Source organism: Thamnophis elegans, chromosome 7 (genome assembly GCF_009769535.1).
Source record: "Thamnophis elegans isolate rThaEle1 chromosome 7, rThaEle1.pri, whole genome shotgun sequence".
In the NCBI taxonomy this organism is placed as follows: domain Eukaryota; kingdom Metazoa; phylum Chordata; class Lepidosauria; order Squamata; family Colubridae; genus Thamnophis; species Thamnophis elegans.
Window position 1 is genome coordinate 19,564,268 of NC_045547.1, and position 72,089 is coordinate 19,636,356.

The following is a 72,089-nucleotide window of genomic DNA, read 5'->3' on the forward strand; positions in this document are numbered from 1 at the left end:
GGTGTTATTGCAGGAAGCTGCAATATCTTGTAAAAATATGTATCTTGTAAAATTCTTGGACATGGTGGCAAGTGCCCCAATGACAATGGGTATCACTGCTACATGCTTCATCCATAGCCGTGTAGTTTCGATGACCAGGTCGCGATATTTCGTTATTTTTTCTAGTTCTTTTTCTTCGACTCTGGCATCTCCAGGAACAGATATCAATAAACTGTGTACTTCGGCCCTCTACAGCTGTGATATCTGGTGTGTTGTGCTCCAAATGATGATCTGTTTGTATTCGAAAGTCCCACAAGATCTTCACCTTCTCATTTCCGATAACTTTTTCCACTTCATGTTCCCATGACTTTCTGGATACAGGTAAATCATATTTTTTACATAATGACCAGTGGATGATGATGATGGTGATTGGTTAATCTTTGGTGAGATTCACAGCCTTTGGGGCTGGTAGCTCAACAGCTGGAGTCCTAACCAAGGACCTAGGAACTGTTAGTAACATCGGAGGATATAAGCTGTTTCCAAGTAGGGTGGTTTTTTGTTATTTGTTTATTATTATTGTTATTGTTATTATTATGGCTGGTGGGCAGATCAATGTGCTTATTCTCTGTTATTATTCCTATATATTTGACTAATCTTCAGGATTTCAATCAAACCTACAAGCACTGCTATATTCGACAGGGCTTTCCTCTGAGTAGGAACACAGTTCCTTGCATAGTAAGCCTTCCTTTAGCTGTTTTATTTCCCCACTGAAATGAGAGGGAATCAAACACGCCTTGACTCCCCTTGAGTGACATCACGCCCTGGTCCTTCTCTATTTCCCAAAGCGACTTTCTGCTCCGTTTTTGCACCGTGAGCAATTCTGTATCAATCGCTCCGAATCAATTGCAATATACTCCCCCCACACACACACCCGCACCCCCAGGCAACAGCGTCTTTAGCTTGCCCTCGGAAGGGAAGGTACCTGAAGCGGGGCAAAAAACAAAGAGGAAGGGAATGAAATAGGGATTGGAAAAGGGAGGAGTCCATCAAGCCATTCGGCCAATGCGGGAGGCGAACGCAGTAAGGAAGGCGGGTATCCGGAAGAGAGAAAAAAGTAATCCGCTGTAAATCTTCCCTTCCGCTCGGAAGGGACGGGGAGTGATAGCTGGCAACCATGTTTCAGTTTTTGGTAAGACTTTGGCAAAAGGGGGGACGGCCCGGCTGAGGGGAGCGCTGCAAAAAAGAGAATTTTTAGGTGGCGATGCCCGGCCGACTTTGGGTGGTTTGGAAAACGATGCCGGGTCGAGTCTCGTTAGCGCTCGAACGGGAATGCTGCAGGGATTGGAACTTTTATAAAAAGCACAAAAACGTTCCAGAAAAAAGGCTTTTTTTTGGGGGGGGGGGGTTTGCGGGATCTGTCCAGCAAAAAACAAAAAAGCACCCTGGCGAGTCGGGACAATTTATTTACATATAGCCTCCCACCTTCCAGCGTTAGATCAGAAAGATAGGCAGTACGGCGGTTCGAATCCCTAGTACAGGTCTCCTGCGTGAGCAGGGGGCTGGACTGGATGACCTCCAAGGTCCCTTCCAATTCTCTTACTGTTAATTACAGAGAGTTGCTCGCGTTACATGCCCTTGTCAGATGTAATTAAGTCAACCTCCTGAAAATTGATGCACTTGAGGCATGGTGAACTTTAAAATCCTATAAGGTTTATGGTGTTTCTTGAGCTTAACTTCCATGCGAATTTTAACTGTGGAGCTTCTTTCCAAGGGTAGGTTGTAAGCTTGGGTTGTAAGCATCCCTGCCCATGAAAACAATTTGTTTCCTTCCCCCCCTAACCGCACCTTCAATTCCTCTATATTCCGTATGTATTCCTACTTTTTGAAGAAAAAGGTATATATACAAACTTTCCCCAACCTTTTCTTGGGAATCTCCAATGATGGAGCAACCATATTTTCAGGAAGCGGCTCTTCCACTGCTTAATATCTTGCACAGTTGGGAAATTCATCCTTATTTCAAATTTAGATCTCTTTCTGTTAAGCTTCCATCCATTGGTTCTTGTCTTAATCTTGGAGTGGAAATCCACACTTTCTATTCTGTGACATCCCTTCAGATATTAGAAGATTGCTGTCATGTCTCTCAGCCTTCTCTTCTCTAGACTAAACTAAATTCATCGTAGAATTTAGTCTCCAACCTCTTGACTTTGTTGCTCTTCTCTACACTCTAAAAAGTTCTTCAGCATCCTTGTATTATAGTGACCATAACTAGACATAGTGGTTTAGGTGTGGCTTGACCAGTAGAACATAGAACGGTATAGTCACTTTCTGTCATCATAACAACCATTTTTGTGGATGCAGCCCAAAACTTTGCTGACTTTTTTGGCAGCTGTGAAACATTACTGGCTCATGTTCATCTCAGATCCTTTTTGGTAGTACTAGTGCTAAACCCAGGTACCACTTATTCATGCATCTGGTTTTTCCTGCCCAAGTTTAGAATAATTTAAAGGCCTGGGCAGGAAAATGGCTACTACCATTATCCTGCATAATCGTTCTGGATGTTTTATAAAAAAAAAAAAGATATTTGCAGTATTTTAAAGGCTTTTGATTCTATAGAACTACAGATTCTGAGACTACAGATTCTATGAAACTTAATGTATTAAACTAAGGTTTGTTTAAAGAACAATGAGTCTACCTGTAGTAGTAAATCATTATAGTTGCTTTTTATTTTAACAATATTGATGATAATACTACATTTTCCAAAAGATCATAATCCGATCAGACTCCTGTATATATTATTGAGATCTACATATAAGGTTAATGTAAACAAGTATTGTAGTAGTAATAGTAGTATTTTATTTTTAATCTGCCTTTTTAATATGAATTCTTATTTTAAGAAATGTGGAGTTAATCAGGATTGTGGCTAATATTTCTTTTCTCTATTTCCCTGGGGGTGATATAATTAAGACTAGGTTTTGAAATAAATGCTAGACAATTCCGTTGGATTTATTTTTTAATAATACGTCTATACAATATTAACTGGGCATAAAATTCACATCAAAATACAATTAGAATTAGAATACGCAATGCCAACTGCACTGCAATTCTCCTGGAGCAAAGTTTAGATATGTGAACTTTAGTTCCCAGAATTCCTCAGCTGGCCTGGACATGGCTGAGAATCTTTAAAATTGAATTTCATAGCAATAGCAGTTAGACTTATATACCGCTTCATAGGGCTTTCAGCCCTCTCTAAGCGGTTTACAGAGTCAGCATATTGCCCCCACAGTCTGGGTCCTCATTTCACCCACCTCGGAAGGATGGAAGGCTGAGTCAACCCTGAGCCGGTGAGATTAGAACCGCTGAACTGCAGATAACAGTCAGCTGAAGTGGCCTGCAGTACTGCACCCTAACCACTGCGCCACCTCGGCTCTTTCATGCATCTGGAAAATGTCCATGTTGTAAAATACGGGGGCAGAGCATTTTACTTTTATAATTTTTAAAGAAGAAATTGAACAACTATTTGTCTGAAATCGTATAGAGTCTCCTGCTTAAACAGAAGGTTAGACTAGAAGACCTCCAAGGCCCTCCCCAACTCTGTTATTCTGTTGTCATCAGTGCCAGTAATTTTTTGCAGACTCTTGTCTATAATCAAATTTCTCAGCTATTTCTGGAATCTTAGCATTGAGAATAGTTTGTCTTTCCCATTCCCAAGAAGCCAAACTGGGACAAACTTTGAGGAGCCAAAAGAAGCTGAACTATTTTCATAATAAATTAATAGAAAGAGGGAATGTGAAATTATATGGCAGAATAATAGAAATAAATAGGAAGTAGGAATACAGATCAGAGACAAAGAAAATTCTTGTATCTTCGGAGTACAATGGATATAAGAATGTCAATTAAATAGAAGGACCTGTTGTTCTTATATGGAATTTTGAGGTCTGTCTTGCATTTTTGTGCAAAAACTGATCCCATTGCAAAGTTCCAGAAAGCATAATTAAAAAAAATATGAGTGCATTCAAGTTTTCCATCTGCCATTTGATGGAACAATTTCAGTGTATATTTTATACTTTCAACCTGAAACAAGAGGGCCAAGTTTGCTGTAACAGGAACAAATTGGACTTATTAGAGAAGTAAAATACTTACCCGTACAAAAGTAAACGTTTCAGTATCCATCCTGAAAACACTAGTATGGAACATGTGATGTTGATGAAGGGTCAGTGTTGGGGTTCATAGAGAAATATGAGAAATATCAGAATCAAGCAGATTTTGATTCTGCTGGCGACTATGCGGAGGAGAGCCTTCTCGGTTGCAGCTCCGACGCTTTGGAACGATCTCCCCGTGGAGATTCGCACCCTCACCACCGTCCAGACCTTCCGCACAGCCCTCAAGATCTGGCTATCCCGTCAGCCTGGGGATAAGTCCCTAATTTTGCCCCGCCCGAATGTCGAATGAATGTTGTGTTTTATTGGTTATTTTCTTTTATTCACATTTTTTTTTCTTTTTTGTGTCTTGTCTCACACACCCCCTCCTATGAAATGTAAGCCGCCCTGAGTCCCCTTAGGGAAAAGGGCGGCCTATAAATGTCAATAAAATGACTAAAAATGACTAAATTTTTCAGAATTAAAAGATGCTACAATTGCAAATCTCTGTGTTTGCATGTTCTTTGCATGTCCAAAAAAAGGCAGCAAAATGATTCTCATTTAATTAGTCTATAAATTATTCAGAGTGTATCCCCTCCCCATCCTGGGTTGGAAGAAGATGGTGATTCTATCTGATTCCCTGAGATTCTGCTTGAACGTTCCGATTAATATGACTATTTCCATGAGTCAGTCTTACACATATTGCCTTCGTCAATATGGTTGTATCAACACATGAATGGGAATTACAGCATCATCGGAATCCAGGCTCAGTGGCAGAGTTTCCTATTAGCTTCCATAATCAGTTTTTGGAACAAGTGATTGGGTGTTCTTAAGTTTCTGGACAACTTAAGTTTCATTAGCATAGTAAGTAATGCTTTATCAGAGAAGAGAGTGTGTGTATAGATATATTATTTTATTCTTATCTTTCCTTTAAAATCCTAATAAGTAACTCAAGGCAGGAAACATGCATAATACTGCTTCCTCCTCTTTTCCCCCCACAACAATAACCCTGTGAGAGAGAGTGACGGGCCCAGTCAAGTGGCACAGCAGTCCCCAACCTTTACAGCCTAATGGCCTGGGAGTGGGGAGTGGGGGGAGAGGGGAACCGGCCAGCATAAGCAAGTCAAGTTCTGTGTGTGCGCGCCAACCCACCACTCGTACAAGTCAAGCTGTATGCATGCATCCACGCTGGCCAGCCACTCGTACAATTTGCGCTGCATGCATGTGTGTTGCTGGCCTGCCAGTTGTGCAACTTGAGTTGCACTCATGCGCGCTTGCACCAGCCAGCCACTTATGCGTCCAAGTTCTGAATGTGTCATAGCTGGTAGTAGGCCGCAGCCTGAGAGTTAGGGACCACCGGTTCCACCACAAAAGCCCGTAGGACAAAATCGCGCTCGACAAAAGCGCGCTGTGACGTCATCACAGCGCGACGAAAAAGTTCGAAAAGTGTAAAAATAAAGCGAAAACGTTACCCTAAGCCCCCCAAACCTAACCCTAAACCTAACCCTTCACCTAACCCTAAACCTAACCCTAAACCTAACCCTAAACCTAACCGTTAAAGTAACGAAAAACCTAACGCTAACCCTTAACCTAACCCTAACGCTAACGCTCTAAAGCTAACCCTAACCCTTAACCTAACCCTAACTCTAACCCTAACCCTAACCCTTACCTTTATGTGAATCGGCTTGCTTTAATTTAATTTTTATTAATTTTTATTTGAATTTTTCGATCTTTTTCGTCGCGCTGTGATGACGTCAAAGGCGCAATTTTGTCGAGCGCGATTTTGTCCTACGGGCTTTTGACGGGTCACGGGGACCCCCGACCTAGCAGGCCTTTGTGCCAGGGGTGGGTTCTGGCCAGTTTTACTGCCGGCTTGCTCATGTGCGTGCTTTGCGTACTGGATGTGCGCCATGCACGCATGTGCAGTTCAATTAAGTTTGTTCTGCGCATGCGCAGAATTTAAAAGCAAGATGGGGGTGCTGACTGGAGAACCTGTTCAGGGGCGTGGCAGGTCTGGGTCTCTGCCGGTTCCAGCGACCCACACCACCATACCACTACTGGTTCGGCTGAACTGGGCCGAACCTGTAGGAACCCACCTCTGTTTCGTGCCCTCTATATCTTTCGTATACTACAGCTTCTTATATTTAGATATCTTGTTATATGCCATATAGGTAGTTTTCTATATTATGTGGCTGACTTGGAGCGCAGTTATTTTGCTTCATAGAGTATTAATTTTCAAAGGTATTTTGAACAATTTGTGAGAAATGTTCCTTGGGGAATCATACAGATGCAAAATACAAATTGTGACAGATGTAAAATTAAGTGTATCTACCCTGCCCAAATTAATTCAGATATAGTGAACTTTGCTATTAATTCAAGGAGATGTCTAGATGAAAAATGTGTCCATTGCAGAGGTCTGTCAAAATGGGATTTGTTAGATCAAGATTTTACTGTCATAGCAAGCTCACAGCTAGTCAAACTGGACCAGACTTAGGGTGTGTGGGGAGAAAATGGTGATTTTTAAATCTTTCCCATTTCCAAGAAAGTAAAGCAAACTTCAAAGCAGCTTTCCTCAACCTAGAATCAACTAGAATCATGGGAGTTGTAGCCCAACATGTTTAGAGGGCATATTGTTGGGGAAGGTTAAATTAAATGAAGAACAAAAATTCAGGGTTACTGCTTCTCCAGATGAGGTTATGAAGATTAATATCAAACTGTACATTATTTTAAATGGCTTTTCTTCACTTTTTTTCAGCACCACATCTACTATATTGTACAGGAAATGAGATGCGAATGGCATACAATCACAGACTTTTGAAAACAATCATAATTTTAATGCTCACATTTTAAATAGCTCTTTCTATTCTTGGTTGTCAGTAAAACCTGCAGTTCATTGATGGCTGAAGAGGAGCTTCTCAAATGCTAAAAGCAATTAACCTCCAGGCATCGGAATGTTATATTAATGTTTCATTACTCTTTCAGTGTTATGAGATTTGAAGACTTCATTACCCTGATGGAAACCATTTAAGAAGTGCACATCTAAATTAGTCCAAAACTCTTGTTTTTGGAAAATAGATGAATAAAATTGGATAAATCTGCATGCACAGGAATAAGTCACCACAAATCGACTGCAGTAGGTCGTACTGAATTGCACTGTGGAGCTATGTTAAGCAAAGTTTTTTATGTGATTTAGAGTTTAGCATGGATGATCATACACCAACATTTAATCTGTTAGTCTGACTACCATTTGGTTTTCCATGGAAGCATCTTTGAAATGCCCATGAAGGTACTTAGTGGAACTCCTGCTCTGTTTCTTTGGACATAATTCTTGTGATTTTTTTTCTATCTAGGGATTTAGTTACCTGTGTATTAATTTGCTAGGGTTTATATGCTGCTCCAATTAGAGTAGCCCAGTATGCATCAATATAAAAGGGAATTTAATTTTAATTTCCCCATACCCCCAGTTTGGTGTCATCTGCAAATTTGATGAGTGCCACTTCAGTTCTCTCATGTAGATCATTTATGAAGATGTTGAAGAGCGCTGGGCCCAAGACCCAGCTGCATGCTTCCCTCAACATAGAAGTATTTTGGCAGGAGTGGGGCAAAACAGATATATTGCCTCTGCAGCGAGGGTGGGTTGCTGCCGGTTTTACCACCTGTTCGCAACCCGCACACAGCAGACATGGCTGTGCGCGCATGCACTAGTCAATGTAAATTGTTCTTCGCACATGTGCAAAACAATTTACAGTGAACTGCGCACACACAGTCACTAAAATCTAAAATGGGGCATCCCAGTGGCAGCGAGGGAACTGGTTTGTGGGCATGGCAGGCCTGGGTCGCTGCTGGTTCTGTGACCCAGGCCTGAATTCCACTACCGGTTCGGCTGAACTGGGCCGAACCGGGAGCAACCCACCTCTGCTCTGCAATATAGATTTTTTTGCTCTTAAAATCTTACAGATTTTCTCCCCAGCGGCCTGCCCTCCCACCTCCCCAGGCCATTCCTTCTGTAGTTCTGAAAGGCCCCAGTGTCTTTTAAAGCAGGGATCCCTAACCCACTATTGGCCATGGCCTATTCAGAACTGAGCTGTGCGAGAGGCGGGCTGATGGGCATGTGCCCATGTGCTAACAGCTAAATAAGTGGCAATTATGCCAGTGGAAAAGGAAGCTCCCCTATTGTGTTTTTCTCTCTTACACCGGCTACTAGGAATATGCTATCTGAGGCAGGGGTGGGTTCCTGCCAGTTCTAACCTCTTCTATAGAAGAGGTTCCACAAATCTACAGTGCCATTTAGAACCGGTTCCAGCTGCCTCCCCCCGCCCGTCCGCACATCATCAAGATGAAGAGCGAGAGGAGGAATTCTGGGAGTTGAAGTCCACAAGTCTTAAATCTGTCAAGTTTGAACCTGGGGGTTTTTTCCTAAAAGGTTAGGGGTGCAAGGGTCTTGTAACTTGACAGCTTTACGACTTGCATGCTTCAAATGCCAGAGTTCCTGAGCCAACATTTTGGTTGCTAAGCAAGAGCGTTGTTAAGTGAGGTTCACCACATTTTACAAGTTGGCCACGCCCACCCAGTCACATGGCCAGCAAGCCACTCACCCGGTCAGATGGCCAGAAAGCCACTCCCACTCAGTCACATGGCCAGCAAGCCACTCCCACAAAGCAGGACACACCTACAAAAGAGGTTCTAAAAAAAATTTGAAACCCTCCACTGATCTGAGGCCTTCCAAAATCCTGGCCTCACTGTTTGCACAACCCCAATGTTTAAATTGCAAAGGGTGAATAGAGGAATTATTTGTATGTAGTTTACATGATATTCAGCCAAATGGTGGACATTCAGCCAAATGGCAAAAACATTAGCTAAAAACATGGTAAACACTTTAATGAAAATCAGGTTTTGGCCTGAAATTGGCAAAACGTTTGTTTCAAAAGATAGAATGGAAAACTAATTGTATTTCTACATTTCATGTGTGGTGAGAGAGAGAGAGAAAGAAGTAAAATCCTCAATGTTGTCCTTTTTGTTCTTTCTCCAGCTCGGTTTTGCAGTTGGCAATGTAGTTGGAATGTATTTGGCCCAGAACTATGATGTAAGTATTTTTGCTGCTTTTGAAATTATGTTAAGATTTGGAATTTGTGAGCATCGTAGAGCCTGTCAAACCCCAGATGACTCTGAACTCCAGTTCCCATTTTTTTCTGGAATGCGGTGGTCAAAAGTATCAAAGATGATGGGACTTGTTGACCTACAATATCTGAAAGGCTATTGATTTCCTATTTTTCTATGTAACCACAATCCAGCAGCTTTTGATTTGTGTAATAAAGAGAGTCCAGATCAATTTTGGACTTCACCCATTCGTTTATTTCATTCTGTTTCCACATTAGCCTCCTCTTATATGCACAAACTATTTGTGATATATTTTGACACTTTTCCATTGAAACCTGCATAACAAGTTTTAGAATAAGAGCCGAGGTGTGTGCAGTGGTTAAAGTGCAGTACTGCAGGCTGCTACTGATGACTGCTGTCTGCCTGCAATTTGACAGTTCAAATTTCACCAGGCTCAATGTTGACTCAGCCTTCAATCCTTCCGAGGTGGGTAAAATAAGGACCCAGATTGTTGGGGGCAATATGCTGACTCTGTAAACTGCTTAGAGCTGTAAAAGCACTGTGAAGCAGTATATAAGTCTAAATGCTAAATGCTACTGCTATATTGCAACCAAGACTGCTGGACAACCAGAAAATGTACCTCTCATTCACTGAAGAAAAGAACCAAACTCAGATAACACCAAGAACCCATTTGTCAGATATATCCATTCTACACCACTGTGAGTTGTAGAGAGGTCTGTAAAGCACTATAAAGTAGTATATGCTATTGCTAGAATGCTAGTTTTTTTCTGAAGTGTCCCAGAAAGCACCAAAATTCGCCTACTTTTCCATAGCTACTAATTCCAACAGCAAAGCTTCAAAGACAGAAATTAAATAAATTCATTTGTGGTCAGTCTTGCAAAGACTCTAGAGTATGGTGCAGACTAGAATATGGAAAAAGATCCATCCCTGTACATATCATGGATCCAGAGATGACCTTGAATTGACTCTGTAAACTGCAGTCATTCTGATGTTCCTTTATATGCTTATAGGTTCCAAACATTGCAAAGAAGATTGAAGACATCAAGAGAGATGTAGAAGCTAAGAAGAAGCCTCCAAATGATAAATGATGCTGACTATTCAACATAGATGGTGTACTTTAACCATCCAGGTGTCAAAACTTTATTGGCTTTAATGAATGCTGCCAGGCCTGACCTCAGAAGGCCTTAAAAAGCATTCAGGCTTAGTGTTACTATATCCATGTGGCCTCCTTGCACTTGACTTTTTTCCAAATAAAAAAAAATCCCCTATATATATACGCCCGTGCACACACACACAGAGACAAACTGGACTTTTGTTCTTGTTGTATTGCTTCAGTAATACTTTATATTTAATAATAGCAAGAATCAGGAACAGAATGAAGATACGCCAGTAATTATTCCAATCAAAAAAAATTAATTCTACAAATATTGGTATCTTATTTGTAAGATACCAAACATCTGATAAAAATCTTGTTGCTAAAATATGATCTTTCTATTTTATTTTTGGGCATTCCTGCAACATATATGATCAGTAAATTGAATGTCAAAATGTTGAGCAGTTCATAGAGGTATGATGCCAATATCCTTAATTCATTGCTTGTAAAAATTGTAAAAAAAATAATTAAAATTTGAACACCTTAAATGAATTGTTGTATCAACAAAAATGTACTCATCTTCCAATTCTTAGCTGGTATTTTTGTTAATGTTTTTAAGGTTTTACCATTCTGGTATAACTAGGAATTGAGGAGTCTTGTACTTGCATTCCGATGATGAAAACATGAACCAAACTATGCAAAGTTACTGGCTTGTATCTGTTGAAGCCCTTTCTTGAAACAAAGAAAGATGCATGTATTTAAATATGGTAACTCATTGGAAACATTTAAGAAGAGGCTGGACAATCATTGAAGACATTGCATTGCCTATATAGGGGTAAGCATACCTATTGCCCCCTCTAAACATTTTTGTATCCTTCTCTGACTGATCACTCTATTAAATGTTGCTAATGGAAATGCTGATAATTGGCAACAGGGTTAGTCTGATTTTAAAATAATCTATCCCAAATGCAAATCTCCTTCTCTACCGAAACCCTTCCTTACCACAAATATCAAAGGTTTGGCTTCCTAAGGTTGAATAATGGACTAGATAATATGCTTGTGGCCAGATGAACATGGAACCTAGAATGCTAGTTTTGTATCATATGCTAAATGGATTACCTATAAATTTACACGAGAATTGCTTGAATTTATTGTTTTGGTAAGCAAGTTTTGGTAATCGTAGGTGTGGGGTTTTAATAATGCTCCTATACTATGTTGAGTATGGCTTTATGGATTACCATGTGCATTTAAAATGTGTGTATTATAACAAAAATAAATAAATACTAAAATATTGCTTTTAAAAGGTGTCCAATTGACAGTGATGTCATTGAGAATCTTTTCCCCTTAACTTTTAGTTCTCTGTGTGGAATTATATTCATCATATCAAACTTGATGGGACTTTTAGGCTCACAATAACAAAGGTTCTCTTTGTATTATCATTTGTGAGACCTTGACCATCAGATATAGATACAGTGTTAGGGCATCATTATCAATTGCCTTTTCTACAGAATACAAGTATTTGGGTAAAATTGCTTGATTTCCCGACCAATCTAATTTTATCAGAATTTTTTTATTTCTCTCTTTCAGAGTCTTGTCTATATGGGTAGAGGGAAAAGTGGACTGTTGTCTCAATTAATGTAAATTTTCAGAAAGGAAGATTTTGAGAAAATGCTAATTTTACATGAAACAACATGAAATAGTTCCTCTAGATTGCATATTTGTTACCATTAAATCAATGGAACTATTGCTTTATGTCATGGTCTGCAGAGTTCAGTTTTATAATTCTGGCCATCTTCTGAAATTTACAAATGGGATTTTAAAGAATTACAAAATTCTTTCTCATGTCTGCAAAAATATGAAGGTTCAAACAGTACAAAATACAATCTGGTTATTCACTTCCACTGAGAGTTGCCAGTTTTTCTTTGAATTACATTCTTTCAATTCTACTTAGCCAACACAATTTCTAGGACGGTTTTCTTGTGCAACTTATGGAAGAGATAACAACAGACTTGAATACTAGGAGTTTTAGAATAAAAGTATGGGTTGTACATGAAATATTTTAATAAATTAGTGTGTTATCTTTTGGTATACTTTGTGAATTGTACACAGATTATATTATAAGAAAAGATGAAGTAGATCAATGTTTTTCAACCTCAGAACTTTTAAGACATGTGGATTTCAACTTCCAGAATTCCTCACAGAGCATGTGAGGTTGAGTAAATAAACAGAAATCCTTGTCTTATGCTGGGAAGTAATCATGGTGCATATTTTATATCCATCCGATGATCTACCTGTCCATTCAGGAATAAGCATATGCAAACTATGTAAATATATGTGGAGTTTGTGAAATAAAGCGATTCAACTTAGAGTAACAGTTGGTAAATTTCACACCTCTTAAACCATCATTTTTGTGTCTTTGAATTATGAATTTGAAGGTAAGAATTAATGAACAAGGATTCAGCTGTTCTGGACTATATGCAGCCTTATTGGCCTCATAAGAGCCAAGGTGGCGCAGTGGTTAAATGCAGCACTGCAGGCTACTGCTAGATCAGCAGTTCAGCGGTTCAAATCTCACCGGCTCAGGGTTGACTCAGCCTTCCATCCTTCCAAGGTGGGTAAAATGAGGACCCAGATTGTTGGGGGCAATATGCTGACTCTCTGTAAACCGCTTAGAGAGGGCTGAAAAGCCCTATGAAGCGGTATATAAGTCTACTACTGCTATTGTTCATTTGATGTTAAATGTCTGGAATTAGAAAACTCACATGTTTTGGGCATGTGATACAAGAAGATAAATACGTTTAGGAATGTTGAGGGAAGGGGGAGAAAGAGAAGGCAACAAATAACACAGATTGATATTAAAATTACTGCTATGTCGTTAGAAAAACAGAATTCTCACTGGACAAAAGTCAAAATGACAATTCATGCTATCAAAGTCGTTAAACCTCTGCTGATCACATCAAAATAATTTTATATTCATAGCCTCTTAAAACAGTCAAATACCATAGCATGTATTGATAGTCCTTTTTAATAGCAAAAAAAAAAGTTTTTCCTTATAAAAGTTAATACATTTGGACAGAAATATTGGCATTTGTGTATGCATCTGTTGCTAGACTTGTGTACCAAATTTTAATTTGGGAAATTTAAACTGGTATCTACCCATATAATTTTTCAATAATCAAATCAAGTGTCCTAATTATGCAGGAAAGTTTTATTTTGTTCTTTTATTTGCAAATTGTTTCCATTATGAAACTTATTTATTTCTAATCACTTATTTTAATAACCATAAAGTATTTATTTTTTTCTTCTCTATTATTTCCAAGTAATATGCAATACAGCTTTTGCTGTGTATTATGGCTGGGTTTATACAATACTGAATTATATTCTGCTTAATTGTATTTTGTTAAATTGGCTGAGTCCATGCATCATTTATTTATTTTCAATTTATGATGCATAATAAAGGAAATACTAACCAAGTCAATATTGAAAACGTGTTGAAAATGACACACCACTGGTTTCCATATCACTCAGCAGGAGTGTTGTTTTGTTGCTGTTGTTTAACTATTGTTATTCTGATTAGTTCTCATTTTGGGATAAAGGGCAGGCCGCAATAATGTTACCAGTAATATTATTTTTCTCAGCCCTGACCCATTTTTATCTATAGTCAAAGGAATTCTAAATCGCTCTATATAAAAACCAAATACCACTCACTCATCATGAAATCCCCAGAACCGTAAAGCCTATACTTGAAATTTGGTACATATGTTCCTCTTGGCTTCTAGGTGCTCGCTAAGAAAGGATTTTTTGAAATGACCATCAGACCATTAGTATTTCATATGCAGTATTATATTCACACTCTCAGATGCTAAGGAGTTACACATTCTACTCCCCCTTCCCACCTGAAAGGAACTCTGTTCCAACTGCCAGTTGCCTCACATTCCGTTACCTGAGTTCAAACTGGCAGATGTTCCGCTTCTTCACTCAGGAGCGGTCTGGGATTCCTTACAGTACTAAACGTTGGTACCCTACCAAAATGTCTATACCTTCCACCTATGAAACTGTTTCTGGACTCAAGGCATCAGGATTGATATTCCCTTAGGTGTTTCAATCACTTTCCACCACTGAGCCAATGGATTGAATTGGAGTGAACCAGATTTCTCTTGCATTGCCCGATCACATAGTTTCATTGTGAAGCACGGGTATCCAGCTAGTAGGATATAAGTTTGCAGTTAAAAGACATTAGTGATATTCTTCGCCTACATTCAAGTCTTCAGTAAAATTAGCATTTTATTTCTTTTAATTTCTTATTATTAGAGAACGAACAGCCTTTTCATGTTAGAGAATGTTGTGGAAACTCTACAGCCCAACAACAAACATATGCTTTAGATTAATTCCTAAATTAGATTTGATGGGAGTCGTTTGCGCATGATTTTTTTTCAAGTTCTTTCCTATATCAAGCAAATCAAATGCATAACCAGGGTGTAAGAGATGGGCAAAGTTTCACAAATTCACTTGTACCTGTTGTCATTGGAAAGATTGTCATTGAAGAAAGAATGTGCCAGACACAGAAGTCCTCTCCAGAGCAGGCCTGCCATCAGTTCACACCCTGCTGAGGAAAGCCCAGACACGCTGGGCAGGCCATGTTGCAAGGATGCCAGACCATCGCATCCCCAAACAGCTCCTCTATGGTGAGCTGTCTCAAGGAAAGCAATCACACCACAGGGAGGGGCGGGGAATGGACAAAGGAAGCAATATGAGGACAAGTTGAAAGCCTCCTTCAATTCCCTGGATATTGACACCACCTCCTGGGAAACCCTGGTACAAGATTGATCAACACGGTGCACGTTGATCCACCAAGGCTGCCAGACATTTGAAGACAGAAGAAGAACCACAGCACAAGAGAAGCGTGCACTCCGCAAAGCCAGAGCTGCAAATGTTGTAACAATGGCTCCCATACATGTCTGCCTGACATTCCATTCCTGTATAGGCCTTACCAGCCACCTGCGGACACACCGTGTAAAGACCACAACCCATTAGATGTCAAGGTCCCCTTCGAACACGATGGACGAACATCATCATCAAGTTGAAGAAAGAATGGATCCTGGATTATATCTAGCCATGTCCTGTTATGTGTGGTGCAGATTTATTACTTGCCTGTTCCTCCTTTTCTTCTAGCCAAATCCTTATAAGAAATGATGGTGAAAAGTAGGGGTTTGCACAATTCATCTAAAGAAATGCATGGCTGATGGGGATTTGAATTTGTATCTTGCCAACATTTGGCCAATATTCCAAACATTGTAGCGGATGGTCAGGTTGTTGGAGTTGAATGAGAAGCAGTTACAGATACTAACGGAGGTGCTACTACAGAAAAGATTCAAATATACTGTTGTGAGTTTCAATGAGCCCCTCAGCTCTATACCTGGAAGATACTGATATAGCAATAGCAATAGCAGTTAGACTTATATACCGCTTCATAGGGCTTTCAGCCCTCTCTAAGCAGTTTACAGAGTCAGCATATTGCCCCCAACAATCCGGGTCCTCATTTTACCCACCTCGGGAAGATGGAAGGCTGAGTCAACCTTGATCCGGTGAGATTTGAACAGCTGAACCGCAGAACTGCAGTCAGCTGAAGTAGCCTCTAGTGCTGCACTCTAACCACTGCGCCACCTCGGCTCTTACATTATAAATGTAATTAATATAATAAATAATGGCTATTATTCAGCAGAAGCCACTGAAGTCCACGCTGAAGGTTCTATCAGAAAAGCACAGCTGGCAATCAACTTTTTGGGGGGCGAGAGGGACAGGATATTTTTTATAGTTGTAGATTTCACCCTTGAAGGTTGCAGGAGAATTGTTTGATGACAACATCACCAGAGAGAAAGGGATGAAAAATTGTATTTTTTTTTCATGGTGAGAGGAAATTTATTTTTAAGGGCAAAATGGATGTTTTAGTCCGGAAAAAGGCTTTTCACATGAGTTTTGTATCTTTATAGTGCAAAATAAAAGCAGAGCATATGGAGCTTGTCCTACTTCTGGTGGAAACACCTAGAAGTGTAAGAGGACATTTGCTTAGCTAGCCAAATTAAACCTATCAGTCAGAGGAGCAACAGCTGTTGTAACCAGATGAACCTCATATCCCTAGAGAGAGAGAAAAACCTTTTGCCATTTTGTTCCTAATAGGAAGAGTGTGGATACCTTAAAAAACAAGCAGACAAAAAAAAGAGAGAAAAGGGAAAATGTGTTTGGACATCCCCACTACAATTTCTACACACCACAAGAATATTGACATTTTTAGACTTTGCTTTATTACCAAGCAATTTCTGCAACAGAAACATTTGCAAAGAGAAGAAAAGATGGTTATTACTTTTCTTCGTGGAAAAACAACAACAAAGGCAATTGGGATATAATTATTGCAGGTTATGTATCATCTCTAATAGGATAAGAATACAGAAGCATTATGAAAATAATAAGTCTATTGTGAAGGCACATAGTTGCAGAATAAATCTTAGGAATTCCAGCTGTCCGGTCACAGGCAGGCTCTTTCAAGGAGAACATGCCTGATTCTTCCGGAACTCAGCAAAGTCACACTGGCATATTTGTGTGAATCTTGTCCATAGTCTGCAATTCCAGCAAGTAAAAACAATGCTTCAAGCAAAAACATTTCCACAGGCAGCCAAAATCTGCCTTAAACCTTGTTACCCTGAAAGGAGCATCATTTAGATTTAGAATGACTGAGCTGGAAGGGACCTTGGAGGTTTTTTAGTCCAGCCTCCTGCTCAACCAGAAAAACCTATACTATTTCAAATCAGTGACTGTCTAGACTCTTCTTGAAAACATCCAGTGATGAAGCACTCACAATTTCTGGAGGAAAGCTGTTCCACTAATTAATAGTCCTCATTGTTAGGAAGTCTCTCCTTAATTCCAGGTTGCTTCGCTCTTTGATTAGTTTCCAACCATTGTTCCTTGTCCTGCTCTCTGGTGCTTTGGAGAATAATTTTCTGCACAACAGTTTCCCCTGTTCTTGTGCTAAACTGTATGCAGAATTTCAGGGAAAGGTAAAACTGCAGGACATCTGTGTTTATGAAGAGTTCTCTGAAAGTTATTAAAAGATTCTTAGCAGAGGCCAGTTCTAACAATGCCTCCTTCTCTTCAAGCTATTTCTCAGAGCTAAATGAGGATTAAGAGCTTAAGTGCTTGTATTTACAGCTAACCATAAATGCAGATGCTTTTAAATCCTTCTTACACTTGTCAGTGGCATATTTCATCACAGGAAAGATTCCTATTCCCCCCTCCCCCAAATTGCATTTCAGAAGCAGGTTTATCATTGCAAAGGTAATTCAGGGAGACCTCTGTATATGGATTAAATTTGAAACCAAGCAAATATTTTCAGTAAGAGAAAAAAATCATTAAAGTGAGTTAGTCTATTTTATGAAATGTTTAATTGTGTTTGATAATGATAATAGTGCAATACAAAAACACATCATCAAACACAGGGGTGTCAAACTCAAGGCCCGCAGGCCGGATTCGGCCCACAGGGTGCTTAGATCTGGCCCATGGGCTTGTCCTGGAAACAGTGAAGGACCGGCCTGCGGTGCCTCTGCCACCAAAAATGGAGCTCGGGAGGGCAGGGCTCCGTTTTTGGCCATGATGGTCTCCTGCAGCCTTCTGCCAGCAAAAATGGAGCTCGGGGAGCTCGTGTTCAGCCTCCCGGGCTCTGTTTTTGCTAGCAGATGGCTGCAGGAGGCCATCACAGCCAAAAATGGATCCTCAATGAGTGATATCAAAATGGCCACACACACCCATCCTGGCCATGCCCTCTGGCTATGCCCAAGGGCCCCAGCTGCCCAAGGTCAAACACAATTCTGATGCGGCCCTCAATGAAATCGAATTTGACACCCTGATCAAACAGAAAGGACATCTATCCAGCAGTATTTGTGATGTTTTCTTCAAGTAGGATGTTATGTTGAACACTTTTTTGTGTGCTTTCAAGTCAGTCTTGATTATTGGCAATTGCCTGAACAAGTTTCTTGGCCGGATTTTGGAAATGGTTTGATTTGGAAACAACATTGCTTGTTTCCTAAGGCTCAGCGGGAATAAATGACCCAAGGCACCCAGTTGGCTTTGCATTGTAAGGTTAGGACTAGAACTCACAGTCTCCTGGCTTTCTTAATCAAAATTAGCAAAGGAAAATAAATAAGGGAGCGAGATGGGGGAGGGAACGGTGGGAAAGCAACATGAGCAAGGCAGCATTTTCTGAACAGTAGGAAATCCAATTTAAACATTTAAAAAGAAAAGTTTAGAGACTCAAGAGACTGTATGTATAGGATGGCTTTGTGCTATGAATATGAATAGAACCCACATTTCCACTCAGACTACCAAAATAATGTTAAGGATGCTTTATAACCATGATGGCGAACCCATGGTACGCGTGCCAGAGGTGGCACACAGAGCCCTCTCTGTGGGCATGCATGCTGGCCAATTGGCCATCAAGTTTCCAAGGCACTCATGTGCACCAACCAGTTGGTCATTGGGGTTCTGAGGTGCGCATGTGTGCCAGCCAGCTGGTCGTCGGGATTCTGGTGCTTTGGCGCGTGCATGCGCCTTCCAGTTTGGACACTCTGTGCCTAAAAGGTTCACCATCACTGCTTTATAAGAATCCTTATAAAGTAGTTTCTATATACAGCTTTGTGCACAAACATTTACAAAGTTAACCCTTCAACTTTAAATTTACACTAAAGTACCGTGAGTTACATACATCCCATCAAATGGAAATGGGGAGAAAAAAAGACATGTTTCAGTATTCAGTTAACAGTGGAAAATCAAAACGCTAGATGGTAGATGTAATATTTGGGATAACTTCAATTAAGTTACATCTTATTTTATTCCGGTTTCTGGTAGAATATATAGTCAAGTCTCCTTGTTTAATATATACGTACAATCATGTTTGTCCACTTTCTGGGATTTGGCAATTGTTTCCAATGTTGTCTATGATGGGACAGTAATGTTATTACTGGCTTGGGCCCAATCAGGAAATATATCCAGTTGGAAGAGTCTAATTCCCCAAGTATTTATGGCCAATGTAACAATCACTAGTCCAATGATATTAACACCAAAGCCAGCTTTGATCTGCAAATAAAAAGAAAAATCACAATAATGAATATCAATCTGAATAAGGGCTTACAGTTCAAACACACCAGGTCCGGATAGGTTCTGACATTTTTTTTCCACGATTGGTTATAACTTTTACCTTATTTATACCTTGTCAGTAATATCAATAATATATTATAATTATTATAATTGTATAAACCAATATTCAACAACAATTCCACAATTATCCTTCCTTGGTATCACCTTTTAATATTTAAACAGTCCTATGTAATAATACTAATAATATTCTATTTGATTAATTTGATTAGTAAATATCATAAATTTATATATCACACCCTATTCTTATATCAATAAATGTCTCTCAGTTTTGTCAGTTGTTCAATATTCCGTTCTAATAATTAGTCTCTCTAAGTCACTCTCTCCTTGGTGTCAGTGTGGATGTCCACAAAGCAAAAGACAGACCTCTATTTCTTGTCTCTGGCACTGCTCCAAGCTCCTAGTCAGCTCAATAAAAAATTCAACCCAGTGGCAGAAGAACTGGTAAGCAGAAAAAAAGGGAACTCCGTTTGCCAGCCCGACTATTATGCAGTCACTTCTTTAAACCTTCCAAATCCTTCCGGCAAATTTTATCCCCTGAAGTCCATGTCTGGATTTTGTTTTTCCTGTGGCTGATCTTAAGGTTCCTGCGGCTGTCCCTTCCTGTCCGTTCTAGCTCAGCCTCTTTGCACTGCTTCTTTTCGGCAAAATTAAGCTGTAAAAAATAGGTTCTCTCTCAGCTTCTTCTTCTCTCAGCTCACCCATTTTGCCAGTTTCGCATTGCTTTCCTCTCTGGATTGTCGGCAATAATAAGCACCCGAATTTGTCTGCTTCTATTTCTGTTTCTTCCTTCTACGTGGCCACCATTGCTCAGTCCTAACCAGATATCCTACCATCTCTTCGTCCGTTTAGGGGGGGTTTCTCCTATCTGCCGGGGGATTTGCCTTACCACCCCGGCATCTGCAGAATATCCCCTTTGATCTGCTGGTCTCTTCAGGATCAGCAGTGCTCCAAAAGTGAGCCCACACGAAGAAATTAGAGTTAGGGGTTCGAGGAGCTCCCTTACCCCGCTCTAGGCACAGTGACGTCACCACCCGGAAGCCATGTTTTTCTCATAGACTAAATCCCGGGTGCATTTAGATCAGGTACAGTACTTAATTGGATTAGATCATTTCCTTCTGCTTCCAGATGTGTCCTCATGTTCACTTTGCCAAATTACAGCCAACAAGGCACTAACTGGGTTGAAATAACCCTAGCTCTATCTCTGATCTATCTATGTCAGTGTTTCTCAACCTTGCCATTTTAAAGATGGATGGACACATAAACTCTTAAACTTGTCAAGGTTGAGAAACACTAATCTATATTTTCTGTCTGAGATTTCCTTAATTCGAACCAAGACTTTTCCTTAACTATTTTTGCCTTTTGTAGCATTTTTGACACCATTCGTTGAGAGTTGGGGATGGTAGTGGCAATAATAGTGGTGGTGGAAACCATAATTTCAAAGCTATCATAAATGTAATTTGTACACTAACAAATAATGTAAATCTATTATTACTGCATCACAACATTTGTTGCACTGCTTCATTGTTTTTGAAATGTTCTTGGTTTAGTTGTGGGTGCTTAGTACATACCATATCTTTGATTTGACAGTGCCCATAAGTGAAGACAATGGCATTTGGAGGGTTGCCCACTGGTAGCATTACCGCAAAAGAGATGCACATAGTGACAGGGATCAGGGTGTACAGTGGGTTGATTTGGAGGCTTTCGGACTATAAAGAGAAAGAGGAAGACTAATTCTTTTGGTCACATGCATAATAAAACTGGAAAAACAATATTATTACATCTAGGGCCATGGCTTAGTATTAGACTAACGCACAGGTTATCTAGATTCACATTTTTTTTTCAACCATAGAGGTACCGTGCAAGTTATTGGAGAAATAAATAACTAACAATTAAGCTCAGAGAGCACCAAGGACCTTTCATTTCAATTCTGAACTACAAATATTCTCTATTGCAGAGGTGGGTTGCTCCTGGTTTGACCCAGATCAGGCGAACCAGTAGTAATGGTGGCGGGAGGCTCTGCCCACCTGCCCGGACACTTCTGCGCATGTGCAAAAAATGTAGCACATGCACGCAAGTGCGTGGGGGAGCGTGCCCAAACAGGTGATAAAAGAATTGGGAATCCTTAACAGTGGAGCCCACCACTGTTCTAATGATATGACTTTCTGATGTCTATGTATCTTGTGACTAGTCCATGTAAAAAAGGAAAACTGCCCTCTCTAGCTCTAAATGTGCCCCTTATCTTAAATGATTGCCTAACCTTGTTTTAACAAATCCTAATCTGTACTCACCATACCACATAGAATTGGGAGGAAGATTGTTATGGTTGCAGGATTGCTAACAAACTCCGTTACTACGGACACCAGGAGGCAGGCCAGGAGACTGACTGCCCAGGATGGAAGGCTACTCAGGGACAACATTTGCCTCCCAATCCACATCGAAAGTCCAGAGGTCTGAGGGGCAAAGAAAAGGAAAAACAAACAGATTGTAGTTCTTGCAGTAGCTGTTCCAAGCATTAACCCCCAGTTCTGAAGGAATAAAAAAAGTGGCTTCAATGCTTCCACATATTGGCAGTTCGATTGTTCATGCGGTGTGTGAATTCCCCTCAGATCTACTCTCATTTATTGCCTTCCCTTGAGATTCTGTTAAAAAGAAGTCTGGGAAAGACTTTAGGAGGAAGTGAATCAAGCATGTCTCTATCTGTTTATCCCTTTTCTGAAGAGCCATTGTGGCGCAGTGGTTAGTATGCAGTATTGCAGGCTAACTCTGGCCACTGCCAGGAGTTCGATCCTGACTGGCTCAAGGTTGACTCAGCCTTCCATCCTTCTGATAAAATGAGGATGGTAAAATGAGGACCATGTTTGCTGGGGGCAATATGCTGACTTTGTAAACCACTTAGAGAGTGCTATAAAGCACTATGAAGTGGTATATAGAGCCGAGGTGGCGCAGTGGTTAGGGTGCAGTACTGCAGGCCACTTCAGCTGACTGTGATCTGCAGTTCAGCGGTTCAAATCTCACCGGCTCAAGGTCGACTCAGCCTTCCATCCTTCCAAGGTGGGTGAAATGAGGACCCAGACTGTGGGGGCAAGTTGCTGACTCAAGTTGCTAAAAAAATCTGTAAACCGCTTAGAGAGGGCTGATAACCCCATAAAGCGGTATATAAGTCTAATAAATAAATAAACACTGGCAGCATTGTAGTTTTGTAGGCAACATAGCACTTCATCACATAAAGCAGTGTTTCTTAACCTTGGTAGCTTGAAGACGTGTGGCCTTTAACCCCCAGAATTCTGGTTGGCTGGGGAATTCTGGGACATGAAGTCCACACACCTTCAAGCTGCCAAGGTTGAAGTGACATAGATATTACAATGGGTGAATATCTTGAAGTTAATTATCTTACCTTGCATCCAGCTGCTAAAGCATAACCTCCTCCAACCAAAACTACTATCTCCCATGGCATTGTTTTCTCAAAGTCCTTCCAGGTGATTATGGACTCTCCTGAGTTAACATCCATAGACTTATTAACATGGCCTATGACAAAATAAAATATACTTGCTTTATTTCTAGATTCTTTTGCAGATGGGAACTGCACCGTCTAAGAAGAAATATCCCAAAGGTAATTTTTTTTCAGGAGGCAACTGGATTTTCTTGTTTTTTTTTCTTTGAAGGTGTTTTGCTTCTTATGCTGCCATTCTCCACTATCCTGTCAGAACTTAAGAAGCTTCTTGGATGAGAAGTGAAACATCTTCAAAAGAAAAAAAAAACAAGAAAGTCCAGTTGCCTCCTGAAAAAGTATCTTTGGGACAACAATGACCTGGATGACTGAGAATCTCTACAGACGTCTACAAAGAAATACTTTCTCAGCAGAATGTGGAAATCAGTAATGTCTAAGGTAACATCTTGCACTTATCAGACATATTAGATGAATACAAGTTGAGACTCTATAAAGACTGCAGAGAAGAGCAACAAAGAGGATTAGGGGACTGGAGGCTAAAACATATAAAGTACAGTTGTGGAATTGGTTATGTTTAGTTTAATGAAAAGAAGGACTAGGGGAGACACCATAGCAGTGTTCCAATATCTCAGGGCCTGCCACAAAAAAAGAGGGAGTCAAACTATTCTCCAAAGCACCTGAGGGCAGGACAAGAAGCAATGGGTGAAAACTAATCAAGGAGAGAAGCAACTTGGAACTAAGGATAAATTTCCTGACAGTTAGAGCAATTAATCAGTGGAACAAGTTGCCTCCGGAAGTTGTGAATGCTCCAACACTGGAAATTTTAAAGAGATTGGACAACCATTTGTCTGAAACTGTATAGGGTTTCCTGCCTAGGCAGGGAGTTGGACTAGAAGACCTCCAAGGTTCCTTCCAACTCTGTTATTCTATTCTATTCTAAAACCAATGTAACTGGAAGGTATCAGGTTAAGCAAATGTAGTCTAAGGAAATGGACAGGAAAAAAGAAGGTTTCTGTCAGAGAAGGCTATGATGTTTGGGGCACTGACTGCTAATATTTAGATCTGGCGATTCAATTCAATTTATTGAAGTCATAGAGCAGTAGGTCAGAATTAAAATAGCTATCTGAAAGCTGCAGTTTCCTCATCCTTCTTTTTGCCCTTGGCATTCACAAGCTAAGATTAATCAGAATATGTGTAATTCCTGGCCTGTGGCAAATTTTTAATTTGGTCTGTTGTCCAGCTAAACATCTACCCCAAGGAGACTATCTATCTGGGAAGTAACAGTATAATTGTGAGCAACAATTGTGATGTGAATATGCAAACTCAGTTTTGGATACTGACACCAACTGAAATAAAACAATGTCAAACATTGCTCCATATATAAGCCTTCATACCTTTCGTCTTTTTCCAAAAACATGGCTTTTTCGCTGGAATCAAAAAGAGGAGAAAACCAAGGAAAACAGAGACGGTGGCATCTGTCCGATAGCCTTTCCTAGGAAAACCATGAAACAGTTTTACAACAGCTGCTGGCTGTAATCAACAGATAGATGAATTTTCTGACGCATGTCCTCTTTTCCCTTACTGGCTCCATGCACATACCATTTATTTGATGAATCATGGTTTCTTAAACAAGCCATGGCATCCTGGTTTTCACATAATTCCATGCTATAATGCCTGGATCCTCATTGTGCCACAACTGAGCCAAGCTATGTTTTAGCATGGAGTGCAAAGATTTGCAAGAACATTCTGTAATAATTACCGAGTCAGGCAATTTTATCTTGCATGGTACAGAAATTGTTTAAGGAACAAGAAAAATGGATAAGATAAGTGGAGGAATTATGATATTGTTCTGTATTATTTCCTCCACAACCAATGAGAAAGTATGGATGGTGGCTTCCAGAAGCAGACTACAGATATTCAAAGAATATATAGTAGTAGAGATGGTAATCAAGGGCTCAGTGGCTAAGATGCTGAGCTTGTCGATCAGAAAGGTCAGCAGTTCGGAGGTTCGAATCCCTAGCGCCACGTAACCGAGTGAGCTCCCGTTACTTGTCCCAGCTTCTGCCAACCTAGCAGTTCGAAAGCATGTAAAAATGCAAGTAGAAAAATAGGGACCTTTGGTGGGAAGGTAATAGCATTCCGTACACCTTCTGCATTTAGTGATGCTGACCACATGACCACAGAGACATCTTCACACAGCGCTGGCTCTTCAGCTTTGAAAGGGAGATGAGCATCGCCCCCTAGAGTCAGGAACAACTAGCACATATGTGCGAGGGGAACCTTTACCTTTAGAGATGGTAATTTAATTACCCTCAAAATCTGGTGGAAGACACATTCAGCTTAGTATGATTCTTCCAGGAAATTCCTAATTTGTGCTGCTGTTGATTTTCTCATTCAAAAAGTGGAGAAATGAACAAGAAGACCCAAGGTTTATAACAGTACAGCTGGTCCTTGATGTACGACCACAATTGATCCCAACATTTTTGTTGGTAAGTGACACAATTGTTAGGTGAATTTTACCCCATTTTACCACCTTTCTTGCCACAGCTGTTAAGTTAATCACTGCAGTGTGTTAAGTTAATAACATGATTGTTAATTGAATCTGGCTTCCCCATTTGACTTTGCTTGTGAGAAAGTCACAAAAGGTGATTAAATTTCTCTGGACACGACTACCATCATAAATATGAATCAATTCCCAAATTTTAATTTACGTAACCATGGGGATGTTGCAACGGTCATAAGTGTGAAAAATGGCCATGAGGTTTTTTTTCAGTGGTTGTAACTGTGAATGGTCACTAAATGAATTTTTGTGAGCTGAGGTTACCTATGTTAACCTTATAGGAGAAATTCAGCGGAGAAATGGGAGCATCAGAAATATTGGGGATTATAATTATTGTTTATTATATTGTTATGTGATCATGTAACGGAGAAGTTCTGAATCTGAATTTAAACACAACATCATGCACACATCCTCACACACACCTCAGAGCAATGATGAATAGGATTGCTCTGAGTTTATTATTCTACATGTTACACAAGTACTACATCAGGAGAAGTTAACAAGAAAAAGATCTCAAACCTAGAATTCCTAAAACAAAATGTAGACTTAAAAATATTTTAATAAAGAAAGAAATGAAAAACAGTAGAAGACATTATTTCAGTTACAGGGGAAAAAAACTTTGAAGATCTAAACACACAGAAGGACACGTACAGAAGGTGAAAAGAAATAGCGGTTATCAAACATCTGGAATCATTCTTTCCATGCTCTACACTGTGATGGATGATCCTAAACATTATTTTGCTAGCATGTGAAATGATATGATATTTGAAATGATGTGAACGATAGCTTTAGTCCAACAGGACTGGAAAGATAAGGTTTTTGCTTGTCAGCAGTACACTGAAAAATATATAAGTATAAGAAAGTTACTGACTATGTGCTGTTTTGGGAGAAAATACATGATAAATAAGGAGAAATTTCCTGAACAGTTAATCAGTGGAACAACTTGTCTCCAGAAGTTGTGAATGCTCCAGCACTGGAAGTTTTTAAGAAGAGATTAGATAACCATTTGTCTGAAGTGGTGAAGGGTTTCCTGCCTGAACAGAGGGTTGGACTAGAAGACCTCCAAGGTCCCTTCCAACTCTGTTATTCTATTCTATTCTAAATAGGCCTCGGTTATGTCATTTTGTATAGATACAGAATTGAAGATAGTTGATGAATACAATTAAAGTTGTAGTATATGGTGGAGATGAAACAGGTACGAGAATAAATAGGATGATTCAGCACTGAGCAAGAAGTAAGACAAAAATGTATGGTGACCCAATGTCATTTAATCTATTTATGTATGGATGCATAAAGATTGCTTGTACTAACATTACATTTTTGTTGGTTAGCAACATGAAGTTACTTGTATTTTTATATTCAGGTGAATTCATGTCAGCAAACATACCTAACAGTCATTTTTTCCTTCTCTTTTCCCCTCGGCAATAACCTGCTAAGGTGGGATGGGCTGAGAGAGAGTGATTGGCCCGCTTTCATGCCTAAAATAGGACTAGAATCCACAGACTTCTGGTTTCCATCCTGGTGCCTTAACATATTTAATTTTTGGCTTTCCATTTCATATTTATAGAGAGCCAATTTGGTTGCCATGGGTAAGGCCACTTCATTTCAACCCTAAGAAGGAGTCAATGGCAAAGCCATTTCTGGATCAACTTGACAAGAAAATTACAGGCAAATGCCAGGAGTCAAGATTGTGGCTGCTGCTTGGTGGGCAAGGCTTGGCTTGATGGGCATTGCTTGGTGGGTGTGGCAGCGGAAGGCTATTATAAACTCTCCATTCTCTCCCCACTCCAGGGGAAGGTTATTGCAAAATCTGCCTTTCCACCCCACTCCAGGGGAGGGATGCTGTAAAATGTGCTTGTACGATTACTGCAGTGGTGAGATTCAAAAATGTTTACTATCGGTTCTGTGGGCGCGACTTGGTAGGCATGGCATGGTTGGTGGGCGTGGCTTGGTAGGCATGGCAGGGGAAAGATACTGTAAAATCTCCATTCCCTCCCCACTCCAGGGGAAGGATACTGCAAAATCCCCATTTCCTTCCAATCAGCTGGGACTCGGGAGGCAGGGAATAGATGTGGGCGGGGCCAGTCAGAGGTGGTATTTACCGGTTCTCCAAACTACTCAAAATTTCTGCTATCGGTTCTCCAGAACTGCTCAGAATCTGCTGAATGCTACCTCTGGTAAGGACAGTCAGATACTGGTCTAATCTAGCTAAGAATCTTCTGTTAAGTCTAGCTAACTGTCAAACTAAGCCATTATATAACGAGTTTTCTGATTTACAGTTGAGTTTTGGTGCAGGAAACTCGACCTTGTACTTCTAAGTACTGTAGATACTTACTGTCCAAAGAAGGAAGACCAGCCTGGAACAAATCCAGGCTCTCTTGTAAACCAGAGCAAAGCCATCACGATGAAGAAGAATGCAGTCACCATCTCAGGATAGCTAGAAAGGAAATATTTATGTATGTTTTAAAAGAGGCGTTTAAGATAGAATCCCACAACCCAATACTTTGTTGATTAGTTCCACTCAGAATGTAGAAGGTAGTTCCTCCATGTTGACTTCATCCATGCTGTTTCTTGGATCTTGGTCCACGGATATATAATTTCTCAATCTGGCACTTCCAAAAGTACTGAAACAGCAGTAGCTGGAACTTCCATCCAGCTATCATGTGTGGAAATCATAGAAGTTCTAATATGTCTGGAAAGTGACAGATTGGTTCAGTGTAATACCATAAGTGTATTACGCTGTTCTCGTTTTATACTTGTTTTTTCTTTACTTCATTCTCGTTCCCTTTAGAATTACTGTACGGTACTTTTGATTCTGTTTGGTTTTGTTGCACATTGTCCAGAAATGGTTCAGAGTTGGGTGGTACCTAATTTGAACACATTTAAATTAAATTAATACAGATTCCAGGAATGGTGTAGCGGGCTCAAAGGCAAGATTTTAGGCAGACATATCAGCTTTACTTGCAAAGTAAACTGCTTATATTGCTGTTTAAAGGTGATCCTTTGTAAGCCAATTAAACTTATAATTTACAATTACCTAATTCTACCACTGGCTATAATAATTCTCAGCTACCACCACTCAGTGCAAGAAACCTGTTACAAAAAATTTTGCATGTGGACTATGAACATAAATTGAGGTAATTATTTTCAATAGCAAGAAAGCTACTCTCCAAATGAATAAGGTGTCAGGTTTCTGAAAGATGCCCTAATTGATTCATGAGCCTCGAGCCAAGTTTCAAAAGAAAACCAGTCATTTATTAGGAGCACCATTTCGGCAATACCTATTGCAGTCAGATCTAAGCCTCATTTCAATTATAGCTGAACTTTATCTCTGTTCCTTCCCTCCCCTCAGTTTGTGTCATAAATCACATTCTCCAACTAGGTGCACCCCTCACAAGCCTGCTGTAGTAATCTGAGATCTGACTCTAGCCACAGGTATGCGTGGAATTTGCTCCCCAACTTTCCTCACCATGGCAACTTTATGAGTTTACATAAGGGTTTCATAATGTCTAGAAGTGGAATGGGTACCGTTTTTCTTACCTAATATCTCCCAGCTTCTCGTATTCTTCTTGGATTCTCTTCTCAGACATTTCTTCCCTCTTGGTCTTCTTCTTCTTGCTTATTGAGCAGGTTTCTCTGAAACTGAAAATAAATAGGAGATGGGGAAAAGAGAATGCAGTTAGAGCATGGAACTCCAGCAAGATTTGCAGCAAATCTATATTGGCTCTGACATCCACACCACAGGGAGAGTTGAATTAATGCCAGAAAAAAGTATTCAGTTTACCAACTGGGTTTGTTCCTCAGTACTCATAAAAAGGAACAGAAGGAGGTCCTTCTGTGTACATTTAGTTCATAAAGTATTTAAAATCCTTTGTGGATTTTTCCCTGAAATGAAATAGATTCATACCATAATTCATTTTGGAATTGGTGTTTCTAAGCACAACACAAGAAGATTTTTTTCTGAATCAGATCACAGGAGTATATAAGTCAACATATAAGCCAGCAATTGCACCCAGGGGTGCAATTCAGCAGGTTCTGACAAGTTCTGGAGAACCAGTAATGGAAATTTTGAGTAGTTCAGAGAACCGGCAAATACAACTTCTGGCTGGCTCCAGAGTGGGAAGGGAATGGGGATTTTGCAGTATCCTTCCCCTGCCATGCCCACCAAGCCATGCCTACAGAAGTGGTAATTAAAAAAATGAATTTCACCACTGATCTGACCCACATTACTTACCATCAGCACAAGTAAACAATGTATACATATTTTAAGTCTATTTCAATTTAACCAAAGTGTGAAGGTCAAAACCAAACTATGATTTACATCTCAGTTTGAACTTGCATCCGATCAAGCTTTTTTTGATGCAAAATTAAACATTCTGATTTAACTGAAGTGGTTTCAAAATTCTAGTTTGCTTTCCAATTGTTTTTACTTTGAGTTTGCATTTTACATCATACCAAAAGATATGGACAAAGGCACTTACAGCTCTAATGATTCAATTTTCAAAACTTCTAAAGCACAGGAAAGGAAATTCTATTGACTTGGGATATTCTCCTTTAATAAGAATTGGGTTTTTGCTTAACTCCTGTTCTTTGGGCAATCTTATCCCGTCTCTTTCAGCTTCTGGCTTTCTACTGCCATATTTTCCCCATTACTTGGAACAAGCAAGATAGCTTTAGGCTTCTTTAAAACTCCAACTTTTGGATCATTGCTATGTCACGTTTTCAATATAATACATTCTTGAATTCATTGCAGTAAACAGAATTACAGATTCATAAACCCCAAAATGTACATTTTGTAATAAAAAACATTTGAAGTGGGCAATGCCAACAGAATGTAACTGTTAATTGTGCAAAAATCATGTTCAGACCTGTTGAGTATATATTATTTCTGATTTATTATATCTTATTTTTATTAGGAAACAAAATGTCTCAAGAGATTGATTGGAGCCCTTCCAGATAAGGCCAATGGCAGCTTGAGGTCATTGCCAGCTTCCAGCTATTTGTGTACTGGCATGAAAACAATTTCTTTCTTTATAATAATCCTCAGGGTTGCAAAACAGTCTCCTTTAAAAAAGATTAACTAAAACAAATGATACAAAATCTAAAACAGTTGAAAGCAAAACCTGCTATTAGAAACAGAAGAATACAAGAATCATTCAGGTTACCAGAACTGGGCTACACAAATCCCAGCCATTAAATTGTTTCTATATTCTATGCCCTGATATACTAATTATCTGGATGTTTACAGCCCACTTCTTGTAACTGTAACTGTATTATTTGTTACTTGCTGATGCTAGTCCTTGGCCTCCATTTCATAGCTTTGATAGTCCATAGTGGACACTGGGACATTTTTGGTGTAATATCAGCATGATGTAGAGCTGAGGTGGCGCAGTGGTTAAATGCAGCACTGCAGGCTACTTCAGCTGACTGCAGTTCTGCAGTTCGGCTGTTCAAATCTCACCGGCTCAGGGTTGACTCAGCCTTTCATCCTTCCGAGGTGGGTAAAATGAGGACCCGGATTGTTGTTGGGGGCAATATGCTGACTCTGTAAACCACTTAGAGAGGGCTGAAAGCCCTATGAAGCGGTATATAAGTCTAACTACTATTGCTATTGCTATGTAGTGCTCTTACTCAGAGATGGGCATCACATTCTGTAACAACTGGTTCTCTCAGAACCAAAAATGTGAGAATGCAGGCAGCGAAAAAACAACGATTATATAGGATGGGATAGCTCCAGTGCGGGTTGAAACTACCATAGCAGCCCACCTCTGCTCTTACTATAGATTGGGAATGTTGATAGATAGGGCAGGTTTCTGTCGGACCCAAAAACGTGGTGATTCTTCCAAGCCAAATTCTTTATTGTTTCCATACCTGTAGACAGAATCTTGCCAGAGTAAGAACTTTATTATCTGCTGTTCCCATATACTCTGGGAACTATTAGGGAAGGGCTGTCTCTTTCTGCTACACATAATATCTGGACTTAGTTGTCTCTTATTCCTCTGGAATGCCCCCTCTTTCTCCTGCCTGGGAATCCAGCCTAGTATATTCCACCACAGTTTCACTTACTTGCAACCAAGGAAAAGCCAATGCATCCAGAACCAGGTTAACACCAGCATAATGAGCGAGATAGGTAAACTGAATAAGAACCAGGTTCCAAAATTCACCACATCTGAATTTGGGTAATGGCTGTAAAGAAGTCAAAAGAAATGTATTCACAATTTATTTAAAGCTTGCTTGGGCATCACCAATTCACCACCACCCTTAGTGTGGAAGAATGTACAGTTTTTACAGTATTACATTATTTTAAACTTGTTTCATCAACCCAAGGGAAGAAGATCAAACAGGATGGGGGGGGGGGAGACAAGAAAGAAAAAAAAGGTTGAATTCATTGAAAAGGAAAAAAAAATCTTAGCAGTCAGATTAGCAACTAAGTATGCAAACACGAGGAAATACCTTTCCTCTGATGTAATCATTCTCTTAGCTACCATGGGAGAATTTTTTGATGAAGTCCTGCAGGGTTGCAAGACTGCCCCTATCCAGAGTGTCTGCTACATCTTTCCAACCAAATGCATTGGAAAGTTACCCATTCCAGCTAAATCTTATTTGAGTAGAATAAATTTATTGTGATACTGATGGAATGTTTATGAAATATAACATGTAGTAGCTTTAGAACAGTATTTCTCAACCTTGGCGACTTTAAGTCCTGTAGACTTCAACTCCCAGAATCCCCCAGCCAGCATAGCTGGCTGGGGAATTCTGGGTGTTGAAGTCCACAGGACTTAAAGTCGCCAAGGTTGAGAAACACTGCTTTAGAAGAAGCATATCTTTCCCCTACCCCATTTTTTCTGTGTAAAAGATTGAAAACCAGCCACAGGCCTGAAACTAGGAAGAGAACACAAATCTTTGGTTCACGAGTTTCTTGATTCCTCAAGTGCTTTCTAATCTTCCATCAAACTCATAGTCTTTGATGGGAACTTTTCTATGTAGATGAGCTTCATTTGGTACTTTCTCACCATTTATTTGCAGAAAAGAATTGGAAGCGATTGTATGGAATCCAACTTTTTGCTTAATGCAAGATTCCAGATTAAAGCATTGGCAGTCAACGGCTGTCTAATCTCTCTCTGAACATATCCAGCCACATAGAGCTTGCCAATTCTTTTATCATTGGTTGTTATCTTTAGGATGTTTTCCCTATCGTTCAGATGGCCTATGCCATTTTGTAACTTATAGCTATTGTTTTGTCTCCTGTACTTTAGGATAATACGCACTAAGGGAAAAAAAAATCTCAGTCATTTCTATGCAGCATTTTTTCAAGTGTGAATGGAGCGGTGCGGTGGGCTAGAGACGGAGCTCTTGCCTCACAATCAGGAGGCTGTGAGTTCGATCCTAGGGAGAGGCAGATATTTCTCCCTCTGGGCACACTGAGAATATATCTGCTGAACAAAATTCCACATTGACAACAGGAAGGGCATCTGGCCATTAAAACACTCTGGCTCCATTTAGTTGCCCAGACTCGCCTGTTTCCTTAGTTTTCAGGGATCAGGGTAAACACACATGTTTTCACATCAGTTTCAGCCAGAGTTTATTAATACTTACTTGTTGAAATATTCTAGGAAGATGAGGTTGGTGGAAGTGCCAATGATGGTTGTGAGTCCACCGATAGTTGCTGCGTAGGAAATGCTCAGGGAGAGGCATTTGCAGACCATATGATCATGCTTGGATGGATATTGCTGTTTGCTATCTTGGTCCAAATTTTGAGATTGGGATGGCAGAACAAGTATTTGAGCCTGGGGGGATGGGAAAGCACATCATTTGTGTTTGTCCATGTGTTTGCTTTAAACAAACATGGCAGTCAATCTTCATTCTTCTAGACCAACATTCTCCAACCCAGGGTCGTGAAGAAACGTTGAGACTGCAATTCTCAGAATTCCTGGTCAGCCTGGAAACGTTACTCTTGTTGTCTTAGTATTCTGATAGCTGAAGCTCCAGCAAATTTGCTGAAGGCTGAGTTGGAACAAATTATCAGAAAGACCTTCAAACTGAAATCACACAACTGCCCTCCCAAGCCTCCAGGAGCACTCTGGAAGCCTCCTAAAGCCTATGCACAGCCATTTTGGCGAAGGGGGCAGGGATTCGGGAAGCCAAAAACTCTGTATTCAGTGTATAAGACGCACCCAGATTTTCACCTTCTTTTTTTGAGGGAGAAAGGTGCGTCTTGTAGTCAGAAAAATACAGTAGGTCTTGACTTCAGAATGGGACAACTCACTGCCCTCACTTCTTCTACAGCATCAGAGCATGATCAAGAGCCGAGGTGGCGCAGTGGTTAAATGCAGCACTGCAGGCTACTTCAGCTGACTGCAGTTCAGCAGTTCGGCTGTTCAAATCTCACCAGCTCAGGGTTGACTCAGCCTTCCATCCTTCCGAGGTGGGTGAAATGAGGACCCAGACTGTGGGGGAAATATGCTGACTCTGTAAACCACTTAGAGAGGGCTGAAACCCCTATGAAGCGGTATATAAGTCTAACTGCTATTGCTATTGCTATTGCTATTGCTATTGCTATGCTGGGAGCTGTAGTTCATCAATATCTGGAAGGCCGCACGCATACATACATGGATTCTACCTATGAGCAGGAAATTGAATATCCTATATAACCTGTCCGTTGTCTTCACTACTTCAATGTGTCCTGTTTGAACTTTTAATGTTTATGCTCTTTTGTTGTTCAAGTTGATTGTCGTTTTTTTTCTTTGTATATTTTTGTGTTATTTATTACATATTTAAAGAGAGACAAGCAATTTCTGTAATAGAGAGACGGAAGAGATGAATACCCTGTTTTCCCCAAAATAAGACCTCCCCGGATAATAAGCAGAATCGGGCTTTTGAGCGCATGCACTAAAATAAGCCCTCCCTGAAAATATTGCAGCCATGAGGTGACCATGCTCGCTGCCTCCTGCACCTCAAAAATAATAAGACCTCCCCAAAAATAAGGCCAAGCACTTATTTCAGGGGGGGGGGTCAAAAGAAAACAAGACCCTGTCTTATTTTCGAGGAAACATGGTAGATATATATGATTGCAGTTGTTCTACAAAAGAAAAGGGTTGATTTCCCCCCCTTGTTTATGAAGATAATCTTTAAATACAAAGTTGAAAGCTGAAACTATATCTTGTTCTGGCCTTGCAAACTGGCTAACAGCTCATTGAATATTGCTCCAATTATAAACTTTAAAAACATTATTTTGTGTGGAGACAAACATTAAGTCCAGGTTCATTTACTCTTCACCCAATAAGATTTAGTTTCAGAAATTAGCTAGTCACATCGTAGCTTATTTTTGGTATACTATGGCTCCAGTTAGCTAAAAATGTAATTAAATTTGGACTGCTCCAGGAAAAGGATCAGATTCAACCATGCTGCAATTTCATGGTTAACCACAATAATTTCCTAGTATGTATGGTAAGGCAATCATCTCCAGATGTTAATTCTTGTAGCAAAGTAGATTTCTTGTTTCAGTGCAGTTGACTACTGTGCTGTCTGTTGACTAGGCAGTGAAGCTCTAGATTAACTGTCTTATAAGAAGAAAATGGAGCAAGAAACTCAGTGGCTTGAAGAAGAAATAGACTTACTGAAGATAAAAATAATGTTCTCACCTGGGGTAGATGTTGCCCATTGGTTCTGGAATTCATTGATCCAATCGTGTTGGCTATCATGTGTACCCCATTCATATTCTGGGAACAGAAATATTTTATTAGAAAACATCACTTTTCATCTTCTTCAATCACTCCCCCACCCCACAAAATTCTAGGAATATTTCCACAAGTTAAATTGTTTGGCAACAACTGCCTAATCTACCATGAATAAGTTTTAATCTAAAGAAGGTATTTTCCTGGAAAATCAGCATGTGCATCATGAGGTTTACCCTTTGTCACTTTATTCTGAGTAATAAAATTTAGAAAAACAGAGATTGCATTAACAGTATCCATGAGGGGGATTCATTTTTCTTATCAATTCTCATTTTGGTAAGAAAGATTTTGATTCCAAAAATATCTTTTGCAAAGAAGAAGACATTTCCTATTAAATCAGAATAAGCCTGGTCTTGTTTATTGGGGTGGTGGTTTTATAAATATCTGGGAGTCAAGCCACATGAACTGAAATTGGCAGCCAGTGCAGTGATCATATACTGGTGTTAAATCTACTGTCACTGATTAGCAGGTGACTAATCTAGACAACTGAAGCTTACAGGTGATCTTCAAAGACAGCCCCATGTGGAATGAGATGGACTTGTCTAGATGTGAAGTGATGAGGACACAAATCACTTTTGTGAGGACTTTACAATTCAGGCAGGCTTGTAATTGTTATACCAACCAAAGTTAACCACAGCTTCTATCTGTTGTCCCAGAAAAAGTGATGAGTTTAGGACAGGGATGTCAAATTTGCATCATCACGGCGTTGTCACTTGATGTATCACAACTTTTCCCCCCCTTGCTAAACTGGGCATGGGCATGGTCAGCGCATGGCGCATCCAGCCCACGGGCCACAGGTTTGACAGCCCTGGTCTAGGAGGCCCCTCAAAGTGAAAACATGCTTAAGGGGAATATAAACGCTGCATAGCTCTCAGATAGTCTTAAAGCTTCCTGTACAATTTCTGGATGGTGCTCCTGTATCCAGAAACAAATATGTGGACATGTACACTATCGGTTGTAATAGATTTGTGCTTTGTACTGAAGACATGTCCCTGGAACTTTTGCCTATAAATCTGAATAGTTATATCTTTATGTTGGAGAACTGCCTATTTCATGGCCTTGTAATCTCTTGCTGTCAGCTATTAGCAACTACGTTGGCCTCTGCCAGACAAAATGGAGCTGATGTAGCCATTCAGCTTCTTTTTGACCTCTTTTTGAGCCTCGTGTACTAACCACCCACTCAAACATAGCTAGATTGTCCCATGGAATCTCCTCCAACTCTGTCCTCTTTATTACATTCACTAATAAAAAGCTTTAACAAGGATTCGCTTTCATCGGCTTCCCCAGAGAATCCCAGGATTTTAGATGACTTTAAATACATTTGCAAGTAGAGATTTCTATCCCCTCAATCCAGTAGCCAAAGAACAGTCAATGCCAGTGGTGGGTTGCAGGTGGTACGCCCCAGTACGGGCATACCAGAGCCTGCCCGGAGTACCAGATAGTGCTCCGGTACGATGCTCCGGAGGGCCCACCCACCTGCCCACGCTCCTTACCTGTCTTTAAAGTTTTTAGTGCTTCTGCACACACGGATGGCACATACAGCACCTGCGCAATGCTCTGCTGAGAAGCTGGAGCGTCGTGGAGGCGTCACTGGATGCTAAGATGCACGCGCTGCACGCATCCATGTGGATGCCACCGGGCCCGTTCCAACTGTACCGGTTGGAACGGGATCCGGAACCCACCACTGGTCAGTGCCCAGGGAAAGAACAGCCCATCTAGCAACATGAATTATTATGTTGTGGATATCCTATTGAAAGACTCAAGTCAGATTAATGATAAACCCCCATGGATAGTGAAAAAAACAAGAAAGTCCAGTTGCCTCCTGAAAAAGCACCTTTGGGACAACCATGACCTGAATGACTGAGAATCTATACACACCCATGTATAAAACATGAAGAATGGGGAGGAGGATTCAGCTTCATCCCAAACAATAATACTCATGGTTGAGACAAGGAAAAAAAAGGATTCTAAGAACCCAAATTTTTTGAATTACAAATCCAATATTATCAAGCCATCTTCATGCAAGTGGAAGATTAGTGGAGATAGAGCCTGAATAGCTTAGAGAATATGAAGGCCAATGTCTTACATAAGTAGTCCTATAACTGGGATAGAACCCTAAAACGAAACCAGATCAGTATTGTGGATATGTATACTAAGTTTATTAATGCAGTTTAAGCTTATATTAGCATAGAATATTGAAAGGGACCTTTAGGGCTCTATACTGGTGTAGGCTTTCATGGACTGTAACTGTTGGACAGCATTGGGCTTCAAGGTGTACTGACTGTTGGGTCCAGAGTATATTTCCTGATGTGGCAACAGTGGCTGGCATTTTCAGAAGCAAAGTGACCTGCAATTAAGACCAGAGACCACTGAGCATCCAGGATTGCATCTGGGCTGCTGTCAGGACATCTGGATACAAAGACCAGGGGTCTAGGCCATAGTCACTAAGCTCTGAAGGCCAACATTGTCCTCCTCAACAAATTACGAGAAGTCTTATAACACAATTTTGTATTTCTTTGGATAATGAGGTCAATGATCAAATTGCTGATACTGTTAGAATGTTTTTGTCTAGCATACATCTGAAATATTAAATCCGTACCCTGTATTCATAGATCATGTAGAACAGATCTCAGGTAAGGATCTGATTTTTAAGACTCTACTGTACTCCTTTTGGTTGCCTCTTTTCAGGGTGAAATATTTCTGTGCCTTCCAGTCAGTTGCCATGGAGCTTAGTTTCTTGTCCTCGAATTCATCCTCCCCACTCTTCACTGAACCTCTTCCAGCTTGTCTGAATCCTTTTTAAAATGTAGCACGCAGAACTGAACACAATTCTCAAAGCAGGGTCAGACCAATATTAGTATCTCGATTACTTTAATGAAATGGGGCATGTTATTAACCAAGGAAGCAACTGCTAGCATCATTTTGAGTTACAAGAATGCTCAAATCATCCTCATTTTGTAGGAAGCATAGCAAACAAAAAATGGAGAATGGGGTAAAAATATGCCCATTTCTCCAGAATAAAAACAAATTATAGATGTTAGAAGACATACTGTGGGCTTCTTGGATTATTTTATAACTTCCATATCTGACATGGTTCCATTCTATGGGATAGTGTTTTCATCTAAGCTCACAAAATCCACAATGTGGCTTTGTTTTGGACAGCAGAGGAAGAAGCGGGGATTGTCCCATCACTGTTTTACTACGGTACCCTAGGATAGTCCTTGTGAAAGATATAGAGAGTTATTGAAGCATAAATTCATACCTTGGAGTGCATCAGAGAGCTGAAATCAGCACTTGTAGCACTACAGATAACAAGGGGAAATAAAAAAGGGACAAACATTAATAATGAATTATAGGTGTGCCATAGCATATATTCCCAGGAAATCATGCATCCAATTCTGTTATCCCAGCACTCCTGCAACAAATGATAAGCTAATGCTTAAATTCATGCAAGTGATGTAAGAAGGGTCAAACAGGTGTTTTGTGTGCCTGCCTGGGAGAACAAAAGGTGAGACCAGAGCAGTTTTGTTTACAGCTTTTTCTTGTGTCCTTGTTTTCTCCAGCTCACAAAAAGTGTAAGACTGGCTTGGAGAATAGCTGTGCTGTTTTCACCTGTCCAATAAGCAGCCGTTACTTCCCACATCATTGCAGTGCTGGGCTTTACAGAAATCTCTTTGTAAATTCACTTTTTAAAAATGCATCTCAATTTTGACTCATTTTACAAAGAGGTCATTGGAGATTTGCATCCCAATGCAATTCTGCTTTGCTCTAGTTCTGGGTTTAGTTCTGAGTTATGCAGACAGAATTCAAGATGGTGGAAGCATGCCAGGCACACAGAAAGAAGGGATAATTTCCCTTGGGGTGGAAAATTATCAAGTTGATTCCCTTTTTTATTGGTGATAATTCTAGTGAAAACTGAGGGGAAGGAGCATCTGAATATTAAATTGACTATTAAAAACCAAGTATATGCAATATAATTGGGACGCGGTGTCTCAGTGGCTAAGACGCTGAGCTTGTTGATCAGAAAGGTCGGCAGTTCGAATCCCTAGTGCTGCATAATGGAGTGAGCTCCTGTTATTTGTCCCAGTTTCTGCCAACCTAGCCATTTGAAAGCATGTAAAAATGCAAGTAGAAAAAATAGGAACCACTTTGGTGGGAAAGTAACTGTTCCATGTGCCTTTGGTGTTTAGTCATGCTGGCCACATGTCTTGGGATAGCACTGGCTCTTTGGCTTTGAAATAGAGATGAGCACTGCCCCTTAGAGTCAGGAACAACTAGCACATATGTGCAAGGGGAACCTTTACCTTTATATATAATAAAATATGGCTGCTTTTATCCTTAACCCTTGGGGAAAAGTTCCTTCCTTCCTTCCTTCCTTCCTTCCTTCCTTCCTTCCTTCCTTCCTTCCTTCCTTCCTTCCTTCCTTCCTTCCTTCCTACCTACCTACCTACCTACCTACCATAAACATTAAAAAAACCACATGTAATTCTTTTCTCTTTTAAAACTTTTCAATCTCTAAATCTCTCTTGATATAATATCTCATTTTCTGCTCCTGGTATGTTATCTCATTGTGACCTGAAAGGGTTCAAATGTCCATTAGAGCTGGACAGGCTTCATTCTTACTCCTCGTTGATGAAAATGAGCTCCAGGGAGCCTTGACCATGTTTGTCACCGAGACCTAAAATAAAAGAGACAAGGAAAAGAGGCAGGATTAGGGCTGGTCTCAAGCATTGCTCGATGTTCTCTAAAAAATAAAGTGATGGTTGAAAATCACTTTTATAGAGGGCCTATAACAGTGGTGGCGAACCTATGGCATGCATGCCAGAGGTGGCACTCAGAGCCCTCTGTGGGCACGTGCGCCATCACCCCAGCCCAGCTGCATTGCATTTTTCCCACAGGGGGGAGAGAGAGGGTGGAGGGAAAGAGAGAGGGAGGGAGGTGAAGAGAGAGAGAAAGAGAGGGGGGAAGATAAAGTGTGGAGGGAAAGAGAGAGAAAGAGAGAGGGAGGGAGGGAAAGAGAGAGAGGGGGGAAGAGAAAGAGTGGAGGGAAAGAGAGAAAGAAAGAGGGGGGAAATAGAGAGAAGGAGAGAAGGAGGGAGGAAGGGAAAGAGGGAGAGAAAGAGGGTGGAGGGAAAGAGAGAGAAAGAGAGAGGGAGGGAGGGAAAGAGAGAGAAAAAGAGGGGGAAGATAAAGGGCAGAGGGAAAGAGAGAGAAAGAGAGAGGGAGGGGGAAAGAGAGAGAAAGAGAGAGGAAGGGAGGGAAAGAGAGAAAGAGAGGGGAAAGAGAAAGTGTGGAGAGAAAGAGAGAGAAAAAGAGAGGGAGGGAAGGAGGGAAAGAGAGAAAGAGAGGGGGAAGATAAAGGGTGGAGGGAAAGAGAGAGAAAGAGAGAGGGAGGGAAAGAGAAAAAAATTATTAGAAAACTTTTTCTTTTTTATTGGCATGGTATAAGGCTCCTGCCTTGAGCAGTGGATTGGACTAGAAGACCTCTGAGTCACTTCTAACCCTATGATTCTAAGAAAACTCGCTTTCAAGTTTTTAGGCAAAGACATGCCCCCTGCATGTGTAGCAGTGGTGGGATTCAGCCAGTTCGCACCTATTCGGGAGAACTGGTTGGTAACTTTCTAAGCAGTTCGTAGAACCGGTTGTTGGAAGAAATCTCCTTTTGTTTTTTTCCACTTCACAGGGCTAATCCTGTAAGGAAGGCAGGAAGGAAACATTCTGGTGTTATTTCTAGCCTAATCTTTATTGCCCTGCTTACAGAAATTGCCTCTCCAGTTAACCCTTATGACATTGTTACAGCTAAGGCGAAGCACCCATCAACGTGAGTGATATTGAGTTGGCCATGCCCACCCAGTCACATGACCACCAAACCCCACCTACTCTGCTGGTCATTAGGGCAGAGAACCGGTTGTTAAATTATTTGAATCCCACCACTGATGTGTAGATACGATTTCCCATAGCAACTTGGGACTATGCTCATCTCTCTCTCTAAAAGAATTAAATAAAGCAATGAGGATGATCACATACCTATTGTCTCTTTCTCTTCCCGGATGGTGCTTCCTGCAGTGCCATTCATCTCATGATCTTCCTCAGACTTCACCAGCTCCTGAAGAACTGCCTCTACAATGGGCATCACCATAGCTGTGGTGGATGTGTTGGAAAGCCACATGGATAAGGTAGTGGTGCAACACATAAAGCAAAGAAGCAGCCTAGAGGTCAAGAAAGAAGAATCAATTGGGAGGCAGTTAAAAACTCAAGGGCCACCTCTTTATAATCTGACTTTTTTTTGTTGTTAAATTATATGTTCTACTTCTTGCTATTTAAAAAGATGCCACAGTGGAGATTCACTTTGTATTGTCCAAATAATGTGCTGAAGATGAAGGGAATTTTCATATGTACATTATTTATAATAAAATCAAACTTTGGTAGCCTCTACAAAGGTAAAACAGAAGCATCAGAGTAAACAGACAAGAGACATTAAGAGAATAGCCAAGAAGGGAAATAAGATGAGAATGATTTCTAAACTTATTTTACTGTAATGTACTTATTCAAGAGAATAAATGACAGTAAGAATATAAAACACAATATAGGTGAACAATATTTTGGTATAAATAGCTAAGTATAAATAAATATAGAATTGTACATAAAAATGGATAACGAATAAGGAGACCATGAATGCAAGGTAGAAATGTATAGAAGGGAAAACACTAACTGTAAAGAAACCGATACAGAACTGCTGTATGATATATGATGGAACTTTTTGTTCCTATGTTGTGTTAAGTCATGTGTTTGTTTTTGTTGATGTGTTTATGTGTTTAAAATAATTTTTTTTAAAAAAATAAGAGAATAGCCAGGAAGTGAAATAAGATGAGAATGATTTCTAAACTTATTTTACTGTAATGTACTTATTCATACAGATAGTCCTTGACTTACAACAGTTCGTTTCGTGACAGTTCAAAGTTACAACACCACTGGAAAAAAGTGACTTATGATCTTTTTTCACACTTACAGCCATTTTAGGAGGGGTGGGCTTCAAAAATTTCAGCAACGGGATCCTTGCCCGGTTGCTGGGTGGGCATGACCATGGTGGGTGTGGCCTAGTCAGCATCCTGCACCAAGGTGGGGGTGGTGGCATTTTCACCTTCCCCGCCTTCGGAGGCTTTCCTTGTGCCTCTGGGAGGGTGAAAACTGCTTCTCCCAGAATCCGGAGACCTTCTGGAGGCCGGAAACGGGCCCATTTCTGGCCTTCCAGAACTTCAGAGAGGCTTGATTTTTTCCCCCCTCACCGAGCCTGCACTTACCTCGCATCCAAAATGGGCCACGTGGAGACTCCTGGGAGGGGCGGAGTAGGGTGGGAAGGGTGGGGTGGGAGGTGCCAGCCAGGGTTGAGATTTGGACGTTCTCCAAACTGGCCATAACATTAGCTACGGGTTCTCCTGAACTTGGCCGAACCTGTAGCAGCCCCCCCCCGCATTTTAACATTCTTTTAGTCACATGATCAAAACTGATGATGGTTGCAGTGCCCCAGGGTTATGTGATCAACTGTTGTGACCTTCTGACAAGCAAAGTCAATGGGGAAGCCAGATTTGGTTACCAACCATGTTACTAACTTAACAACTGCAATGATTCACTGAACAACTGTGACAAGGAAGTTCATAAAGTGGAGCAAAACTTGCTTAACAAATGTCTCGCCTAGCAAGAGACATTTGGAGCTCAATTGTGGTCATAAGTGAGGACTGCCTGCATCTTTCAAATGTCTCTATTATATGCTTATCAAATGTTTATTGCTCACTTTATCAGTTGGTTAGTCTCTTGTTGCAGACCACTGACTGGCTAAAGACAATCCTCAGAGAAAGCTGATTCACTCACATGCCTGGTTTTGCTCCAGCCATCATAACCATGCGCAAGGCAATCCGTTTGTGCAAATTCCACTTTTCAACAGAAGCTGCCACGCAGATAACCCCAATGAGAAGCAAAGTGGTGTTCTTGACATACTCAGCAGCTACCTATGGACAATTGAAGTCGGTGGTTAGATGGAGTAAATGAGGTACATATTATTTACAGTTATCTAGGAATTGGGTCCATTTAATAGCCCCCAGCTTTGTCAATGGGCCATTAAAAAGCCTATTCTACATAACAAAGATCCCCCTTCAAGTCCAGGGTGATGGGATTAAGGCGTAACAGTATTAGCCCTTTACCCATCTCACCACAGGGTACCCGGGAAGAAGCAATGCTCAACCAAACTTGGACTCAAAGCACAGCCTAGAGAGTTGCCCCTGCATGGCCCCACAGGAGTCTGACAACCAATCAGAATACAAGCTCAAGATCAAAGCCCAGAGAGAGCATAAAACCAGGGACTTTCAGCATCTCTGTCTCTTTTCTTCTTCACCCAACATCTTGAAGCATGTGATCACCTTTCCCCCCAGGACCTCGAACCATGTGGTCCTGTCCACCATTAAAACCATCTTTCCAAGCAGTCTCCATGTTTCCAGTGTCTTTCCCCCCCACTTGGAATGAACCCAGAAGGACATTTCTTCCAACAAAAATAAATAAGGCAAGTTTCCTTATTTGCTAAATAACCCCCAATGGATGTTTCCAAAGTGCCATGATGTAACGATCATGGTTAAACTTTTTTTTGTTTTGCTTTACTTATTTCCATTAGTCTTTTCTCCTTTCCGTAAATCCCAGTTCTTGCCCTGCACTTCACAGTAATCCATGCAGATTTTTTTTTTAAGCGGAAGAATTCAATTTAAGAATAGAAAAGAATCCCTTAACAACACAAAACCTTGCTTATTCCATTTTATCCCTTTCACCCTCTTGCAGGGTAGCTGAAACAAAGGCTCATATTCTTAAAAGCCAAAGACCCCGAGGAAGTGTCAGCTGGGTTTGCCCTACTGGGGAGGGAAAAAAAATTACAGTATGGTTCCTAAGAAGACTTAGAAAGCACTTTGAAAAGATCTGAAGAATTGTTTTGCAGGCTGCAGGGTTAACTAGATGAGGTTAGGTAGATTGCTTTTACCTGGCCTTGATTATAAACAGGCTGGGGTCCTTTGTTAAAGTGGACAGTTTATAAATGATTGCATAAATAAATGTGGCAGAGTAACTTAACTCTGTTCCTCTAAACCAGGGACATCCTAGGGTTACTAATTTGTTTTGGGAAGAGTTAGTACAAAGATAAATATATACTCAAGCTAAAGGCTAATTTATATTTCACCTGCAGTGACATGAGGATCTGCAGTACTATAATGTGACAGTTCCTATATCACTTTAGATGATTTCCCTACTCCCTAAAGCAATGCCTGCATTTCATTCCAAGAAATATGAGAAGCAATGTTGGAGGTGTCATGAGGCAGTATTTCTTACACCATTGCTGGTAATGGGTGAACTATCTCTACTGCAGCCATTCAAATACATCTATGTTGAGGGAATTTGAAAGGCATGTTATTCTGTCAGACTGCTATCGCTGTCAAGCTGGTTTCCTCCACAGTATTTTCTCTTTTTCCTGTCAGGCTGCTTGCTCAATACTATCCAGCTGGTCAGGGTATAAGAACCACCATTTTAAAGGTGCTTTTTCTTCCTTTAAAAGACAACTGGAATGTTTTTTCCCCCTTTGATGATGATGAAGAAGAAAATGCTTTGTTTCTCATCTGGTTGCCACCATGTAAAAAGGATGTTGAGATTTTAGAAAGTCTGCAGAGAAGAGCAACAAAGATGATTAGGGGACTCAAGGATAAAACATAAAGAACGGTTGCTAGAGATGAATATGTTTAGTCTTATGAAAAGAAGGACTAGGGTAACATGATAGCAGTGTTCCAATATCTCAGGAGCTGCCAAAAAGAAGAGGGAGTCAATCTATTCTCCAAAGCACCTGAGGGTAGGACAAGAAGCAATGGGTGGAAACTAATCAAGGAGAGAAGCAACTTAGAACTGAGGAGAAATTTCTTGACAGAACACTTAATCAGTGGAACAACTTGCCTCCAGAAGTTTTGAATGCTCCAACACTGGAAGTTTTTAAGAAGGGATTAGATAACCATTTGTCTAAAGTGGTGTAGGGTTTCCTGCCTAAGCAGGGGTTTGGACTAGAAGACCTTCAAGGTCCCTTCCAACTTTGTTATTCTGTTCGTTTTGTTCATCCAAGAAGAATAATTCACTTCTCATCCAAGAATAAGACACCATCTATCTCCAATTTAGAACACAGCACTTGCAGCTGTAGGAAGTTAAAACCCACCCCTCTCCAAGAAAGTGAAATATTTTAGGAATTTATATTAAAAAGGCAGAATATTTCCCCTAAAAAGAGAAGTAGAAACTCAGAAAGACCTTGTCAATGAGCCATTAAGGCCTGGGTCAGTTTATTCTACATAACAAAGAGCTACCCCCTTCAGGCAGAGCCATTTCATTGCCCTTCATTGTAACACCCAAACTTAGCACACAGACAACCTACAAAGCTAGCTATGACCTCTGGCAGCAACCAATCAGGATACACTTCCTGTGCCTCAGGAAGTTCAAAGCTCAGAGAGGGCATAAAACCCAGGGACTCTCAACATTTCTTCCCTTTTCACCCAGGAACACCAAGGCATGTGGTCCTGTCCACCATTGAACCATTTTTCCAAACAGCCTCCATGTTTCCAGTGTCTTTTTCCCCACTTGGAACTGAACTCAGATGGACATTTCCTCCCACATAGCAGGCCCAAGAAGATTGCACAACCAATTGCACCCTGATTCAGGTGCCCTTGAGGGCACAAATAAATCTTCAAGTGGCCTCAGCAGCTATCAGAGAGAGTGCTAACAAAGAAATGCACTCCTTCCACCCCCCTGACCTTATCAGAACCTACCCTTCAGTGGTGAAATTCAATTTTTTTTACTACAGGTTCTGTGGGCATGGCTTGATGGGCGTGGCAGGGGAAGGATACTGTAAAATCTCCACCACCACCACCACCACCCCGTTCTGGGGCCAGCCAGAGATGTTATTTGCCTTTTCTCCAAACTACTCAAAATTTCCACTACCGATTCTCTAGAACCTGTCAGAACCGGCTGAATTTCACCACTGCTATTCTTCCATCTCGCCCCCCCACCAGCAGAACTGATGAAGTTTCTTGCATGAAAAGCAAAACATTTTCTTCATCTTCCTCAATGGAAAAAAAAAACCAGTTGCCTTTTGAAATCAAAAATACCTTTGAGACAACTATCACCTGGATGATTGAAAATCTCCACAGATTTTTAACTATCATTTTACTTTAAAAATTGATGCCTAAGTTTGTTCGTTTTTTTTCCCTTTAGGTTCCATATTTTAGATTGTAAGCTTCCCTCATAAAATGCCCTATGTCTGAAACGGTATATAGTGCTTGCTCCCAGAGCAGGGGGTTGGACTAGAAGACCTCCAAGGTCTCTTCCAACTCTGTTATTCTGTTAAATATGAACTAGGCAGCCGCTGTGGCTGTCTGTACCGGGGTGTACCGGTTGTAACCCACTACTGAAACCAACCCTAAGAAACATTGCTTGTGTTTAAAAAAATAAAGATTGAAATGAGGGTATCTCAGCAGGTCGTAAGTTGGTTATTTATTTTTAAAAGTTCAAAGCTGGCCACCAATCATGAACTATAAATTCATGAAATGATGTGTATCTATTGGGGTGGATTAATTTAGGCAACTGTGTCTGATTCCAAAAAGCTAAGCAGGGTCAGGCCTGATTCATAGTTAAATGGGAGAAATCACTGGGATCGAACACGAAACTAGGAAGTTGAAAAAAAACAAACACCCCAAAGGAAAGTATGGCAAGTTTCAACTGGTAAGAAAATGACATGGTGGCTCAAGAGTCAAGTGTAGTCTTGGATACTGGATGCTATCACTGGAATGAAGGAAGGAAAAGGACACAGTTCTGACCTCACTGGACTTCATCACACCAAAGAGTGGATAGAGGAAAGCAGGAACAAGGGCTGCCGCTCCAAGGGGCACTGCTTCGGATACCCAATATATCGCCGTGACGATCAACACATAGGCACACGAGGCTTCCTAGCAAAGAAATACAGGAATAATTAGGGTCATGTGAACCTTCTGAGCTGATGAAGTGATACAACGGAGGTGTCTAAATATTATGGATTGCTTCTTCATTTGTGCAGATGGGTCATGTTCAAGAGACACAATGTACACTGATGAGATTTGACCCCAAACGGAGAGATGACATCATTCAGGGGTTTCCTATAGATTAGTGATGACGAACCTTTTTCACCTCCGGTGCCAAAAGCATGCGTTCGTGCGCTATTGCACACATTTGTTTGGAGTTTGGAGTTTGGAGTTTATTCAATTTGTAGGCCGCCCTATTCCCCGAAGGGACTCAGGGCAGCTGAACAAAAGCCGAGGGAGGGGAAATTACAAAAAGTAAGACAGAAACAATCAGACAATACGAACAACTTAAACAACAACTTAAAGCACAACAGACACAGCAAATTTGTGTGCCCGCTCGCATGCCCCCATAATTTAATAACCTCCATGTTGTGCCCCCTGCACATGTGTGTGATTCCCCCCACTGCCCCATGCATGCATGCATAGCTTTCTTGGAGCCTGGGGAGGATGAAAACGGCCTCCTCTTCCCCACCCCCCCAGGAGGTGCTTTGGAGGCCAGAAATGACCCATTTTCTGACTTCCAGTGGGCCCAGTAGGTCTGTTTTTTTGCACTCCCCAGGCTCCAGAGCAGTGGTGGGTTCCAGCCGGTACAGCCTGGTATGGCTGTACTGGTAATAGTTGGGAGCAGGGGCCACCGTACCAGTACGGTGGCTCATTTGGCCCATCCACCCGCCCACATTCCATACCTGTTTTTGAAGCAACTGGGCCAATTGCACATGCACACACAGTGTGTAGCACCTGCACAACCTCCGACAAGCAGCTGGGTGTCGCAGGGGTGGTGGAGTGCGCATGCGTTCACAGCGCACATCCAGTGCATGCACGAACAGACCATGAGCAGCGTACCTGTAGTGACAGTAAGAGCAACCCACCACTGCTCCAGAGGCTTTTTAGGAGCCTGGGGAGGGTGAAAAAACAGCCCAACACACAAACCGAAATGGAATGGACTTCTGGGTTGCCCATTGGGGTGTTTTTCTCCCTCCGGAGGCTCCACATGATTTTCGGCCTTGATTTTCAGCTGTTTTATGCCCTCTGGAGGCTTCCCTTTGGAGGCTTCCCATGCGTGCCATTGGTTCGCCATCACGACTATAGATGTTAAACAAGAGTTTTAAGCCTGTGGCACTCCACACTATTGGACTCTGGATATAGCATCTCTCCCTGTCAACCACAATTAAAACTGGCCTCAGGGAAAGGAGGGTAATAATTACCACAAAATTGTGCCTCCCATTCCCAACCCCTGAAGCTGGTTCCAAAAGCTGCTGTGATCAAAAATATTGAAACTGGCTGAGAGATCAAAGAATATCAGGATGAACTCACCACTTAATCCCAGCTCTGCCACAGGTCATTAATTGATGCAACCATTTTAATGTTTTAACACTTAACATCTGATGATTTTCTTAACATAACATCTATTTATAAACAAACAAAAAAAACAGATAACATTTTATTTTCCTAACAGTGAGAACAATTAACCAGTGGAACAGCTTGCCTCCAGAAATTGTGAGCGGTCCATTAACCACAACTGGAGGCTTTTGAGAAGAGTCTGAACCGCCTGAAATGGTATAGGATCTCCTGCTTGAACAGAGATGGCTGGACTAGAAGACCTTGAAGATCCCTTCCAACCTTGTTATTCTCTTATTCTGTTATTTTTTTAATGCTTTAATCCTGTAATTATTTTAATCTGTTATTTATGGTATTGTAAGATGCTGAGAGTAACTTGGTAGGGTGGTGGGTGGCATACAAATTTAATTAATAAATAAACCAATGTTATCTCCAAAATGAACCCCAAAATGACATTGATATTTGGTTTCTTCCAAGGAAGCCCAACCATCCCCTCTAGTACCTTCTCTAGAAAGGTGAGTTTGGAGACTGGACAGAAATTATTCAGGATGGTTAGGTTGAGTAGGTTAGTACTAACTAGGGGTAAGTTAAAACTGAAAACGCCATCCTTCACACCAAGAAGTAAACATACTGTATGAATCCACTGTAGGACACTTTCTGGGTGGCTTTGATCATGCAAGAAGGGCCTGCACTTAATAGAGAAATGGCTGAGATCACCGATTGGAAGACCTTATCCATTTCCTCAAGAGTCACAAAATCAAACTTGCTCCAGACAACACTACCCATTAGAGCCTAGGAATAAATCCCAGTTTTTAATGAAACGACCCGTTTCTCTGTTCCACTCTGTAAATCTTACTTTATCTGCCAGTTTGAAGTATGTTGCATATATATTGTATCTTTTTGCACACTGTTCTGCAGTCTTTTCCTATTTGGGCTGAATGCTGCTGTAAAGTAGCTTATCTCTTACACCTTGGATAAATCTTAATGTACTAAAATACATAGTACAAAATAAAGTGCTTTCCAGAGGTTCATCATCTTTATTTACACTGAGGCAAGAGAATGGTAAAGAGAAATCAAAATCACGATGGTGCAATTGAAACTCCAACTAGCTTTTATGTTTTACAGTATAGGACATATAGAATAACCATACGTTTTTCACCATAGGTTCCAGCCATAGTTACCTACTTTTGACCAGATCCCTTTTGTCGGGAGCCTTCCCTATCTTTACCAGGGTGGGCTTCAAAAATTGCAGCAACGGGTTCGCTGCCCCATTGCTGGGTGGGCGTGGCCATGGTGGGCGTGGCCTAGTCAGCCTCTTGCACCATGTGGGTGGGGCTGGGGATGGTGATTCACCCTCCCCAGGCTTGAGAGGATTTCCTCGAGCCTCTAGGAGGGCGAAAACTGCCTTCCTTTGGAGGCTTTCCGGAGGCCGGAAACAGGCCCGTTTCTGGACTTCTGGAACTTCCAGTAGGCCTGTTTTTCACCCTTCCCAGATTCTCCAGATTCCAGAGGTTTTACTCGAGCCTCCAGGAGGGCAAAAACTGCTCCCCCTGGGCTCCTGAGGCCCTCCGGAGGCTGGAAACAGGGCCATTTCTAGACTTCCAGAACCTCCAGTAGGCCTGTTCCCTCCCCCACACGCTTCCACATGCGCCCTGCACTTACCTGGCATGATGAATGGGCCCTGATAAGACTCCTGGGAGGAGTGGGGTGGGGTGGGTATGGCCAGCTAAACTCAGACAAGTGGCAGCTGCATGCTAAATCTGGATTTGATGGAATGAATGATGCAGATCTTTCTATCAGTTTGAATACAGCTCTTAGAAAGCAGTGAACAATAAGATCATTGCAAAAAAGACTATTTTATTTTCATGTTTCAGAAACGGACGAGGCAGTCAAAGGCCTTGAAATGCCCACTGTCTCCCCACGTTTTTATTTCTTGATGGAATCCAACATTGCTACTCATCCACCACAAAGTGACTTCTTCTAAGTGAGGGTCTATGTCAGAAACAGAGGCTGTACTTTTCATTATTAATCTACTCCAACCTTTGCTTCTCCCTGGACTGAAAATCCTGGCATAAGGTGCTTGGTGCAACAACAGAGTAGGTCACTCTGGGTTGCTTTGAATCACTGTTTCTCAACCTTGGCAACTTTAAGAGCTGTGGACTTCAATACCCAAAATTCCATGTGGTAATTCTTCCAAACATCCAATCCACAGAAAACCTCTTTGGAGTGCAGTTTGGTATCACTACATATCCCATTGCCTTTAAGCTTGAGGAAAATAGTATTAAGAAACAGTCTCTGGGATGTAAAGGGACAAGGTGTTGTGGTCCCAAACTACAACTCTCAAATGCAGATGTGCCACCTACGTTCATTCAATTCTGCATGAAAAGCATAGTCCGTTCCAGTGGTGAAATTCATTTTTTTTTTTTACTACCAGTTATGTAGGCATGGCTTGGTGGGCATGGCAGGGGAAGGATACTGCAAAATCTCATTCCCACCACACTCCAGGGGAAGGATATTGAAAAATCTTCATTTCCACCCCACTCCAGAGGAAGGATACTGCAAAATCTCCCTTCCCACCACACTCTGGGGCCAGCCAGAGGTGGCATTTGCCGGTTCTCCGAACTACTCAAAATTTCCACTACCGGTTCTCCAGAACCTGTCAGAACCCGCTGGATTTCACCCCTGATCTGTTCCATTGTTATAAGTGGAAATTTACTGGATTTACTCAGTAAATCAAGAGCTTAAATTGTCACTGAATGTATAAAGTTGAGTTAAATGAAATCAAGCCATTGGTGCTCCTTACCCAGTTGTGTCTACCTCAGCCCTGGCATTAAATAAAGTGGGAGGCAGCAGAAGATAGACTGGGAAAAGGAGAAAGTGAATGCTATTGAAAAAGTTGGACATTGAGTACAAAGAGCTGTTCGTATTTCTTCAACCTATTGAATGGAAGCTCACTTTAGGGACAACCTTTTCATTTGATTTAGGAAACAAACTAATTAAAAAAGAGTTAATATAGAGAATTAAAACATAACTTTTAAAAAGCAAATACATGTTCACGGGAATTAAATATGAGACTTTCTGCAAAAAAAAAGCTTGTGTTCAACTTTCCTGGCTCCTGGGAGAAATCAGTTTGTAAACTATTTAGATGAATGTTACCTTCTATCGCAGCAACATGCAAATACAGCAAAGCAGAAGGAAGAGAATCCTGAGAAATGCAGGAGATCATAATCAACTCTTCTATGGATACAGAAATCTCATAGGAACCTTTTAATCAACATCTGCTTAATACCTAAGACTTTAGCTTCAAGCTATATTTTCAAATCAGAGACGCGGTGGCTCCGTGGCTAAGATGCTGAGCTTGTCGATCAGACAGGTCAGCAGTTCGGCAGTTTGAATCCCTAGTAAGTAACGGAGTGAGCTCCTGTTACGTGTCCCTGCTTCTGCCAACCTAGCAGTTCAAAAGCATGTAAAAATGCAAGTAGAAAAATAGGAACCATCTTTGGTGGGAAGCATTCCAGCTTTGGCATTTAGTCATGCCGGTCACCTGACCACAGAGATGTCTTCGGACAGCACTGGCTCTTCAGCTTTGAAACGGAGATGAGCACCGCCCTCTAGAGTTGGGAACGACTAGCACATATGTGCGAGGGGAACCTTTATCTTTACCTAAATGTTTTCAAGTGGTGGTAATGTCCCCTGGAGAGACCAACCTGACCTTACTGAAATTGTTTGCTTTTTTGAGAAGTGCTTATATTTGGCATTTTAGCAGGGGCCTCCACATTTGCTTCCACCTTTTATTGTGGAATCCTTCTTTGATGACCTTAACAAATGTTTCTTGCCTTAACTAAAAGTTTTCTTATTTCTTTCAGGATCCCTTCTAAGCAGTGTTGGGATTCAACTGGTGTAACAACCAGTTTGCTGAGTGTGCACTTTGTGCGTGCAAGTGCACAGTGTGTTTCAAAAAAGCTCTAAAACTTACCTTATACGCCAGCCCTGGCGAGTAAAACAGCTGAGGCATGGCAATTTGCTCTGCTGTGCCTGTCAGCTGGGCTTCAAACTAAGGAAATATAGGACAGACTAGGACAGGAGCGGGTCGGCGGGGCCAACTGATCGCCGAACTACCAGGTCCAAACCAGCTGAATCCCTGCATGTAATCTTTTGTCCAAATTGGAACTCAGGTAGAACCACCAGATCTTTAAAACAGGATGACAACAATCATAATTGACGAAGATGATCATGATGGCCAGCAAAGTTAACAGCAAATTTAACAGTCTGAATGTCAAGAGAAGAAACATGAGAGAAAAAAAAGACTTTCCTTAATAGCATGATACTCAGTTGCACTACAATGACCATACCATTGATGGGTTCAAATTTTTTTAGAACCTCTTCTGTAGGTGTGGCCTGCTTTGTGGGGTGGCTTGCTGGCCATGTGACTGAGTGGGAGTGGCTTGGCAGTCATGTGACTGCGTGGACGTGGCCAACTTGCAAAATAAGGTGAAACTCACTTAACAATGCTCTTGCTTGGCAACCAAAATGTTGGCTCAGGAACTCTGGCATTGAAGCATGCAAGTCTTAAAGCTGTCAAGTTACAAGACCCTTGCACCCCTAACCCTTTAGAAAAAAAACCCCAGGGGTGTTCAAACTTGACAGCTTTAAGACTTGTGGACTTCAACTCCCAAAATTCCTCCTCTCGCTCTTCATCTTGATGATGTGTGGATGGGCAGAGGGAGGGAGCTGGAACCGGTTCTAAACAACATTGTAGATTTGTGGAACCCCTTCTATAGAAGAGGTTAGAACTGGCAGGAACCCACCCCTGCTCCATACCTTCCATAAGCATATTGCCAAGCATGTTAACTGGAGATGATGGAAACTGCAGTTCAAGACATCGGAATTGGAGAAGGAAAAGTTTTTATAAAAGGAAAGAAGTTCAAAATGCAGGGGTGACTAATGGCTCAATAGACCTTTGAAACAAAAATGGAGCTGAACTGGAGATAGAAATCTTCAGATTTTTGCAGGGTAGACAGTTAAATAAAAGGCAGACAGTTTGTGCTATCCAGAAGGGCTGAGTACCAGCAGGGTCAAAATATTCAATTAGGAAACCTCAAAAAAGGTGCATTTTGCCTTAAACAAGCCTGATTGGCCTACTTTATATAACTAGCTAAATAAATCACTTGGTTATCAAAAGGTAGCTGGAAATAACTGATTTGTACCCTGCTTTTGATCAGACTACGACCCAGATTCTAACGGGAACGGGAAAAGGAATGAAAGAATAGCTCACACTTTTAAATGCTAACTCATTCTTTTCTCAAATAGTTTAATGAATAGTTTTCCCAGGTTAAAGTAATTCCAGATTCAATATGTGCACCCTATTACTGCCAAGAAAGCACATCTGCAATTCTATGCATAATTAAATAAGGGAAAAAAATCTCTCCTACACTTAATTGGATTTATTCCTAGTATATTGCGGAGCACAGAAGTATTGATTAGAACCCTGTGACTCCCAGATTTTTCTTTCTGAGTTACTACACGGAATATCATAATGAAAGGAGTGACTCACTTTATTGTGATAAGATTCATACTGATTATAACAATTATATAATAGTAATTATAATAATTATATTCGAAATCCACAAGCACCAAATTATTTTCATATAATTTGTGGCTATTTTCCCTTCAAACCGCATCTGTGTTCAAATTATACATAAGAAAAGAATGGCTTTAGTCAACATCTTAAACCAAATAGTTCAAAGTTTGTGTGACTGAAAGCCCATGGAGCAGAGGTGGGTTCCTACAGGTTTGGACCAGTTCAGCCAAGTAGGTAGCAACTGCTATGCCCCCAAACCAGTTCGCTCCTCAGTGCCATAAATGCCACCATATTTTTTTTGCTTCTGCGCATGCGCAGAAGCATTTTTTTAGTACTTACTCATCTATAACAACTCCTTTCATGATTCAGGTTTTTAAAAAACTAGAATGAAAAATGCTTTGAATCCTTCCTACCCAAATTTATGAGAAATACATAATTTTACAAAATGTTGTGAATGTCTTTTTGCAATTCTGCTAATGAGGCATGTTTTACTGAGAAATTCCCTTATTGCCTGCCATATGAATATTTGTCACACATTAAGACACTAAATAGAATATAATTGGAATTAGAATTAGAAATAGAATAGAATAACAGAGTTGAAAGGGACTTGGAGGTCTTCTAGTCCAATTCCCTGCTCAGGCAGGAAACCCTATACCATTTCAGTATAGTATAGCATAGCCTTTATTGTCATTGTACATCATGTATACAATGAAATTGGTTTGACAAATGGTTGTCCAATCTCTTCTTAAAAACTTCCAGTATTGGAGAATTTACAACTTCTGGAGGCAATTTGTTCCACTGGTTAATTATTCTAACTTTTAGGAATTTTTTTCTTAGTTCTTTGCTCCTTGATTGATAAGAACCAGGCCATGTGGTTAAATTATGGTTAAGCAAACTAAAATGTAACTCATTGTGTGACCCTAATGTTAGAGTATATCTAGTTGATTACATTCAATTTGTAATTATTACAATGGTTTTTATACTATCCAATCCAGAAATCCACTTGCTCTGTATCTATCTTTTGTATTTCAGTTCTGGTATAGGTTTACCACCTATTCTAGAGTTTGTATTTCTGAAGAGGATTATTTTCTTGCAGACTCTTTCATTACTCAAACTAGATAATGGCACTGCTAGCTCTGGTGAAGTTACCTAGTTTGGATAATGAAATACCTACAACCATGTTCAGAGAGCACCAAGGACCCTTCATCTCAATCTGTTCTGACCCCCCTCATCGCACACCAACACACTCCAAGCCAAAGATACTTTACGGAATTTATTAACAGACAGACAGGTCCTTGGCAGCAAACCGGCAGAGACATGCCTAGGCAGCAATCCAGCACAGATAAGCCCTGGCAGCAATCCAGCCTGCCAAGCTCACAGTACTGTTCTCCAACATTAGTTCATGCGTTGACTTCTGCAAAAGGGGTGTGTGCACAAGCATTCCTTTTTTAGTCTGGAGAGGAGCCTAGTTACCAGCAGCTGAGTTCAATTAGGTCCTGTAACTGTGCAACTGTTCCTTATGCCTATTAACTCCAGTGCCGGGCATCCAGGAACAACTCACTGCTGACGTCAGGATCACACTCCCTTGTCTCCTCCCCACTGGTCCAAGGCTCAGGCGCCTCCTGGTGGCCAACAAGCCTCTCTGCGCCCTGCTCGGAGTCGGACCCTGTCCAGGGTCCTCCACATTCTCCAGAGCCGACTCATAGGGCCCCTCGCTGTCAGAGTCTGGTGGCAGCTCCAACAGCTCCTGCTGGGCCACAATACAACCAGTGGTGAAATTCAAATGTTTTTACTACCGGTTCTGTGGGCATGGCTTGATGGACATGGCAGAGGAAGGATACTGCAAAATCTCCATTCCCACCTCACTCTGGGGCCAGCCAGAGGTGGCATTTGCCGGTTTTCTGAACTACTCAAAATTTCCACTACCGGTTCTCCAGAACCTGCTGAATTTCACCCCTGATCTCAACCCTGAGTTTCAAATATTCACCTTTACTGAAGAGAGTTAAGCAATCTGGCAAGCTCTGCATATGGAACTTCTTACAAATGACCAGGATGCTTGTGATTAATTGGATTTGAAGACTAAAAAAATCTCAGGGGCATTAAGTTGCCTAGGCATTTTAGCAATAGCAATAGCAGTTCGACTTATATACCGCTTCAAAGGGCTTTCAGCCCTCTCTAAGCGGTTTACAGAGTCAGCATATTGCCCCCAACAATCCGGGTCCTCATTTTACCCACCTCGGAAGGATGGAAGACTGAGTCAACCCTGAGCCGGTGTGATTTGAACAGCCGAACTGCAGTTAGCAGTTAGCTGAAGTGGCCTGCAGTACTGCACTCTAACCACTGCGCCATCTCGGCTCTAGTGGCACTTGGTAACAATTTAGCAATTTAAAGCATATTTGGTTTTTGAGTGCTTTTGTTCGTAGCAGATAGAATGTTGGACTAGAATTGTACCACTCCACAATCAGGAAATTCACTAGTCATAGTATCTTGCCTGTTCTTATTCAGAGTCATTATTTTTGGTGAAGATAAATAAAAAGGGAAATCAAATATACGACCTCGAGCTCTGACAGAGAAGTCAAAATATAAATATAATATAAACAGGGAATAACCGGAAACATAATAACTGTTAAAATGCCAACATAAGGGATGTGTTTTATAAGCAAATTCTGAAGTTCAACAGTTTCTTATTTTTTTTAACATGTGAGTTGGAGAGGAAAAGAAGAAAGCAACAGAAAGGACAAAATAATTCAGAGTGTACTTAAACTGTCACACCGTGTTATAATTTAGCTAAATGGCTAAACTATTGGTCACTAAAAAAATTCCTTCAAGCTGAGCTCAGCTCCTGGTGACTATGTACAAATATTCTTTTTAAATCCTAATTTAGCCTAAAGTTTTGGGATTTCTTTACAAAATGTGCTGCAGAGAAGTAGTTTGAAACTTAGCAATGCAGGTCTTGGAAAAGATACTCAGCGGTTACAAAGATCAGAATCATGCAGACAACATTTCTTTTTCCCTGTGACACTCTGTGGAAGTGAAAGTTGGTCTTCACAGAAGCAGGATAAAAGCTGTGTTGAACTTTTGGAACTTTTATGATGGAGAAAGGTCTTGAGAATACCAAGGGTAGCCAAGAAAACAGGGGGTGGGGGGAAGAATTTTTGAACTAATCAACCCAGAATTCTCATTCAAGAGACTCAAATTATTCTATTTCAGACACAATATGTGAATCTCTAGCTCTTGGGAGAAGAATTGGATTCTGGGAAAGGTGGAAAGAAAGAGAAGAAGGCAACCAGCAGCAAGGTGGAAGTTACAATAGTGATGGGTAGACTTTTAGAAGACCTGAAGAACTAGATTGGAACAGAGCCTTCTCAAGATGATTTCTTTATGTGGTTACTAAGAGTTGACACTGACTCTTATATATAATCCATCCTTCCATCCATTCATCCATCCATTCATCCATCTCATGGTAGCTTAGGCTTGTTCGATATCAGCAAAAGCCAACTATGAAAAGCATTGTGGTATTAATCAGGTTTGCCTGGTTTACATAGAGGCAGAAATCAAAAAGTCTTGGAATATCTCTTTCCTCTATTTAAATTTGATATGTCAATGTACTTCAAAGGACAAGATAAAACATATACGAGACCTTCAGAACATGCTGAAGAACAGAATTTCCCAACATGCTAGTATTGGCATTTCAGCTGGATTCTTGTTTTTAAGATTTTCCATCCATTCCTTCATCCTTCTGTTAAAGAACTATAATTAAGCTTATCGTAAAATAGTACTTGTTATTTAGGTGATGAAGTATTAATTCTAACACTTTGGATAAAGAGAACTCGATGTTTTTAGAACCATTGAAATCTTGTACATAAACACACACAATCTCTCTCTCTCTCTCTCTCTCTCTCTCTCTCTCTCTCTCTCTCTCTCTCTCTCTCTCTCTCTCTCTCCCTCCCTCCCTCCCTCCCTCCCTCCCTCCCTCCCTCTCTCTCATCTTGGTCATCAATAAATCTTTGAGAAGGCTTTATTGTTATTTGCACTTTGCAAATTTATTTATTCAGGATGTTGGTTAAAATATTATTTGCTAATAAAGATTATCCTCAAAACCCAGAGGATTTGACATCAAAAAACTTATTGCAAACATTTCCAGTACTTGGTGTTATTAAGAGTTAATAAATGTAGAAGGCATGCTGCTGAAAAGCACATGGCTAAATCTGAGTCTGCTGCTGTGGGTTGTGTTTATTTTACAAACAACCCATTCTCATTGTGTTACATCACAAGAAAATCTTGAGATTGGAAGGATTTCTAAAGCATTGGGGCCTGTGGAGTTGAAGAGGCTAAGATGCAGAAGTAGCTGTTTGGAAAGCCAAAAAAAAAAAAAAAAGGAAAAAGAGAGCCAAGGAAAAGGAACCTGAAATTAAAGGCAAAGGGAGTTGAAGATTTTATTAAAAGATGTGCTAAGAATGCATCCAACTTATTTATACCTATTTATAAGCTACCTTGTACCATTAAACCTTTATGTATTACTCTATATAATCAAATACAGAAATAAATGCTATCAATAAGTATTGTTTATTACATCAAAAGCAGTAACAGGGCACGGGCTTGCCAGGTGGAAGGAAATTATAAAAGGAACACAAAGACTGTACAAAAATTGAATGAATTCTGCTACTCTTTACTACAGAAGATGCATAGTAGAAGTTGGGAAAGAGTAGAAGTTCTATTTCTCTGTCTCCATAGGTCTAAGACTGAAGGGTTATAATGAAGGACTAGATTGGGGACAGATATTGATGGTTGCTAATAGTTGATACTGACTTTATGGCCCAAAATCAAACAATCCATCAAATGATTTTGCTGGAGGGTTTCTTAGCTTAGACGTGTTCAATATCAGTCAAAGTCATCTATAAAATGCATTGGGGTGTGAACCAGGTTTCCTGCTGTACATTCATCATAGAGACAGCGACCAGTTCAGCTTCCATTGTCAGTTCAGCTTCCATTGTCAGTCACCTTAATGTGGGTTTCTTGGCTGGTTTAATGTGTTGTATAACACATACAACACATTATGGGTGGTAGTGAGTTGTTAGGGCTTACTGGCACATGTAAACCCAGACAGAGTGGCTTCATAGTTCAACAAATCATGGCTTAGCATGTGCGAAGAAAGATCTATTTTGATAGAAAAGTAGCTTATAAGCAATGAAAAAGAATGGAATAAAATAAAAAAGTAAATCCAATTTTAAAGTACACAATCAGGATATACCCATTGGTATAAGACTTCCTCAATATTTGGCCCCCAAAATGAGTTAGACTACATTTTCCATCATCCCCCTCCCCAATTTTGGACCCTTCCAGATGTTGAATGGCTATGCATCAAATTCCTACGCAAGCATGGCTCCTGCTATGCTACACATCTGGAAGGCACCACAGTGCTTGATCAGATGCTCCTAAGAGGCTACAGCCCTTCTCTCCTTATTCATTCATATCCATTCTATCTGTGACCTTGGGAATTCCAGATGGCATGCTGACTAATTTCATGTGGCAAAATGGTAAACAGAGTAACCTATCAATCACCTTTGCCAGTTTATTAATCTCAGTTAAAATGTAATTGGTTTCTGTTGGGTTATTTAATGGTCAATAACTATTTAACCAGAGCACTTGAATAATGAAGGCATTTAATTATGAAGTATTTAAAAACCAACCTGTCTAGAATCTCTTTCGATTTATCTTGATCAGATGTAAAATTGCCCAAATAAAGAAAGAGTGGAGTACGGTAGTTTTGTTTTGCAATATAATGTTTAATTACTAGCTGCCCTTTCATTTTTGACACAGAATTCAAGGTTAATGAGATTAGTCAAGCTGACCTGGCAATTTAAATTCTTCCAAAAAGTAAATGGAGCCCTAAACTGATTTTCTGTTCAGCCAATTAAATCAAATATTTTAAGGAATGATGTAGCATCTATGGGACCTATGTGATTTTAGATGCAATTTCATCTGTGGAATCACAAATCTGATATGGGAAGTCAAACTGATTCAACTGAGAAACGAAATCAATTTGGACATGTTATCTTCTGTACCATTTGGATTTCCAAACTGAATAACTGATTCAACCTCAGATAATTTATCTGACTTGGATTGTTGATTCAATTCAGAAAAGTGAGTTTTGGCCATTTTCAAAATCCGATGCAATCATCAAACCAATTCAGTGACATCTGTTTTTACACCACTGAATTGATAGCTGGCTTCCCCCATTCCCCACATGTCAGATTTTGCCAGGCCACAAGAACCAAGAAAAACAAGTGGAAATACTTCTGACCAGTTTAATTTTCCTCTCCTACAGACAGAATCTTGCCAAACTAAAGCAGCTATTTGCATCACCGTAGATATATTCTGAGAATTGCTAGGAAGGATCCTGCTTAATTCTCTTTCTCCTGACAAAATTATTCAAGCTTCACTCCCTCCTTGCCACAGTGGCACAGTGGTTAGAATGCAGTATTGAAGGCTACGTCTGCTGACTGCCAACTGCCTGCAATTCAGCAGATCGAACCTCACCAAACTCAAGGTTTGACTTGGCCTTCCATCCTTCCAAGGTAAGTAAAATGAGGACCCAGATTTTGGAGGGCAATATTGTGACTCTGTAAACCACTTAGAGAGGGCTGTAAAGCACTGTGAAGCGGTATATGTGCTATTACTATATAGCATCTGTGGGACCTATGGTATGCAGCCCCTCCCTTCTGGAAATTCAGACTACATTCCACTTCAGATTGGGAAAAAACAATTAATATTTAAACTGAATATTTCTACATCGCTAAGCATTTATTTGAAATGAAGATTATATTTATTTTTTTCCAAATAATTTACTTTTAAGAGTGAACAGTTTTAGATTTTATTGAGAGGAAAGACTAGATGAACACATCTGCACAAAAGTTTCATAAATATATTCAATGGCATGGGATTTCTGATTTAAGATACATAGCTAATTCTTAATTCTAAAGCAGCGGTCCCCAAACCTTTCTGGGTTGGTGGCCTGGCTAGAAGGGGGAGAGGGGAACGGGGCCACGTGTCTGGTGGGCCAGTGTACATGTGTGCAAGTAGTTTGACTTGCATGAGCAGCTGGCCACCACGCATGCCATGCACACGCAGCTCATATTGTACAAGTGGAGCTGCGTGCATGTGTGCACATGCGCTGGGCCGCTGCTCATGCAAGTCGAGTTGTGTGCACGAGCACATCAACTTGCTTCTCATGTGGCAAGTCCATGAATAGTCCATGGTCACATTGGGGACCCCATTCTAAAGTTCTCATCTTCTACTATTTTGTCTGCATAAACAAGGAAGCAAAGGACATTCATAATTAGGAATTCCATGACACAGAGTGGAACGAGTCTCCTTCTTGTCATTTTGAGGAAATTCTATGGCAAATCTAGGCAGCATACTAAAAAGCAGCGACTACCCTATCAACAAAAGTGTGTATAGTCAAAGCTATGGTTTTCCAAGTTGCAATGTATGATTGTGAAAGATGGACCATAAGAAAGGCTGAGCGCTAAATGAATTGAGGCCTTTGAACTATGGTGCTGGAGAAAACTCCTGCGAGTCCCTTGGACTGCAAGTCTTTCAAACCGGTCAGTCCTAGAGGAGATCAATGCTGACTGCTCTTTAGAAGGCCAGATCCTGAAGATGAAACTCAAATGCTTTGGCCACCTAATGAGAAGGAAGGACTCATTGGAGAAGAGCCTAATGTTGGGAACGATTGAGGGCAAAAGAAGGAGACGAAAGAGAATGAGGTGGCTGGATGAAGTCACAGAAGCAGTAGGCGTGAGCTTAAATGGACCCCAGAGGATGGTAGAAGACAAGGAAGGCCTGGAGGAACATTATCCATGGGGTCACGATGGATCGGATATGACTTTGCAACTAATGACAACAAAGCACCTGAATCCAATTTGTTTACAGTCCCTTTTAATCTGTTCAATATTTGCTTAACATGAGTATGTTTTGTTTTACTTTTTGTAAAACGCATCATAGTTTGACAACAACAATTTTATAAGTAACATTATATGGGTTTTATTGTGGGTTTTGTCTCTAGTTTTACATCTTTTCTTTCTGTTTTTGATCTGGTCTATGATTGTAATAAAAATCTAGTTTTGTATATCATTTAGGTAAGAACCACCAAAGTGGCATAAATGGCCATCTTTCAACCGATTCAGCAGAATGATGGTGAAAACTATGCAGAGAATAAAGTTGAGCTGTGCTGTGAATCTCATAAGACTTTGGGATTCTTCGGTTTGTTACTTCTATGCTGCTTTTTGAGGGTGCAATAAAATCAAGAAAGAAAGCCAACAATGAAGAAAAAAACAATAAGGGCAGTATTTAAACATAGAAGCAAGTATACAACAAATTAAATGGCACTAGAAACAGTGAAAAAGCACATTAAAGGCAATATTTTAGAAACAATGCTTGCAGTTTTTTGCTAGTCATCAGGAAATATCTAATGACTGAGCCAGAGGCCTTTCAGCTGAAATTCTTTTCCATATCTCTGTATTAAAGACATTTTGACATTTGTTGCTAAAGTTGGCACACAGAGAAGTCTCATGGACAAATTCTAATTTTTTTCTTCAGCAGAAAGCAAATAAAATAAAATAAATGCCTGTAATAATTTCTTAAAAGCAGAGCTTCCCTTTAGCAATTAAAATGCTTCTGGAAAAGCTTAATCCTAATAGAACGTGCCTTGGGTTTGTCATAACAAAATATCTTCTAGATCTCCACCCAGGGCTGGGCTTCAAAAATTTCAGCAATAGGTTCTCTGCCTGGTTGCTGGGTGGGCGTGGACATGGTGGGTGTGGCCTAGTCGGGCCATGTGGAGACTCCTGGCAGGGGTGGGACAGGGTGGGCAGGGCCAGCCAGGGGTGGGATATGGAGGTTCTCTGAACCAGCCATAATGTTAGCTATGGGTTCTCCGAAACCCAGATGAACCCATAGCAGCCCTGTCTCCACCCATGAACATCTGAAGTCTTTTTTTTCTCCTCTGAAAGATTTCTAAGGCTCAAAGTGAATGAAAACAAGTAGGAATAAGTTGAAGAATTTCTCTCTGCCCTACAGTAAAGGTGTGATAATACTGTACAACCAAATATTTCTGATTTCCTGAGCAGCCATGACAGGCAACAACCCCCAGGATTCCTCACTATTGACCATAAGAGCTGAGGGTTTTGGAACCTAAAGTTTCATGAATTCCTCAAATCTATTCCACTGTTGCAGCCTCAGATATTTTCTTGCAGTTCAGACATTGCTTAGCAAAATACTTCAACTTTTCAGGCTGATTAAAGGCTGAAAACCCAAACACCAAGCCCTTGAATTAAAGTTGGAGACAAGCTGGTAACATATTGTTTGAGGAAAAAAATCTGCGGCAATACAAAATGTTCCATGTTTATCAGCAAAGCTTCAACAGCTTTCAAAACAAATGCACATTGAAATAATTTACAGTCGTAAAGGATTCCTTTTTCTTTTGTAAAAGAAAGATTAAGCAAATAGAATTACGGGTAAATATGCAACGTTACAGACATTTTAATAGCATTTATACTAATTTACTATTTGCTGATTGTTAATGTTTGTGTGAGTTTCCGTCCATTGTGTCTTAATTCTGTCTTCATTATCTTATTTTATCTCTAGCAAAAAAAGAATCTCATTACCTTTCTTTGCTTCCCTTGTTTAAATTAGTTTTAGCTGACTTCTGCTTTGTTTAATTTGCCTACTTGTTCACCTTGATAGACAAGAGGATACTGTTAATTAGCATCTCAGGTTTGTCTTCCTTTTAACATAAGTTCTTAAAACACTAGGCATTGTCTGATTAGTCATAATTAAGACAGACTGTCTCAGATGAATTAGAAATTCTTGTTAAGTTTTATTGATAGACTGACTATTGTTCTTTTGACTGACTTTATGAATTTCTGGCTTCAGTTGTACAGAACTGTTTAAAGTGGCATATTGATATATTATCTTTATATATTGCATTAATTTAATGTTGCTAGTAGAATAATGGGGATGTTTTTCTAGTTTCTAATATATTTCGTAAACACTCATCTAATTTTTATAGCTTATCAGTCCCTTCTCTACGTTTTTCTCCCTTTTTCTTTTTTTCTTTTTTTCTTTTTCTTTTCTTTAGTTTATTAATTGTTATTATTTTTAAATAAAATAAAATAGCAAGTAAAACAGAATTAAAGAGGTTTCAAACTTATTTATGAAAAAAGTATATTCTGAGTTCATTAAAGCTAGCAAGTTGAAGTAAACAATACTATTTCCTTGGATGACTTTGGACAAGTGCGTATTACTCTCAAAAAGGAAGTTATTTCTAGGTTGATGAAGGAAGATTGGAAAAATATAGCAAAATAGCTAGTTGGAAGGCAACTTGGAGGTCTTTTGGTCCAACCCTCTGTTCAAGTAGGCGACCCTATACCATTTCAAACAAAATTTTGGAGGCAAGCCATCCCACTGATTAATTGCTCTCAATTGTCAGGAAATTTGTCCTTATTTTTAAGTTGGATCTTTCCTTGATAAGCTTCAAACAGATGAGATGTTACATTCAACTCTGTCATCCCAGCGAACACGTCTGTGGGATTCAAGAGAATATTCTCCATGGTTTTTCATCCACTGAAGTAATTAGTACAATAAAAGGGAATGTGTGCCCAAATCCTGATTCCTGGAATAACTTTTGGAATTATATTTAAATTACTTTTACTTCCTGAACATTTTCATCGATCAGATCATTTCACATGGCTCATTTCTCACTTTGGGAGCTGAAAGAGACATTTTGAATGTTCCTCATTACCTGAAAAAAAAAGACTTTGAATAGATACTATTTTTTCCTCTCCAAGCCAGGAAAGGTGTCCCTTTTTCCATATCTATATTGAAATATAGGTATGCTAAGATTTAGTTATTCATTTAACTTAATTGATCAATAGCTCATTTACTCATTCTTCCATTATTCATCTCAGTCCCCAATTAAAATTGTAACAAAGAACTTATTAAAATACTTACACTTGTTGGGTATAAGAGCGGCAATGGAAGCAGCAAAAGTGGAATTAAAACAACCAGTAGTAGGTTTCTGGCCTGGAGAAATTGCTTGGCTAGTGTCATTTCACACTGCATATTGTTAACTTGTTGATTTCCTGATGAATATTCCCCAATGGACTCTTCCAGTCAATGGTTTCTTCTTTTCCACTGAAGAATTTCCTTCCTTCAACGATACCTCATTCAATGCATTAAGAGGTCTGTGATTTTTAGATAGGGCCAACTTAATGGTTCTTCACAACCATCACACTGTAAGTATCTGAAGAACATTGTGCTTTTTGGCTTTTTGGCGATCAGGAAAATCTCCATGCTACTTCCATGATGCAGAACATCTTTCCACCTTCCATCACTATTTTAAAGGAATGCAAATTGCACCTACAAAGATACAACTGCTTTGTTCCCCAATCACACACTGCCAGGGTTATCCCAATTGTGTTTTCACCGTGCTAATTAAAACTTTGAAGAAAACTCACAGTTTTTCAGATTTACTTCTTCCTCTTTCTTCCTTTGTGCTCTCTTGTGGTTTTTCTTAACTGCTTAGGGATTAGCTTCCTCTTACTTTCTTTTTCACCCCCACTGTTAGGAATTTCACAGCAATTCTTGCAAAGATTACCTTGACTTTCAGATAAAAAACAGAGTTTCAGCCTACCACAGCTCACCAAGACGCAAGGAGAAAGAGTCTTTTCCCCTTTAGGCAAAACCTAAGCAGCTTTCTGGGGAAGAAATCAACATCCTTCCATAGAACAGGCTATCCCCACCCAACCACCCCTGCGGCTTCCCTAGCTCCAACCCCAGATGCTGGACAGTGTGGCAATGTCAAGGTCAGAGAACTGCTGTGAAAATATGAATCCCTGTTGTCAGTAGAAAATAATTCATTGATTTCCTTCACTTTCCACCCCAGCAGTTTTGAAGAGTGAAAATATTTGCGGCATGAATGGTAGAAGTTATTCACATGGATACATCTTTCCACCTTTAATGGAGGTGGATACATCCAATGCTGGGTTTCAGCAGGATAGGATAGGATAGGATAGGATAGGATAGGATAGGATAGGATAGGATAGGATAGGATAGGATAGAATAGCAGAGCAGAGCAGAGCAGAGCAGAGCAGAGCTTTATTTGGCCAAGTGTGATTGGACACACAAGGAATTCATCTCCGATGCAGAAACTCTCAGTGTAGCAATAGCAATAGCAATAGCAGTTAGACTTATATACCGCTTCATAGGGCTTTCAGCCCTCTCTAAGCGGTTTACAGAGTCAGCATATTGCCCCCAACAACAATCCGGGTCCTCATTTTACCCACCTCGGAAGGATGGAAGGCTGAGTCAACCTTGAGGCGGTGAGATTTGAACAGTCGAACTGCAGAACTGCAGTCAGCTGAAGTAGCCTGCAGTGCTGCATTTAACCACTGTGCCACCTCAGCTCTGTACATATGAACAACAAAGCAATATAATTATAAGATATCAATTGGGGAAGGAAGTAGGAAAGATGAAAAGGGTGATAGTAGTGCAGCCATACAACATGGGTAGCATGTTACATCCTTAGGCAAAAGACAGTGCTGTGGGAATTAGGTGTGGTGTACATGAAAAGCAACAGAGTAATAATAATCATAATGCTCCCAGTAAGAGGGGAGTATTAGAGAAGATGAGGATAATAATAATAATAATACAGCGATACAACAAAGGTGAATATACTTAGATATAAGACAGTACTGTAGGGATTAGATGTCCAGCAGAGTGATGGCCTGAGGGGAGAAAACTGTCCCTATATCTAGTTGTTTTGGCATTTAATGCCTTATAGAGGCATCCTGAAAGGAGGGGTTGAAATAGTTTATGTCCAGTATGTGTGTGTAGTTGTTTTCTCAGCCCTCCTTCTGACCTGTGCAATATACAGGTCGTCCTATGGAAGGCAGACTGGTTACAAATGTTTTTTCGGCAGTTCTACCCATTGGAGTCTGTACTTGTCAGGACTTAAAATGGACACCTAACATCAAAAACATCATTAAAAAAGCACAACCTAGAATTTTCTTTCTGCGCCAACTGAGAAAGCTCAAACTGCCCAAAGAGCTGCTGATTCAGTTTTACAGAGGAATTATTGAGTTTGTCATCTGCACCTCTATAACTGTCTGGTTTGGCCCTGCAACCAAACAGGACAGACACTGACTTCAACAGATAATAAGAACTGCAGAAAAATCAATTGCTACCAATCTGCCTTCCATTGAGGACCTGTACACTGCATGAGTCAAAAAGAGGGCTGTGAAAATATTTACAGACCCCCTCACATCCTGGACAAATATTGTTTCAACTTCTGCCCTCAAGATGCTATAGGGCATTGCACACCAGAACAACTAGACCAATGGTGGGTTTCAAAAATTGTTCGAACCTACTCTGGCCTCCTTTGTGGGAGTGGCTTGCCGCCCATGTGACCGGATATGAAGATGCCGACGACACTTGTCAGAGCCACCTTAAATTACCTCACACACAGCACTGGCCTGCATAAGAATATGATGTAAACTTGTTTTTTAAAAGGCATCTTTGGTTTGTGTTAAAACAACTTCAATACACGTAATGTTCTGATTGCACCACAAACACAGTAGTCATCTTTATCTTTCACAGAGGCACTGAGTTTTATAAATATGAGCATGATAGTGTAGAATAATCATATCCAAGGACCAAGGTGGGTTTCAAAAATTTTTGGAACCTCTTCGGTAGGTGTGGCCTGCTTTCCGGGTCCAATGGTGGAACCTCTTTTAACCGGTTCGGTAGATTTGACGAACCGGTTCTACCGAATAGGTGCAAACTGGTAGAAACCCACCTCTGAACTAGACACAAGGACAGTTTTTTCCTGAATGCCATCACTCTGCTTTACAACTAATTCTCACAACACTGTCAAATAAAATAACAAGACTGTATTACTACTATTCTCTTCTTACCTAGTATCTAGCTCTTCCCACTTATAACTATAACCATGTTGCTTGTATCTTTTATTTGATAGCTTATTAGTAACCTTGACTATCACTAAGTGTTGTATCTTTTTACTCTTGATATATCTTTTTATTCTTGATAAATGTATTTTATTCTCCTTATGTACCCTGAGAGCATATGCACCAAAGACAAATTCCTTGCATGCCCAATCACACTTGGCCAATAAAGAATTCTATTATATTCAGTTGTGGTACCACCCCAGACAGTTATAGATGTAAAAATGACAGATTTAATAATTCCTCTGTAGAACTGTATCAACAGCTCCTCAGTCATCCAGTGCTCGACTTCAGCAGGATATGGCTGGATGCACTTGCAGCTTCTCACAGTGTTACACAATTCCAGGAATTTCTCACCACCCTGATCCGGTTGGAGGAAAAGTATGACCAGACACAGCTTGACTTTGCATTAAGTTCTGCTGATGTGCTCACATTTCCAAATCACGGTATATTTTTCTTGCTGGCTCTCCAACTCTGAGTTTAGCTGCATGATATGAAGAGAAGCATTCATTAACTATCACCGGGCTGGAGAAATTAGCTAATCTGCTATGCTGTCTCTCTGCTTTAATTATGGGGTAAAATAGAAATCCAGTTTGCTTTAGTAATATTGAGAATGATGGTTTCATGAGGATTTTGGAGGATACATACAGACTTCTGGTTATAGGTTTTGCCACTTAGCCATTGTAGGAAACTGACTAGATAGAGGTTTTTGGCCTGACTCTACATGGATCCTCCAAAACTGTCATTAAGTCATTTGCTAGTCTTGATGTTTTTCAGGCTTGTCCACAGAGTGCATAACAAAAAGTCAAAATGATAGCCATGACAGTTTTTGATAACACTTCTTTACTTTTTATTCAGGCATACCTGAAATGTTTATTATTTCAAATTATCTTTAATGGAATCCTTCACAAAGAACATCAGCTTCCACCCCCTAAAGCAGGCATGTCCAAAGTCCAAATTTTGAGCAGCCCGCAGCCTCTTATTCCCGTCAGCTCAGCCTGTCACTCATCCCCGCCGGGCAGCGTTTTTTCCTTCACCGCAGAGCGGTTCCCGCAGCTGTCCCCTGCTGCCCATCCACAACTGGCTGAGCGCCGCCTTCAAGGCTGGTGGTTATATTTCAGCAGAAGATGACAGTAGACCTGAGTCAGCACTCTTGTCTCTTGTGATGCAAAGTTGTGTGCCCATTTCTAAAATGGCGAGTGTAACTAAAAAAAGGAAAGTTGACAGTGAGGGCTGCCACTTCCAGGGCAAGTGGAAATTGGAGTATTTTTTCACTGAACCATGAAACAATTGTCTTTGCCTAATTTGCCAAGAAACTGTGGCTGTTTTCAAGGAATTCGATATCAAGAGGCACTTACCAGACGAAACATGCTAACTACAACAAGCTAACTGGGAATGGACATGGCAAAAAATTGACCTGGCCTCTATAATGCAGTTGAGATCTCAGTATCACCTTCACATTAGTGCAGTTAAGTTATTTGTTTAGTCTTTCATAAAATAGCTCATTTGCATTTAATGTTAATGGTTCAAAGAATGTCAGACTGAATGGTCGGCCCCACACATTTCACCTCACCAAATCTGGCCCTCCTTGCAAAAAGCTTGGACACCCCTGCCCTAAGGGATTACTATCCCTTGGCTCCTGGTTTAATTATTTGGAAGGATTTTTTTTCCAGTAAAAACAACCACCAGTTTTGATCTAATGTAAAGGTTTACTATTAAGCTAATTCTCTTTCCTTTCTTTTTCTCCTTCCCCCGCTCCCCCATTTGCTAGGCTTTAAACACATTCCCTCTAATAAATGAACCCCAAACCAAACTATATCTTGGAATATGTCTGCTTTATTACTTTATTTTGAAATAGTTTATTAAATAAAATAGAATGATTGGGATGCCATCGTTATATTTTGTAACAACTGACAGTATCCACCATAAAAGAGGTGGATAAAAACCCCCAAAAGCTGGAAAGACTTTAGTTTACAAGCTGGAAGTTCTGGACCATAAAGAGTTATTCCTAAGTTCATTGCTCTACAGGGAGTTGCAGAGTATTTTATACTTTGTTTGTATATGTATTATTCAGAGAGCAAGCCAAGGCTCGCTGTTAAATCAATAATACTTCATTTTGACTATGAGAGAAGTCACAAAGTGCTGTGAAATGTGGCTTAAAGTTTAGCTAAGGTCTTGCTAAAAGGCTGCCTTGTGAAATATTCACAGACTGTGTTGAGATGATATGATTAAGTTAAAACCTTGAAGTAATAGTGCACATCTGCCACCATCATCTCAGGGCATACATATTCTCTAAACTCCAAAGTTACCACCATTTTAGATTTTCAGAAAACAGACATTTTTTTATCCACTGCTAGCAAATGTAAGGTGATCGCCACTTTCAAATTGCACAAGGTAGATCTAAATAAACCCACCATCCTGGGCCCAAAGTTTGGGAAGCCAGGCTCTGGCTGTCACAAGCCAGGACAAAGGATGAGTGATGGAGGAGTAACACCTCATTAAAAAACCTTGGTCCAGCTGGCCCGGCTGGTAGCACCTCATAAGGGTCCCTTTCCAGCGTTACAAGAGAAGATGGTCAACGGTTATGAAAGTGGAAGAGGGCTTTATGCCCCAATGGCAGATAAAGAGGCCGAACCATCTTCTAGGAGAAGGGAAACTCTGATTACAAACCTCCACTGCCTTGTGGCTATAGCCACTATTGGAAGAGGCTTCAGGAGTCAACCTCGAGGCAAAATCCGGAGCCGGAGTCCTGGAAGCAGTTCATGACTATATACAACCACATTCTGGTAATTTCAGCAATCGTATTGGCTCTGCCATTCCATTGGACTATTTCAGTGACATGGAGAAGAGAGATCTGCTGCTTGGGTAACAGTCTATCCTCCATATTAATCTACCTAGGCCTTGTGCTCTGGAGAGGACACTCCAGCTTTACCACTTTCCAGAGCATGATACCATAGTCTTTTGAGACTGATGGATGCCAGTGCAAAAGTCTAAAACTCAATAAACAAGTTGTACATAATCAAAGCAAAGATTGCAGTGTGCATGTGCTTTTTAGCTTCCAGTGTCATGCAAAGCAACTGAGCCGGAGAAGAGATCCGTGTTAAATCTGGTTAACGTAGAATTTTTTGAAATTTTGAAAAGTCCTATCTTTTTTTTTGTACACTCATTGTTGTTTGTTCAGCATTTTTCACACTCAAGAATTAATGGGAGTGATGAATGAATGTTGGCAAACATGTGACAAGTGAAGGGGTGTGATCATCATATTACTGAAGAAGTGTGAATACTACCAATTGTAATGATTGGATAGCCACTATTCTCCTTTCAAAGACCTCTGGCAAGGTCTTACACATCGTCCTAACTGGGCAACTGCTGGATGCAATGAACAAGCAATTATGATAGATGCTCACATAAAGAACAAATCTTCATACTACAAAACAACATTGAACACAACATTGGTTTCCAATGGCTGCTTCCAATAAACTACATCAATTTAGAAGAAAAGTTTTAAACAGACAGAATAACAGAGTTGGAAATGATCTTGGAGGTCTTCTAGTTGAGCCGTCTGCTCAGGCAGGAGACTCTATACCATTTTAGACAAATGGCTGTCGAATTTCTTCTTAAAAACCTCCAGTGATGGAGCACCCATGATTTCTGGAGGCAAACTATTTCACTGATTGTTTTCACTATCAGGAAATTTCTCCTTAGTAGGTTGGATCTTTGATAGGGTGCACAATGAGAAATGGCACAATCATATC

At 40.5% G+C, this 72,089-nt stretch overlaps 2 protein-coding genes across 2 annotated transcripts; one reads left to right on the top strand and one right to left on the bottom strand.

Annotated features, from left to right (window-relative positions):
* The first annotated feature begins 8,752 nt into the window (after positions 1 to 8,752).
* STMP1 (short transmembrane mitochondrial protein 1) lies at positions 8,753 to 11,633 on the top strand. Its single transcript, XM_032221294.1, has 2 exons — positions 8,753 to 9,198; positions 10,244 to 11,633. Exons 1-2 carry the CDS (start codon positions 9,118 to 9,120, stop codon positions 10,319 to 10,321), a joined length of 159 nt encoding a protein of 52 aa, XP_032077185.1. The 5' UTR covers positions 8,753 to 9,117; the 3' UTR covers positions 10,322 to 11,633.
* A 7,675-nt stretch (positions 11,634 to 19,308) lies between these two features.
* SLC13A4 (solute carrier family 13 member 4) lies at positions 19,309 to 52,744 on the bottom strand. The gene is made up of 17 exons (XM_032221109.1): positions 52,706 to 52,744; positions 50,899 to 51,024; positions 47,152 to 47,280; positions 43,142 to 43,278; positions 41,300 to 41,481; positions 39,896 to 39,950; positions 38,535 to 38,574; positions 35,180 to 35,257; positions 33,135 to 33,325; positions 31,605 to 31,724; positions 29,079 to 29,180; positions 27,874 to 27,975; positions 24,373 to 24,470; positions 22,925 to 23,055; positions 21,819 to 21,980; positions 21,099 to 21,236; positions 19,309 to 19,449 (listed from the first exon to the last, which is right to left on the bottom strand). Exons 1-17 carry the CDS (start codon positions 52,742 to 52,744, stop codon positions 19,309 to 19,311), a joined length of 1,971 nt encoding a protein of 656 aa, XP_032077000.1.
* Between the last annotated feature and the right edge of the window lie 19,345 nt (positions 52,745 to 72,089).

Bases quoted from the DNA above. Each gene is read 5' to 3' on its own strand.
- STMP1 (XM_032221294.1), top strand. From the start codon at position 9,118: ATGTTGTCCTTTTTGTTCTTTCTCCAGCTCGGTTTTGCAGTTGGCAAT. The intron at 9,199-10,243 runs GTAAGTATTTTT...ATATGCTTATAG, and splicing joins ATTTGGCCCAGAACTATGAT to GTTCCAAACATTGCAAAGAA.
- SLC13A4 (XM_032221109.1), bottom strand. From the start codon at position 52,744: ATGCCTCAGCTGTTTTACTCGCCAGGGCTGGCGTATAAG. The intron at 29,181-31,604 runs GTAAGTGAAACT...ATTTATTTTCAG, and splicing joins TGGCTTTTCCTTGGTTGCAA to TTTCAGAGAAACCTGCTCAA. The intron at 19,450-21,098 runs GTATGTACTAAG...TTTTATTTGCAG, and splicing joins ACTGTCAAATCAAAGATATG to ATCAAAGCTGGCTTTGGTGT.